This window comes from Vicugna pacos, chromosome 5, assembly GCF_048564905.1.
Source record: "Vicugna pacos chromosome 5, VicPac4, whole genome shotgun sequence".
Classification (NCBI taxonomy): domain Eukaryota; kingdom Metazoa; phylum Chordata; class Mammalia; order Artiodactyla; family Camelidae; genus Vicugna; species Vicugna pacos.
This window is the reverse complement of record NC_132991.1, coordinates 53,552,828-53,624,916: the sequence shown is the minus strand read 5'-3', so window position 1 is coordinate 53,624,916 and position 72,089 is coordinate 53,552,828.

The following is a 72,089-nucleotide window of genomic DNA, read 5'->3' as shown; positions in this document are numbered from 1 at the left end:
TTAGAAATACCAAATAAATCTAAATTTGGCTTATAATAGGATTTTTAAATATTTTTTAGTGTTTAGAGAAAATACGTCTTTCCTAAATCAAAAAAAAAAATAGCATGTGGATATGCAACAAAAGTGACAGTCCAGTAAAATTATAAAGAAAGTAGAAGGGAGACATTTGTATGAGTAGGAAGGGGAGGAGCTCCACTAACTCCCAATAACAATTTCTAAAGACCATTTTCTGGCCCTTATAAATCAAAGTACAAGTTTAATTCTCTATACTATCCCAGCAATAAAAAATATGAAAAGAAGATCTTAAGATGTTGCATAGCTCTAGAAATTGATTTAAGAGATAATGAAATTATAATATAGGTAGATATATATGACAATGTTAAAACATTTTCCGCAATAAAGATAGCATCATATGTGAATGCAATACTTGAGTATGTTATATATAAACATGATTCATTTCTAAGTGCTTCAAGAATTTCAACAATGTCAATTACAACTGCCCGAACAGGGGATCCGCTTAGGTAAATCAGGTAGAACCAGAAAGGGAAAAACCTAAAGTGAGGGAAAGAAAGAAAATAAAACAACTGGTTAAGTTCCGGTGAACTGGGATAGTAAGAGGTAAGGCTAATCTACAGAAGGGCTCAGGGGCAACCAGCCCTGGCTGGGAGGGTCTGCTCCTCACCTTGGGGATGTTTCCGTTGCCATGAACTCACCAGACTGCTGCATGTGTACACTGAGCACCTGCTACACCTCATATACAGTCCTAGCCCTGGGAATACAAGCTGACCTCGAGAAGCTAACAGACAGGTAGCAGAGAGGCATGAGGGAACACACAATATCAATAATGTTATAAAGTCCCTATAACTGATGTAAGTGTAGGAAATGTGGAATGTAAAGGGGTTACCTAAAGTCACTGGAATTCAATTGCAAATAATAAGTGAGAGTTAGCCAAGTGAAAATGAAGGATAAGGACGTTTGAATTAAAGGGACATATAATGGCACTAAGGCCAGAAAGACCACAGTGTGTGTGTCCTTTGATATGGCTGACACGTAGGTGCATGTGGGGAAGTGATGAAGGAGTCGTCTTGTCTATACAGCTTGAGGAGATCAAAGTTGGACTTTATCCAGAAGATGAAGAGGGAATTTAAACATGAGATATTGATTTTAAACAAAAAAATGACAATCTAAGATTAGTTTCACAATTTTCCCTCTGGAAATGTCTAGAGAAAAAGGATCTTTAAAAAGGGAGCCAGAAAAAAATTTCCAATCAAGTAGATGAGAAATTGTTCCATAAACTGAGGTAGTGGAATTTGGGGGAAATAGGAGGTATGCTAAAGAAGAAATGCGTAAAAGAAAGACGCAACAGAGTGATGGTTGGTAGTATGCAAGCTAAAGAAGGCAATCCTAGGATCATTTCTTATTTCTGACTCGAGGGCCTGGGTGGGTGGTAGTCCACACATATAAGCAGATAATAAAGGGAGGAAGTTGGAACTTAACTAATAACTATTTTAATTAAAGTTCATGTTTCATTTTGCCCTAATTTTCCCACTGAATTTCCAACATTGCTTTTATCACTGACTTCATTGAAAAAAGTGTTGGCCAAATTTTTATTCTAGGATTCTACAGAAAACATCCTGAAATATATAGGGTGAAATATTTGTGGATTTGGGGGATCAAGTTGCTGTCAACAAAAGGATAGCCCTCATAAAAAAAAAAAGAAAAAATAACCAGTTCTTACGTTTCTCTTTTTCCATAACATACGTATTTTGGCTCCAAATATAATTCCTTATCTGAAAGGATTCTAGGCTGAAAATCCTTAAATCAAACTTACTTACTTCTCAAGCACTGTCGTTAAATTTGCAGTTGTTTTATCAGAATGCTGAATTTTCTAAGCAACAAAGCCAAAAGGTTACTATACATGAAGAAGCCAACTGTTTTGCTTCCTTTGTTGATTCTCTTCTTGAAACTGTAAACAGACACCCTTTTCCCTGAAATCTGGTTGTTATCAGTCAGCTCCTTTCATGACATACTTCATACCATATGCTTCTCTAGTTAAGTTTATTCAGTCATTCTAAAGGGCAACATCTATTCCTTTTCCTTCTGTTCAAAATCTTTGCACTCTATAAATTGGTATGATAATCCAAGAGTAGGAAAAACAGCAATCAAAAATCCTCCACAAATGAAACAAGATCATGGCAAGTAAATGAGAGACTGTGTGTAATTGTGCATTGAAACAAACAGAGGAACCAATGAAGTGAGTTGAGACAAATACTTGCTAATGATATACAAGACTAAATCCCAGCAATTCTGACATTTCACGTGGAAGAAAGTAAAAATTCTTCAAAATGAAGTAAAAGATCAATGAATCTTAAATATGATATTGAACTGAAAAACGGAATAGAAATCTTACCTGCAGTGTAGTTTAATTTACATAAATTTCAAAACCTATATTGTTAAGGAATGCATACATAGGTGGTTAAACAAGAAAGAAATGCAAGGGCATTTTGACCACAAAGTCAGTATAGTGATATCCTCTCGCTAAAGAGAGGAATTATCTGGGAGGAACAGCTTCTTGAACATTGTTGATATTCTAGTTTTTGACCTAGACTATGCTACAGAGGTGTGTGCTTTGTAACAATTTCTTATACTGTACTTTTGGACGTTTTTTGCACTTGTCCATGTGAATGTTGTATTTCACAAGAGAAAGATATTTTCTTAATTAAACAAACAAAAGAACAGAGCACAGATAAATGCGCTAAGGAACTTTTCTTCATGGACTACCATCTGTGAAAAACTCTAACCTGTCAAGTTTGCTGAAGCAGTTTCAATAGGGTCATTCAGAAAAAAATGAGATAAGGCCAGTCACTACAACATTATCCTCCCGTTTCCAGTCATCTCCCTCCCAGAGAGCTGAGTAACAAGCTGCTTCTTTTCTATTCCTTTCCAGAAAAGCAGTCACTCTAAGCCATGTGAGTTTGCATGTGTGTGTACATGTGCGTAATAAGAGTTGCTTGACTTTGCAAGGATGGTTACATTCTAGTGGAATTTTTTAAACACTTATTTAAACATTTACAAATGTACATAACTATTAACTAGCTGCTAATTAGCAGCCTTTACAGTGCTGGTGAAGGCTGGCTATACTCATTCACTGTTGGAAATTGTGAATACACATTTTCTCATTTTGTATCAATCTGCTTTTCCAGCCTACAGGGATCAAACACACTTAAAAATTCTGTTATCGAAATCTGAAACTATTAATCTAGTTTCCACACTGAAGATCACTGTCTTAGAAGGGAAAAAAATTACTCAGTAAATATAAATGGAAATTCTATTTATATATGCCATATCAGATAAAAGAAATGTTCCCATTTGGAATCCTATAAAACTGTGAGCCCCTAAGAGTCTTTTCATTAGAGTGGAACAGAAAACAACCCAGGGCAAGATCACCCTCACATCAGCTGCTAAGTAAGGTTTAAGTTTTTCCTACTTCATTTAGTTCTTAATGATCTCATCCAGTTGTCTAAATTTTTATCATATGCATGGAAATAGACCTTTGTCTGTCTGCCCAGCATGCTTTTCCTTTGAGGAATCTATTTCCCTGAGGTAATCTTTGGGGCATGTGCTCCCAGGAAGGAGCACATGCCCCAAGGCAGGACAATAAAAAATGCCCCTGGAACTTTTGTGAAAGCTTTCTGTAAAGGCATTCGAGGTTCCTCTAAGATCATTAACTTAAAGACCCTGTACCCAGAGCTGAAGGGGCTGTTTCTCACTGTATAGAGGTGTGTGCCCAAGAAACAGGCCGACAGAGAAATGCAGATCTGAGACATGGTGCAGACTGTCCAACAGAAAGTCAGTAAGAACTTGAGAGAGATTTTTTTTTAATAAAATATCTTGGAAGTGCCACTGGTGTTTTGAAATCTGTAAAAGGAAGTTTTCTTCTCCTGTTAGAATACAATTTTGTATGTTTCAAAATTGGAAGGTATCACATTAGCCATCCCTAGTGACTATGCAAATATATAATGGGAAGACAGAAGATAAATGCTTTCCTAGGCAGAGTAGGAAATAGCCTCATCCAAGAAATATAATTCCTGCTTAAAAGTTTTTTCTGTGCATCAGCTCAACCATGACTTGCAGTCATTCCCTATCCTTCCTTACCAGGCACACTGCCATCGTACCTAGGGAAATCTCAGGTCTCCCTGGATACTGTCTAAACTGGGATGATGCCAAGTGTGTAAAATAGCAGGCAGTCTAGCAAACATGAGAAGTGAGCACTCTCGCAGAGAGCATGGCATAGTGAAAAGACAGATGTAAAGGAATTTCTCTAAGACTTTAATGAAAAAGCACAGAGCACAGCACAAAATACGTACTCAGTATTCCATGTGTATTTTACCTAGCCAATTTCAGAGGAATGTACTCTCTAAATTTTATGACTATCTAATTTTATTTTTCCCTGTTGCTAATATTTTATTGCCATTTCTGAAAGGACCTGATGAGCAGGACAATTTCTTTGTCCATAAATTCTAGAATAAACACCGAAGAGTCAATGTGGCTTAGCAACCGAAGCAACAAGGTCAGAAACCTGGGATCACTAGATTACCAAGGCAAATCTGGGTCTGCCCACTGTGACACTGTGCACCATCTGCTGAGTCACATCTGATTTTCACTTAGGTAAGGAGCAAGAAGACAGCTGATGAGGGCAGACCAGACTTACTGGACAGGTATAGAAGCCTTGGACACTAGGTAGAAGATCAATCAGCACACCTAAACCTGCAGCAGGGACTCAGGCAGGAAGTGTTTCTGAGCCAGTTGTAGACTTTCCTGCATACTTCCACCACATACTAAAAGGCTTGTGAGGAGAAAACAAAAAGCAGTAAGTCAGCACAAGAAAAGGCAAAGCAGACAGCAGGCAGCAGGGGAAAGGAAGGTCCATAAATTCACAATCCCTATTCTGATCAAATTTAAGAAAAATCTGGGCTCCAAAAATTATTGAACTTTGAGGATGATAGGACATGCTATTTCTGATGTTTGACCTTAGAACCCTGTCCCTCTTCTTGTTTGAACAGCAGTGTCATTGAGAAACCTGGCACAGACATATACAATTAAATCATTCCTTAAGAGCCATTAGCATGGCAAAAACAATTGTTACCGAGGTTAATTTCTTTAGTAACCTTTAAATTTATTTCTAGACATAAGTCACCAAGTGTATATCAATAATTATTTGATTTGTGGATGTTTCTGACAAAGCAGAACCATCTTCCAAGATATATGATGATAAATGAAATAACAGAACAAAAGGATTGTTGGAATAGTCCTCCTCAACCTGAAGTAATACAACTTTAAAAGTCGTCGATTCTCACAGTTCCGAGATTACTGCCATAATTTCCAAAAAAAACTTTAACCTCATCGATCATGATATCACTCTTATTTGATGCAGGGAAGTAAAAAAATATATAAAACAAACAAATGTACCAGGGTCACAGAATAAACTAATAAACAGAGACATTTAAACAACATCGCAGGTTTTCATTATGGAAAACCAAAATAATTAGCAGTTTTCACTGAAAATGTTTCCTACTTCTTTTACAAATCATTAAACAGAGGCACTTCTGTCATGAAATTACTGTGCAATCCTATTTTTCTTTCATAATGATCTTTCCTTTTGGCTGTTTCAAAATAATGCCCTAACTAGTCATTAACACTTTAAACCTCATGTAACTTTTTCACAACTTAAATTCAGTACAGGCACACTCACACTTATAAAGGGAAGTGCCAAAGTAAGGTGGAACAAAAGCCGAATGCTGGGGAAAAGGGTGGATGATTAGAAAAATTACCTTTCAGAGAAACTATGTTGGACTTTTAACCCAACTCCTGTAAGGCCTGTCCCACCTTGAGATGCACTAACCAATTCTTGTGGCAAATCTCCTGATCTGAAATCACGTTATGTTGTTTATTACATACTCCTGACAGTCGGTATCTGCATTTTCCTTTTCTCTTGACAGATGTCTGCTTAGGTCAAAATAATTAAAAGTGAAATTATAACTGCCAATTTCAAGATCACCAAGCCATAGACTCCCAGAAATTAGAAGCTGAAAGTGTGCACACCTCTCAGTTTCAGAGACTAAGCAACATTATTCATCTACTTCAAGGGGATCAAAAGCAGATCCATGATCTTCTGGTAGAAATCAGAGTTGACATTATCTTGAGAAATTTTAGCTCTCCTAAGCAGTGCCCCCAGATGAATACAACATATCATACTCAATTTTGACTGGTGTGTTAACTCACTGAGGCTACAGCCCAGCATATAATGCATAAGTTATCAGAGTATCAGATCTGTGGTCCCCCTAGCAATATCTGTTGAACAACAACAAAAGAAAAATGTATGACCATTGAGGGGAAAAAAAATAGAAATAAAAGCAGTCCTGATTTCCTGGAATCAAATCTGTCCCTTCACTGTATACCACCATTGCCACTGCCCTAGTTCAGATCCTCACTGCCCATAACTGACCTATCCCAAGGGCTTCCTAATTGGCTTTCTTGGCTTCTCTATACCCAGTCATCCTCTCTCCCATTCTGCATACAACCACTGAATTCATTATTGAAGATAGATTGTCTTATCATTCCCCCATTCTCTGTATATATATATATATATAAAATAGAAGTATATAATAATATGTAATCAAATAGAATGGGCAACTGTGTACAATGTTATGGCATAGAGTTTTGCACTGAGTTTCCCTCTAGCTCCATCTTATTACTCAAACTTTATTTTCTAGTATACTGGTTTATCTTTTTATTGTTTACTTTGTTGCATTGTATGTATTTTGCAATTTGCTTCACCTTTTGGGAATGTGATTTGGTATGAATTTATTAAATAATTCCTCATTCATTTAGGTCCAGCTCCAGGCTACCCACTCTATGAAGCTTTCCTAGTCTCCTCCAGGGAATCAGTCACTTCATGCTACTACATCACTTCACACTTGCTTCTATTCAAGCACTTACCCCATAATGTTGCAATTTTTTGTTCCACTTAATTATGACAGGAGCTTGTCACAGGAACCCCTGCCATCACTATATATAGCCAGCTTCTCAGTGATTAGTGTGCACAAAATGAATATTTGCTGAATAAATGAATGGTCCTTGTCCTTAGGTGACTAACTGTCCATCTGAGTGTCATTAGGATCAAAAGAAGAGTGAGTAAGACAAAGGTCCAATCAGTCCAATAATTACTGAGGCCCTGCTACATACAGGGTGCAGTGCTCGTCTCTGGAGAGGGATGAGCAAGAGTTTTCTCCAGCCCCCTTGCAGTTTAGAACACAGAAGGAAAGAGGAAAGTTTTGTGTGTATGTGTGTGTGTGTGTATTCATATACATAAAATCTCTATGTACATTATAATTATTTAAATGATTTCTGTATTTCTTCAATTTTAAGACATGCTCACTCCAACATTTTTAATATTTTAAAATTTGTGATATGTCTCACAATTGAAAAAATTATATACATATGTGTAATACCATATTACACCATATAGCAATGACATACATACACCACATTACCTCAGATGGTATGACTAAGAACCAGGACTGCCTCTGAAGTCTGTACCTTAACAATTGTACAGTACTTTTTGTACACAAAATCATTCATAATCTGATGAAGAAATTCCCTGGATTTTTAATGCCAAATAAGGCTGGACCTAAAAGAATAACTAATTAATAAATTCATGCCCAATCATATTTCCAAAAGGATTCCAAGCAAGTTGCAAAATGCCCTCAACTGTAAGATTGTTTCAATAATTTCTCCATGATTAAAATACATATATGATATATTTATATATTATATAAAATAATTTTTTCAATTACAAGAAACATCAAAATTTTTAAATGTTAAAAATGTCAGGGCAGGGCATGTCTTAAAATTGAAGAAAGACAGAAATCACCTCAACAGTCACCAGTGTACAAGTCTGCAAGAAAGAAGTGCAGAGAGCTATGGGGGCATAGAATAGAGAACCCTCACTCTGTCATGGGGAAGGGACAGAGGAGACATCCTTGTGAATGCGGCATTTAAGCTGAAACCTGAGCACGTGTAAGGGAAGAGAGAATTGGTGGTGCTGGCCGTATGGAAAGATGCTCCCTTAGCAACAGCAGCTGTGTCAGAGCTTCTGGGAGAGGAGATCAAAGTGGGAAATGTCAATAGACTGGTATCTGAAGACACTGTCCACTGAGGGATAGTGCTACTTGAAGAGGTATGGAGATGTGACTCAGAGCTGTGGAATGTGGTTATTGATTTGGCTATTAATATGAGATCAGGTATAATTCGAGGGCTGGTGATTCCTGAATCACAGGGTGACATAAAGGTATGTGTATCCCTACCTTTATATCCTAGGACTGAAAGGAGGTTACTCCAGGAGCACAGCAGAAAATCTTGGCTTTTAAGATGATAAAAGATCTTAGGAGGGGAGAGATGGTCTCAATGTCTAATAGGTGGACATTTTCATTTTGAAAGTTCCCTGGTAGGTTAGACATGTCCTTTTTTAATTGCATTGATTTTATGGATACTAGATATCAGCCAAAATTGCTTTAGGTATGTACAGTTTTACCTTTTTTCAAAGGTAAAATTGTCCCAGTTTTCCTTGAAACATGTAATAGTTTACCCCAAATATCAGAGGGTTAGGTCCAGAAAAATCCCTGTGACATAATTTACAGTTAATAAATTAAAGCCACAGGAGAAGAACAGGGTTGGGGAAACAATGTCATAACTAAACCTGTGAGAAGCCTAAAAAATACTTTCATATTTGTAAAACGAAATTATGAAAACAGCATACTAGATAAAGATATTAACCAGGCACTTTACACATCAAAATTAGCAATAATAGGTATTGCACCCTTACATGCTGTAAGTTTTCAGAATCTCCCTCTCTCCCCACCTCTCTTCTCCAAAATTAATGACATGCATATACATTGATTCAGCTTTGTTGCAGATAACATAAACACTTCAAAGCATCTTTGTCTGTGACCACATCTAAGCGACCACGGTCCTTTCAATATTCTGACTCAGAACTGACTCTCGTATGCCCACCGCCAGCCTCCTGGTCTCTCCAGGTTCCCAGAGCCCAGGTGTTTACCTCATTGAGGTCTGCACCAAATAGCCTCCCTTCCTCCTGGAAGTATGGGGTGCTTTCCACGGCCCAGTATTTCTTCCACTTATCTTTCAGTGTCTTTCCCAGCTGTAAAAATTTCTTTCCTTCTCTGCCATTAGCTTTACTTTCCTTTTTAATAACCCAACTCTCGGTTACCTTTATTCTAATTATCCCCAGAATTTTTAGTCACAATTCAAGTACAATGAACTCCAAAGTCTTTGTTGCCAGAATAAGTTACAAAGTTACTTCATCTGATCTCAGATTTTTATGTTGGGCTCTCATGTTTGAGGAGATACTATTGTATTTCAACCTTGCTACATGCTTGGTGTGCAGGCATTAAATATACGTCAAATTAAGCATTCCTATCCAAAATCTTTCTAAACATCCCTACTTTTGACGGTTCCCTTTTCCATTTAGAGAAAAATACAGATGAAGTGGACTTTGAGATAAAAATTTAAGAAATTTCAGGAGAAAAAAATATATAGTAGTATAAAAGTAAAAGTTCCCATTCAACTTAGAGGTCCAGATTTCAAATCTGTGGTAGATCTGTTTATCTGCTATACAGACTATATTCTAAAAAATTTAAGTCCTTGATAACATTTATTCAACCTCATCATCCAAAATAAGAATCAACACTGTAAAAATAATTCTAATATAAATAAGAATAATGGAATGAACTACTTGATAAATATATCTGGGCTTAGAAAACTTTTTAGTGTTTTCTTAAAAATCTTGACAGGTTTACTTTTTTCAGTCTTGACAAGCATTGCATAAAATTTAACAAGTTATTCAAAGCATAAATACAAAACAGAAACAGACTCATAGACATAGAATACAAACATTGCCAATGGGGCAGAGGGTGGGAAGGGATAGACTGGGATTTCAAAATTGTAGAATAGATAAACAAGATTATACTGTATAGCACAGGGAAATAAATACAAAATCTTATGGTAGCTCACAGAGAAAAAAAAAGGTGACAATGAATGTATATATATGTTCATGTATAACTGAAAAATTGTGCTCTACACTGGAATTTGATACAACATTGTAAAATGATTATAAATCAATAAAAAATGTTTTTTTAAATTTTAACAAGTTATTTATAGATGTAGAACATAAACTTTATTTCTGTTGACTTATGATATCTAAAATAATTCATGTATAAAATAGTTTTCTATCATTTGACAGTAGACATGTAAAAAGCAGTAGGAAGCTCAAAGGCAAGTGAAGTTTTAGAAATTAATTCCAAGTATGTTCTAATAGCACATTCAAAAAAAGAAGATGAAAATTGTTAACTTGAAATGTCAAGAGTTCACAGTAAACCTACTAACTTATTAAATTCTCCACACAGCTAATGCTATAATTCACACCTCTCTCTACTCTCACCAATTAAAAAAAAAATACCATACTAATTTTAAAGACTCTTTCTTTTTTCCAAACTGGTTTAGGAAATAAAGATATTCTGAATTAGATTCACTAAGTCATTTATTTAGCTTCAAATATTCTAAATTAGAATTACTAAGTCATTCTTTTCCAAAAACAAATTTCTTTTGTCCACTTATCAAAATCTATTTGTTTTTTCCTTTGGGGTAATATTTCCCAGAGAAATTAAAGAACATTCATTCAATTCCTTTACAGTCTTGTTAAGAATCTGCTTTAAAAAAATAGTGAAAATTTAACATCATAAAAAAATGAAGATGAAATAAATCAAAGAGAAATCAATACTTTCACCAATAAAAAGTGATTTTTATACATCTATATAAGTTGTTTATTTGGCTGAGTTTTCTTTTTTGTTTGTTTATTTTTTAGGATATATGGAAAACAACCTGACCAAACTCCAGAAATGTCTCTTACCCACATATTCCTACAAGATTGGGAAATAAGCTTTAATAGACTTCCTAGGTGCATTTTACAAGGATTATTACATTTCTCCTTAGTACTCTTTCAACAGAAAACTTTAAAAATACATTTTTACCCTCTTGTTAAAATTAGCCACCCTCTTTCTGAAACTGAATTCTTGCCTCACACTTCGATTTTCCTGCTTCCAGGCCAACCTTAGGGTCTAGACTACCTGTACTAACTTCTCTCCCCTGCTACTTCCCCCTAGAGGTAAGGGTTTCCCAAAGCTCTCCCACTCCAGTCCTCAGAGTTTAATTTCACTGCCATATCTCAGTTACAACTTTTTAAGCAGGTAGTTCCCGAATCTCTGTCTTAAGCTTGTCATCTCTTTACTGAATATAAGGTCTCTTTTCTGTCCACCTTCTAAAGTTTTCTCCTTAGATATTACCCTCTCAGCTGAAGCCCAACAAAATGATCACCTTCCCCTCAGAACTGGCTTCTGCTTCTAATTTCTCTTTTTTCCCATGATGGTTCATTTTGCATTTATTCTCCCCATCAAGGCACAAACTTCAAGCCTCCTTTGCCTGCATCTTCTCTTTCACCTCCTCAATCCAAGTTGTCATTAATTCTTTTCAGTCCTTCCTTCAAGAGTTCTCACATCTGTATCTTTCTCTTCATTTCCACAACTACCGTTAGCCATTGGGCTCTCATCATTAATACCTAATGTGCTTTAACAACCTGCAATTTGGCCTCTTATTTTAGTTTATCACATACTACAATCAATTCTTCTCTCCACTACAAAATAAATCTCACTAAAATGAAACCATGATTTCACTCTCTAGATTTCCAAGCTTTCCTTCCCAAAACTTTTCACACCAAAACACTGTAGTCAAAGCACAGTTATGCTACTAATCTACCTTTGAACTTTCATTACAAGTCACTTTACTTCTCCAAGCTTTAGGTTCTCACCTGAAGAAAAGGAAAAAAAAAAAAACAGCAAAGGACTGAAAGAAATCTAGGCTTTAGAGATGCAATGATCCAACCGCCTTATGATACTCTAATACTAATGTGAATTGAAACTTTACAATAAACCTTGTCTCCAAAAGCTGACTGTAAGCTCCTTATAGGGACACAACTTTTCCTACTGATGCCAGAGTGCCCAATATCATATTTTGCTTTTTTGTAGTCCCCCCAAGAAATATTCTGCTGACTGCTGAGTATGAAACCTGTTGATAGTATGTTTCCTTAATTAAAAGAGCCCAAATTAGAACTCAGGACCTTTGATGACAAACTGTAGGTCTGATGCCCTAAGGATGCTTTAGAAAGGCAGCTATAAATAACTAAAATTAAGATTAGACTTAAGACCTGGATTCTAGGACCCGAGTGTAGGGAATTTAATTTTAACCTGATTTTCTCCAACTTACTAGCCATATAAATTAACTTTTTATCTTTATTTCTGATTCTTTTTTATTTAATTTTTAAATTTTTTATTGAAGTGTAATCAAGTTACAATGTTGTGCTAATTTCTGGTGTATAGCATAGTGATTCACATATATATATAATCTTTTCATATTCTTTTTCATTATAGGCCATTACGAGGTACTGAATACAGCTCCCTATGCTATACAGTAGGACCTTGCTGTTTATCTATAGTTTGTTTTCTATGTCTGTGAGTCTTTATTTTGTAAATAAGTTCATTTGTGTCCCTTTTTTTTTTAGATTCCACATATAAATGCTATCATATGATATTTTTCTTTCTCTTTCGGGCTTACTTCACTTAGAATGACAATCTCCACATTGATCCATGTTGCAGCAAATGGCATTATTTTATTTTTTATGGCTGAGTGGTATTCCATTGTGTGTGTGTGTGTGTGTGTGTGTGTGTGTGTGTGTGTACCATAACTTCTTTATCCAGTCATCTGTCAATGGACATTTAGGCTCCTTTCCATATCTTGGTTATTGTAAATAGCACTGCTATGAACACTGGGGTGCATGTGTCTTTTCAAATTAGAGTTTCCTCCAGGGATATATGCCCAGGAGTGAGATTGCTGGATCATATGGAACTCTATTTTCAGTTTTTAAAGAAATCTCCAAACTGTTTTTCATAATGGCTGCATCAAACTACATTCCCACCAACAGTGTAAAGAGGGTTCCCTTTTGTCCACACCCTCTCCAGCATTTATTGTTAGTGGACGTTTTAATGATGGCCGTTCTGAATGATGTGAAGTGCACATCATGGTAGTTTTGATTTGCATTTCTCTGATGCAATTAAATAAATAATTAGTGACACTGAGCATTTTTTCATGTATCTATAGGCCATTTACATGTCTTCATTGGAGAAATATTTGTTTAGGTCTTCTGCCTGTTTTTGGATTGGGCTATGCTTTTGTTGTTGTTGTTACTGAATTGTATGAGATGTTTATATATTCTGGAGATTAAGTCCTTGTCAGTCTCATCATTTGCAAATATTTTCTCCCATTCTGTAGGTTGTCTTTTTGTTTTGTTTATGGTTTCCTTTGCTGTGCAAAAGCTTGTAAGTTTAATTAGGTCCCATTTGTTTATTTTTGCTTTTACTTCTATTGCCTGGGTAGACTGCCCTAGGAGGACATTGCTACAATCTATATCCGAGAATGTTTTGCCTATGTTCTCTTCTAGGAGGCTTATGGTGTCTTGCCTTATGTTTAAGTCTTTAAGCCCTTTTGAGTTTATTTTTGTGTATGGTGTGAGGGAGTGTTCTAATTTCATTGATTTACATGTAGCTGACCAGATTTCCCAACACCACTTGCTGAAGAGAATGTCTTTTCTCCATTGTATAGTCTTGCCTCCTTTGTCGAAGAGTAATTAACCATAGGTGTGTGGGTTTATTTCTGGGCTCTCTGTTCTGTTCCATTGAACCATATCTCTGTTTTTGTGCCAATACCATGCTGTTTTGATTACTGCAGCTCTGTAGTATTGTCCAAAGTCTGGGAGCGTTATTCCTCCAGCTTCATTCTTTTTCTTCAGTATTGCTGATTGGCAATTGTACATCTTTTGTGAATCCATATATATTTTAGGATTATTTGTTTTAGTTCTGTGAAAAATATTCTGGGTAATTTAATAGGGATCACATTAAATCTGTAGATTGCTTTGGGTAGTATGGCCATTTTAACATTATTAATTCTTCCAATCCAAGAGCATGGGATATCTTTCCATTTCTTTAAATCATTTTTAATTTCCTTAATCAGTGTTTTATATTTCTCTGCATATGTCTTTCACCTCCTTGGTCAGGTTTATTCTGAAGTATTTTATTTTAAATAAATCTGTTGCATTTCTTTACACTAACAATGAAATACCAGAAAAGGAAAGTTAAAACAAATCCCTTTTTAAATTGCATCAAAAAAGAATTTTTTTTAATTTTTTATTTTATTTTATTATTTTTTAATGCAGGGCCTTAGGATTGAACGCTTGACCTCGTGCATGCTAAGCGTGCTCTCTACCACTGAGCTATACCCTCCCCACAAAAATGAATTAAGTCTTGATATGATCCTCTTACCTAAAAAAGACTGAGAACTACCTGCCATGCTTATTAAGAAAAGCAACCTGTAAATGGTAAAATATTGTAAAATGCAAGGTTATTATTTTTGTCTAAAAAATAAATGGTACTCTGAAATTAATCTCACATCTACAAAGGTTAACTTTAGCCACCCAGCCCTTCTGCTGTCAGAGGATGTTTGATGGTGCTCATTGACCATTGGTGAAATCATTTAAAGGTAAACATTTTTAAACATAAGAACTTTGCTCTAAGGAGAGGGGAACAGGTACTCTCTTTCGAATGGAGAAGCTTTCTTGTAAAAATAGAATAAAAAATTAGACTTTAAGCTAGGAAAATTTGGACTTTCACATTCTTCTGAGATACAGATGTTAACATTTTCGTGCTTTTTAATTTTTACCAAAGCAACCAAATCACTGATTTTGGAAAGACAACTGTATAACATGGTTAAAAAAATCAATTTGTTCTAAGCGACTATTTATTTTTTTCTCCCTCAAAGGAACTGCATGCATGGGTTATTTCATGGCATATAAGAAAATGTCTTTCATTTTTATGATGTATATGGCACCACTTGTGACTTTGGTGCTCATGTCTTAAAGACTATAACTTGCTCATAAACATAAATCAGATGTGTCAGCAAAGCCATGTAATGCTGCGGCCATCTGCTTATCCCCAGTACCTCGTGATGCATAAGACAAGGCACTGAGCACCATCAAGTTGTTTACTTCCTCTGGCCAGTGAAGAACAACAAAAAGTCTCTATTCATCTGTAGAGTCTCTATTCATCTATGTCCTACAAGAAATAGGTCATGGGGGAAAAATGAAAGGTTTTCAATATTAAAATGCCTGGAAGTGTTTTCTATAACAACAAAAAAGTAAGCAATGATGAACAAGAAGAAATTAGGGCAATGGTGTTACCTATCAATAGCATGGGAAAAAAAAAAGAGCATAATATGTACCAGCAGCCACTAAAGATGCTATCTTCATGTCTCTGGCATCCAACTAGTCATTAAAGAGGACATTTTTGTGTGAACATACAATAGTCTTAAGAAAGAAAAGAACTGCCTCTTAATAGAAGGCACAAAAAAAGAGAGAAATTCTGTTATGCAAATAACTCCAGCTTTGGAAATGTCTTCTTAAAAGTTGAAGCACCTAAAGCTTGGTTTTTCAAGGAAAATGTTTTTTCCTTAACTCTGGAAACAGTAACTTTTTTTATTGTGTAGTAGTTTAAAATGCACTGATAATTTTAAAGAGTATTTAAGAGGAAGGTGAAACTGCTCTGGTAAAACTTTTACATATTTTTATTGAAAACATCATTGATGATAACACAGACTTCTCCACATTCCAGGTCTTCAGCAGCAGCAGGGCAAATGGTAGCGCGTCAGTAGGGGAGCTGCCACAATGGCTGAGTGTCCAAGCCACTCACAAAAACACTCACTAGTCATCTCCCAAGACTGGATCCTGCTATGCAGCAAAGAGCAAAGTCAAGTACAAGGCCACATAACTTCACAAACATTTGATTTAGTCATAATAGTTGTAGCTTTGCTAGTAGAAGAAACAAGCTTGTATGGTGTTCAAGTTTCTCTCAAACATAAAGACTCAACATATCCCTTTATTTACCTCTCAAATGCTTTTGTATACACCTCCCAATGGCCACCCTGTTCTTTTCATTAGAGAGAATTCACAAAATCTGTAGCTCATCTCCTGGTTATTTTTATTTCTCTGGTGAGGTTTTATTTCCTAAAATATTAACATGATTAAATTTGGTAGATATTGTCTAACAGTTTTCCAAACTGGTCATACCAATTTAACTCCCACCAGCATGTTATAGTAGCTCACAGAGAAAAAAATGTGACAATGAGTGTGTATATGTCCATGTATGACTGAAAAATTGTGCTGAACACTGGAATTTGACACAACATTGTAAAATGATTATAAATCAATAAAAAATGTTTAAGAAAAAAAAAAAACCTCCCACCAGCAATATATGACAGCTGCAGTTGCTCCATATTCTTGTTAAAAATAGTGTCAGTCTTCATAATCTTAGCCATTCTGATACGTGGGTAGAAGGACCTTATGTGCCATCTCATCTTACTGGTAACTGATGATTTGAGCACCTTTCTCTGTGCTCACTGGCCTTTTGGATTTCCAGTTTTGTGAAATGCCCACTCTTTACTGAACTGCTTATCTTTTACTTACAGATTTCTAGGAGTTATTTATGTATTCTAGATTCAAGTCTGGTTGTAATAATAGTTATGAATCATTTCTTTTATGAATTATGCTTTTGTTTCCTTTTTAAGAAATGTTTACCAACTTAAGGTCATGAATATCTTCACCTATGTTTTCTTCTAGAAGTTTTACTTTTGCTCTCCGTTTAGATTTAATTTGAACCATAATTTGTGAACAGTGTAAGCTAAGGAACAAGGTTCATTTTTTTCCCATACAGATATCTAGTTGACTCAGCATCATTTATTGAAAAGACCTTCTTTACTAAAAAGATAAACACAGAAATGTTCATCACAGCTTTATCTATAATGGTGAAAAAACAGAAGTCCAAATATCCATCAATAGATTGGACAAATAAACAGTGTTATATTGGAATAATTAATAGACATTTTTAATGCTACATAGGAAATACATATTACTGCATAGCAATGAAAAAGAATAAATGATTGTTATGTAAAACAACATGAAAAATATTACAGGCATATGATGAATGAAACAAGACAAACACAAGAGTACGTACATGATTCCTTTAGATAAAGTTCAAAAACAGGCAAAATTAATCTATGGTGATAAAGTCAGACTAGTGATTACCTGTAGGGCAAGCAGAAAGGTATTGACAGGGAAGAAGCATGAGGGAGTTTTCTAAGGATCTGAAAGTATTCTATATCTTGATTTGATGGTTGCTTGGGATTATAAAAGGGGAAAACCTCATCAAGATGTACCTTTAAAATTCGGGCATTTTACTGTGTGTTACTGTATTAATTTCTGTCCCTGCTTGAATAGCCTCAAATTTAGCAGCTTAAAACAACATAAATTAACCTAACAGCTCTGCAGTTAAGAAGCCCGGGTTGGCTCCACTGGTTTCTCTGTTTCAGGTTTCGTGGGGCCAAAATCAAAATGTTGGCAAGCTAAGCTTCTATAGGAGGCTCTGGGAAGAATCCTCTTCCAAACTCATTCAGGTTGTTGGCAGAATCCAATTACTTGCATTGGGAACTGAGGTTCCCCATCTCCTTCCTGGCTGCTCGCTAGAGACCACCCTTAGCTCTTGAAGCCTCTTTCTCAAATTTGCATAGGGGCCCCAGCAATCTCAGAGCCAGGGACAGTGTATCGAATCGTTCTCATGCTTGCAGTCTCTTTAATATCACTTCCTGCAGCATCTCCTCTGTTTTCTTCTTCTGCCACATCTCTCTGACTGACTCGTCTGCCTTTCCTTATGCTTTAAAGGACTCATGTGATTACACTGGGTTTACCTGGATAATCCAGTATAATCTTATTTTAAGGTCCATAACCTTAAGTACATCTGCAAGTCCTTTATGACGTGCAAAATAACATATTAAACAGGATCTGGGGATTAAAGTAGGACATCTTTGGGAGGGAGGACATTATGTTAACAACCACAGTTATCCCCAATCATTTTTTAATGTAGTAACATGAAAAGACTGGTTGCTTTTACTGAGGAAACTAGGAGTAGACCTTTGTACCTTATCTTTAGCGTAGACTTCTATCTTATCTGATCTTATTCCAATTATGTCCTTGATTCCCTTCATGTTTGTGATCTCAAGAAAACAGAATATTCACAGCCTACTCCTCCTTATTTCTTCTGCATCATCATAGATGTTACTGACTGAGACCCATGTTTCTAAATCCACTGAGTTATTACATTCTAACACCAACGTGATGTAAAAAAGTATTTCTGATACATAAAACTACATTTTTATATCTACCAACCCCTCCAATCAAATACAATCTATATGCTTAGTTATTGACTTAACTCATTACACTTCCCTCTAGTCAGTTCTATTGGTCAGATAATATACCCTCTTTAAACATTAAGAACAATATTTCACTGTTACCTATGTACTATGTCAAACAGATTATGCACCTTTGCTTTCAAAGAATGAACATGTTTAAGAAGTTACTTGCATATTGGTTTATTCATTCCAATTTAGTTCAAAAATCATCCTTTCAACTGTTATCTTTACTTGAAGATTTATGGAGGAAAACATCACCCAAACTACTTGGTTATTTATGCAGTTGTGCTGTCAAAATCTGATGTACTTTCAACTTCCAAAGCACGTATGTTCTTGTGCTGTTTTCCACATAATCTAGCGTCATATAAAGACATCAGTAATTTCGACTTGATTGCACTATAATTATTCAAATATCCTTAATTTTATGCTCTGGCCTAATTTCCATATTCATTGTCATCATTTAAAATGATTATTATAGATAATGTACCTAAAGTACTTCCATTAATTGGAAAATGCAGTTCTTGAACAATAATAATCATTACAAAAACAATTCAATATAAAGGCCACTACAGCAATGTGGCTGTACTTATTATCAACATGAATCATGACTGAGTACCAGCATCTCAGGACTTGGTGATTCCCTTCCAACTTGGCATTATCACTCCACAGTAGATACGGCCACAGCTTGACCAGGGTCAGTAAACCAAGTCATTCTTCCTGACACCTTGCAAGTAAGGTAACCTCTCAGGTGTAGATCAGCACCTTAAAAACAACCACTTCTGCTGAAGCAGGGATTTGCTTATTGCAGCTGCTCAGCAGGGCCCTGCACCTCTTATCAATCAAGGAGGAGCTGCAACATTTCCTCCTCTCTGCAGGAAACCACGTCTCTAGCTGAGACTTATCAGCAGGAATTCTAGCAATTCCGCCAGATAAGAAAAGAATCCCAGGTCAAGGAGAAAAAGAAAAGGTGAAAGGAAGGCGAGAGAGGAGACAGGAGTACAAATAAGGAATTAAAGACTGTTTATCACAGACCCCGTTGCAGCACATTACAGATTTCAGCAGGAAGCTTCTATGGGGATTGGAGAATCTTTAGTATTAGGCATAAAAAACACTTCAGAAAAATATTGTCCACTACAGGAAAAGAAGCTTTACATAGGAGGTAGTATAAAAATTCTTTAAATGCTAAATATTTTATTAACTTTGATCTTCACCAAGAGGTCATCTATTTCTCTGAACATAAAAGCAGCCAAAACCTCAACCAAGACCTTTGTTATGAAACTGGAATATATCTAGTTAAAGATGATCAAATTGCTTTTGTTCAATTCTGACTTAAATTTTAGGGTAATTAAACAATTGGATTAAGTCATTAGCAAACTTTTGAAAGCCTGGAGAATATTGTGACAGTACCCAAACCCTAGAAAAGTAGAAACATAGTAATGCCTGTCTTTCAAAGTGGGAGAAAAAAAAAAGCCAGCAAAAAAAGGATTATATGGTTCTAGTAAAAGTTTAGGATTGTCAGTCCACCAATTTATTAAACTGAATTTTTTTATCATCTCATTCTTCTTTTATGAAATATGTAGGTAGATAATTTTCCAAAGAAGAAAATTTATATTACTCAAAAAGGAAAAAATTAAGTTAGATAAAACCTATCTAGAAGAAGGCCAAGTGATATGTTGAAACAAGAAATTATGCCAAAGCTCTGATCCCCAGCTCTGACAGTAATTAAAGTAAACACTACTACTAGTTTAGGGTTTCAATAATATGGCATATATTTTGAGCCCTATAGAAGAAAGCAATTTCAGACCCAGCTGGGAAGAATAAAATATAATTTTTTAAACAGGAAGTTTATGTGTGAATTACAGTGGAAGAATTAAAAAATAATTTAACTTCTAACCATGATATTAATTCCGTTTACATTGCTCAAACACAATACAAAATTCCACCTGTCAATGAAATCTGAGTCGGTACTGCTATATTGTACCCAGTGGTCAAAACACGCTCTTCTATGACCCACAATAACCCCCAGGTATTGACAATAGTCAACACAATGACTTCACAACCCATACATCACAGAGGGCAAAAAATGTCCTATAGCTATGAGACAATCCACAGAAATGTCAGAAAATCTTAGAGAACCTAACTACCCCATCAGGGATGTAGGATTTACAGTTAGGAACACCTGCTCCCCTCTCTGTCACTACTAGAAAGAAAAAGTAAATAAAAGACAGATTGACAGAAACGTAGAGGAAAACAAAACAAAAGAACAAATAGCTTTTATAATACAGGTGGTTTTCTTCACTTGGTTAATAAAAAAAGAATACCTTGCCAAGTTCCCAGTGTTCATTTTATCATTTAATTTCACACAAAGCAGACCTTAACTTTGCATAAATTCCATAATTTCTAGCCTACAGCTGGAAGAAATAGGACTCCTGCCAAACATCAGCCCAGAAAAGTCAGATTTGCCTGAGTGTCAGTGTGAACATAGCTAAAGGTTAATATTTAATCTGGCCTCCTCTCTGATCCCTAAAATCATGTGGGTAAGGTGAAGTTACTTTGAAATTACTGAAAGCAAGATTTCATTCACCATGAAACAGAAGTTATGTTCTAAGAAGAGGAAATGAGGAAGCCATGAAAAATTTGTTGAAGGCTGAATAAATTTTTTGTACTAGCAACATATTAAACAGCCCAACTGATTTGAGAGCATAAAGAATCTACTTTAATCTTGTCTTTTCATAGGAATAAGCCCTTCGGAGATATTATTTCCTGAGTGTTTACCCTGAGGTGCCCACACACAACCGAAGGAAGAGGAAGTCTAGATAAAACACAAGAAGAAAATCAAGGCGATGTCGGTGCTGACTGATTTCAACCTCAAATGTTTGATTCTCTGTAAGAAAGTGTCTGAATATGTTCTGTCTTCCTCGTAAACGTGTACTAACCCCTTCACAGCATCTGTTGCCTAGTCAGTTCTGTGACTTTCTCTGGTGTCCTTATCAAGAGAGTTTTCCTCTCTTCTTTTCTAGAAGGTTCTAACGCCTGGCTGTCATTCTTACATTTGGTTACAAAAAGTGCACAGTTGTTAAACCTGTTTACAACAATTGTCTGTATTAGAACCAGCGGCCCCTCTGAATGTAAGGTATTTCCCCGTTTCTGCACAAAATGCGCCGGACACAAACTGAAGTTATCAAGACGCCTTGTCCAGAGAGTGACATCACGGACATGGCCACATGGGTCGTTCCCGAATTCAGTCCCCTCACAAGACGACCAGCCAGCAACTATCCACAGATAAGACACCATTGTGAAAATTCTAGAATCGGGGAAGGGGGAGGCTGAAGCACACCCACCCCCACCCCGCCCCTGACCGCGGCAGGAGGAGGGCCGCGCGGGAAGCGGGCAGGAGCGGCCGCCCTGCGCCCGCGGCACCGCCCGAGGCTCACGCGCCCCACCCGCCGTGCGGAGAGGCCCGGCTGCGCCCGCGGGGCCTCCGGGGAGAGGGCGCGCCCCAGGGGGCTTCCAGCTCCCCCAGCCTTGTGGGGCACTTGCCGGTGGGACTCGCCTCCAGGGGACACTGGGGAAACCTGCGGCGCTTGACCCCTGAAGGGAGACAGGACTTACAACAGCCAACACTCCGACGGCGGCCGACCGCAGTCCTCGCAGGGCAGCCGCGCGGAGAGCCCAGCCCGCGGCGCCGTCCGTCTGCAGAGCCGAGCCGGGGCCCTTCTCTGGCCAGGGAGCACGCAGGGCGTGCCGCCTGACGCGGCCCTCAACCAGCAAGCCGCGCTGGACGCAGAGCCCGCTTCCCGCCCCGACTCAGACGGGGAACTAAACTCGCAGCCCCGCCTGACTGCCAGCCGTGGTGTCCAGTCCCGCGAGAAGAGGCGCCCGACCAGAGGCTCTGGGCAGCCGCAGAGCCCAGCCCACCAGCCCGCTTGAGCAGGGCACCGGGCCAGCCAGTCACCCTGTCCAACAGTGGAGCGTAGCTGGCAGCCCCAACTGACGAGGGAGTCCAGACAGCAACGCCGCCTAACTGTGGAGGACAGCCTCAAGTCCCAGCCTGTATACTGCAGGATACACCCTGCAAGACCAGAGAGCATGACCAGTGACCTTGCCCAACAGAGGAGCACAGTCAGCAGTCTACCTGATTGAAGCCCAGCCTACGGCCCTCCCCAACCTCAGGGTACAATCTGCATCCCCCGCCTATCTCAGAGCACAGCTGGAGGTCTTATCCAGCCTCAGAGCCCTGCCTCTGGTCCTGCCTGAACACCCAGTACATCCAGCGGCACCATCAAGTCAGGGATCACAACCTAAGATTCCACCTGACCGGGAACAATTTCAGAGCTGAGCCTGTAGCCCTGCCTATTTGGAGTCCACCCAGTGGTACCACCCTGCCAGGGAAAAAAGCCAGCAAACTCACCCTACCAGAGGTGATTGCAGAGCTCAGATAGTAGCCCCACCCAAGTGACTGCAGAGCACAGCCAGTAGCCCACTCAGCGACCCTGTCGAACACAGAGCCCAGCCCGTGGAATCCCCTGACCTCAGAGCACGTATACTGGTTTTGCTCAAATAGACTCTGAAAGCAAGTCCCACCTGCCCAAGGTCACTACTACCTGCTCCATCAAGTACCCCAAGCTGAGCTGACTGGTGAAGAAATGTCCCTGCCAAAGTGAATCTATAAAGTGAAGAACACTTACTCAAATGTGCAGATACCAATGCAAGCATTTGACAAAATTCAATATTCATTCATGACAAAAACTCTCAACAAGTTGAGTCTAGAAGGAACGTACCTCTTCATAGTGAAGTCATTCATGACAAGCCCACAGCTAACGTCACACTCAATGGTGAAAGGCTGAAAGCTTCTCCTCTAAGATCAAGAACAAGACAAGGTGCCCACTTTCACTACTTCTATTCAGCACAGTACTGGAAGTTCTAGCCAGAACAATTATGCTTTAAAAAAAAAAAAAGAAAAATGAAATAAAAGGCATCTGAATCAGAAAGGAAGAAGAAAAATAGTCTCTATTTGCAGATGTCATGGTCTTACATAGAAAAAATTCTAAAGACTTCACCAAAAAAAACTGTTAGACCTAATCAATGAATGAAGTAAAGTTGCAGGATACAAAATCAACACACAAAAATCAGTTGTATTTGTACATACAGTTGGTCCTCCATATCCACAGATACAGAACCAGAGGATAAGGCAGGCCAACTGTACTATGGCATTTTATATAAGGGATTTGAGCATCCTTGAATTTTGATATCTATGAAGGTCGTGGAACCAATCTCCCTCAGATACTGAGAGACAGCTTGGTAACAATACATTATCTGAAAAAGATGTAAAGAAAGCAATCATATACACAATAGAGATTTAGAATAGAAAACCATAAAATACTTAGGAATAAATTTAACCAAGGAGGTGAAGACTTATACACTGAAAATTACAAGAAATTGATGAAAGAAGTAGGAGACAGAAATAAATGAGTCAATATCCCATGTTCATGAACTGGAAGAATTAGTACTGTTAAAATGTCCATATTATCAAAAGTAATCTATAGATTCAAAGCAATCCTTACCAAATCCAATAATATGTTTTCACAAAAAGAAAAGACAATCTCAAAATTTGTGTTGAACCACAAAAGACTCTAAATACCAAAGCAATCCTAAGAAAGGAGAACAAAAGTGCAGGTGCCATACTTCCTGTTTCAAACTATATCACAAAGCTATAGTAATCAAAACAATAAGGTATTGGCATATAAACAGACACACATAGACCAATGGAACAGAATCAAGAGCCCAGAAGTAAACCCATGCATATATGTTCAACTAATTTTTGAAAAGGGAACTAAGAATACTCAATGGAGAAAATAAAGTCTCTTCAATAGTTGTTTTGGAAAAACTTGATCTTCACGTGTAAAAGAATGAAATATATTATACCACTCACAAGAATTAACCTGAAGTGTATTAAAGACTTAAATGTAAGACCTGAAACCATAAAACTCCTAGAAGAAAACATATGGGAAAAACTCCTTGACAATTGTCTTGGCAATGATTTTATGCATATGACACCCAAAGTACAAGCAACAAAAGCAAAAATAAACAAGTGAGACTACGTCAACTAAAAAGCTCCACAGCAAATAAAAAGGCAACCTACAAAAAAAAAGAAAGAAAAAAAAAAGAGAAAGAAAAGGCAACCTACAGAATGAGAAACAATATTTGCAAACCACATATCTGATAAGGGGTTAACATCAAAAACATACGAGAAACTCATACAACTCAATAGCAGAAAAACAAATAATACAATTTAAAATGGGCAAAAGATCTGAATAGACACTTTTCCAAAGGCAATATTCAAATTACTGACAGGAACATGAAAATGTGCTCAACACCACTAATCAAAACCACAACAGATACCACCTCACACGTGTTAGAGGCCATTATAAAAAAGACAAGAGATAATGTGTCGGTGAGGATTTGGAGAAAAGAGAACACTTGCACACTGCTAGTAGGAATGTAAGTTGGTACAATCACTATGGAAGTATGCCCCAGGTGGCTCAAAAAATTAAAAGTAGAAAAACCACATGATCCAGCAATTCTACTTCTGGGCATATAGCCAAAGAAGATAGAGACAGGATCTTGAAGCGATATCTGCACTCCCATGGTCATTGCAGCATTATTTATAATAGCCAAGACATGGAAACAACCTAAGTATCCATCAACAGATGAATGGTTAAAGAAAATATGATATATATATATGAATAAAATATTATATATATATATAAAACATTATTCAGCCATAAAAAAGGAAATCTTGCCATGGATAGACCTTGAGGGCATTATGCTAAGTAAAATAAGTCAGACAGATAGAGACAAATACTGGATGATCTCACTTATATGAGAAATCCAAAAACATGGAAACAGAGAACAGATTGGTGGTTGCCAGGGGCAGTGGTTGAAGACAGAGAGTAGAGGAAATGGGTGAAGGTGGTGAAAGGACAGAAACTTCCAGTTATAAGATGATTAAGTTCTAGAGATATAATGTACAGCATGGTGACTATAATTAACAATATTGTGTAGTATATTTGAAAGTTGTTAAGAGAGTAGATCTTTAAATTCTCAGCACAAAAAAGAAATTGTAACTATGTGAGGTAATGGATGTGTTAACTAACTTCACTGTGGTAATCATTTTGCAATATACACATATAAGAAACCATTAGGTTTTTGTTTTTGCTTTTTGCGGGTTTTTTTTTACATTTTTTTTATTGAGTAATAGACATTGCACAATGTTGTGTCAAATTAGTGTAGAGCACAATTTTTCAGTTATACATGAACATCTATATATTCATTGTCACTTTTTTTTTTGCTGTGAGCTACCACAAGATCTTATATATATTTCCCTGTGTTATACAGTATAATCTTGTTTATCTGTTCTACATTTTAAAATCCAAGTCTGTCCCTTCCCACCTACCCCCACCGCCCCCTTGGCAACCACAAGTTTGTATTCTATGTCTATAAATCCGTTTCTGTTTTGTATTTCTGTTTTTTTTTTTTTTTTTTAGACTCCTCATATGAGCGATCTCATATTGTATTTTTCTTTCTCGTTCTGGCTTACTTCACTTAGAATGACATTCTTCAGGAATATTCATGTTGCTGCAAATGGTGTTATGTTGTTGGTTTTTATGGCTGAATAGTATTCCATCATATAAATATACCACTTCTTCTTCATCCAGTCATCTGTTGATGGACATCTAGGCTGTTTCCATGTCTTGGCTATTGTAAATAGTGCTGCTATGAACATTGGGGTGCAGGTGTCATTTTGAAGTAGGGTTCCTTCTGGATATATGCCCAGAAGTGGGATTCCTGGGTCATATGGTAAGTCTATTCCTAGTCTTTTGAGGAATCTCCATACTGTTTTCCACAGTGGCTTTCCTTGCTTCCCTCTCCCACTCTTAATGATTTAGATGTCATCTTTTAGAAAATGTTGTGTTTATTCTTTTTGTAATTCATGGCAGTTATCTCCTTTCCAGTTATGAGTTTCTCTTTTTTGTAGCATCTTGTTTCTTTTCTAGTTAGAGTAGATCTGTCAATATTTCTTTTAGCATGGGTTTAGTGTTGCTAAACTCTTCTAGTTTTTGCTTGTCTGTGAAGTTCTTTATCTCTCCTTCTATTCTAAAGGATAGCCTTGCTGGATAGATCCTAGGCTGCATCTTTTTCTCATTCAGGACTTTGAATATATCTTGCCACTCCTTTCTGGCCTGTAGTGTTTGTGTAGAGAAATCAGCTGAGAGCATTATGGGGGTTCCCTTGTAATTCACTCTTTGTTTTTCTCTTGCTACCTTTAGGATCATTTCTTTATCCTTGACTCTGGCCATCTTGATTATGTCTTGGTGTAGGTCTGTTTGGGTTCTTCCTGTTTGGGACCCTCTGAGCCTCCTGTTCTTGGATATCTGACTCCTTTAGGTTTGGGAAGTTTTCAGTCATGATTCTTCAAATACCTTTTCAATCTCCTTTGTTCTTTCTTCCCCTTCTGGAACCTCTATTATGCCTAGATTGGCATGTTTTATATTATCCCATAGGTCTCTTATATTGTTTTCATTGTTTTTTATTTATTTTTTTCTCAGCTGTTCTGATTGGGTGCTTTCTGTTGTCCTGTCTTCTAGGTCATTTATTCATTCCTCTGCATTATCTAGCCTGCTTTGTACAGCCTTTAGGTCAGCTCTCATCTCAGCAAATGAGTTTACTAATTCTACTTGGTTCTTCTTCATAGCTTCTATTTCATTTTTGACATTTTATATCTCTAAACACTATTTCTTTTAGTTCTTTCAGTACTTTGATCACTCCTTTTCTGAAATCTTGATGTAGTAGGCCATCAATGTCTATTTCCTTGCTTGTGCTTTCAGGGGATTTCTCTTGATCTTTTAATTGGGAGTGGTTCCTCTGCTTCTTCACATTGCTCATATTTCTCTGGCACTGTGGTTTAAGGAGTGTCAATCATCTAGTTCTCCTGGAGACGGTGTACTCTTAATGATTTTATCGAGAGGTCTTTGTGTCTTCGCCCTGTTTCGTGAACTCAGCTTGCTGTTTCCAGAGGCCCTCTGTTGGCGCCCTCGTCTGTGCTTCTCCCAGTGGCTGTCGGCTAGCAGATTTGCCCCCTCCCAACACTGGGTCAGGTGCTGAGCTCTTACCCGGTGGGCGGGTGGATCACTCCCCCTCCCGATGCCTCAGTCAGATGCTGCACTCCGGAGAGGCAGGTGAGTGGATTGCGCCCCCCTCCCAGCACTGTGGTCAGGTGCTGCGTTCCTGCCAGGAAGGCGGGTGGCCGCCCACCCTCTCCCAATGCCGGTTGCTCCGCTGCTCTGTGCAGCTGCCTGCTCTGCCTCAGGTCAGCACTCTGAAGGCGAGCTTGGGGAAGACTGTGGAATGGCCCCACCCCTGCTCCGTGTCAAATCTTGGCTCCTTATTTGTCTTGGCAGCACAAGTTCTCTGAGGTGCCAGGGCAGAAAGATCCTATCTGCCTCAGTCTGTAAACAAGTCTCAGTCCTGCCTAGGAGTTTGCGGAACCCCTGGGTGTGGATTCAGGTCTCTGCCCTGCCCCTGCCTGGGCACTGCACACAGGAGGAGATGGCGGCTGTGGCTGTGCCCCGCCTCTCTTCTCGCAAGAAGCGCCAGTAATGGCAGCACAGGTCTGAGGAGACAAAGGCTATGGCGCCCCTCTCCCCAGGGCACACCAGCTGCGTTTCTTTGCTTTCTTCACAATTTATGGGCGACGAGGTTGTTCTGCTCCGTATCCCCTCCCAGCCATGGTGGGCAGCCCCCAGCATTCCCCCAGGGCTGCCTCAGTGCAGCCGCCCCCGTCCTCCGCCCAGCTCGGGCAGACTGTCCCGGCCCCAGCTACTGGCTCGCTTCTCAGGCTGGCTGTCACGGGGACCCTTTATGCCCATTTAACTCAGGTCTATTGGTCAAGGGGTGCTTTGGGCAGATCTGAGCCTCGGAGGCTCCCTCTCCGTCCCTCTGGCCTCTCCGTTGGAGAGGGGAGACCCAGTGAACGAGCACCAGTCCTCCTTTGCCACTCCCTCCCCGCGGGATCGGTTCTGCACTGTTCTGCTTTTTCTTCTTTCTTTTTTCCTTTTCTCTGACCAGATTTTTGGCGTTTTCGTCTTTCAAAGAGGGCGATGTTCTGTCGGAGTTCAGCAGGTGCTCTGGTTGGCTGAGTAGGTCTATAGATGTGAGTTTTGGTGTATTTGTGGGAGAGGGTGACCTAAAAGTGTCCTTCTACTGAGCTACTCTGCCATCTTGCTTCTCTCTCCCAAAACCAGTAGGTTTTACAACTTAAAATTATACAATGTTATATTTCAATTATATGCCAATAAAGCTGGGGGGGAGTATTTCTTCCACTCAATTTTACAACTCAAAATGACAAATTTATGCATGAAAAAGCATTCACTTTGGCTTGAAAGAATAAAGTTGTTTTGGGAAAGCTAATCTAATGAACCCCCAAAACAGGATAAGGAGATAGGTCAAAACATGCATTCAGTAATTCTCTAAGAGTAGATTCCATTTTTAACGTGGTTACCTAAAATCTGCTGTAAAAGATGTTGGGCTAAATACATTTTTAACTATTTTTTTCTAATTTCTTTCAAAGCATTTAGATGTGAGGATCGAAATGTGGAAAAAATACACTCAATTACTGTTCTGATATCCTTGCTTTGTAGTCTCTCAGCCTTTTGAAATCCCATAATGTTTTACTTTCTCAGCGGGCTTACAAGTGTCACCTCAGATTTACACTTTCCAGAATATTTTCTGCTTCTCCTTCTGAGTTGTTATGAAATCTTTGCCATTAGCCTGTTAATTTTAAGGTTAATTAGAGATCACATCCTTCTGAGGGTCTGGCAGAATGCACATGTGTTACCAGGGCAGCTAGCCCACAGATTGTTACATGCACACATAGCTTCCTGAGGCCGGGGGGAAGTAGAGAATTCAACCATTCAGCTTCCACAGCTCTAAGCTCTGTTGAGTCTAATTTGATCTATAGAGTAGTATACAGAGAAACACCGAGAGGAAAATTCTAATAAATTAAAACTATGATTACAGTAGTTTAATTACACAGTTAAGTTTAAAAATATTAATCAGAGCCTTGCAGCAGAGGTTATATAATGCTTGCATGCCCTCAGTTTTGAGTGTATGTGCATGTGTCCCTTGAGGAGAGAGATCATGTTGAAACCATTTTTGTATCCCTAAATCCCTCCCAAAGCCAAGCACTCTATAGGTACTCAACACTTACTTGCTCTAGCAAGTACACAGAGGAAGACTTCTAAGTAAGGCTTATCTCTAGCAGAATGTGAAAGGAATGAAAAATTAGGGGGGAAAAAAGTATGAGGTACAAGGTGTTAACTAACCCTAAACTGTGGGGACAGATTACCCAGCTCACCGTCACCCTCTGGGGCCAATTCTGGGGCATGACTACCTTCCTGTGAACAACAACACCTTCCCACCCTGAAGCTGCAATCGGAATGGAAACTACTCATCTCCATGACCACACACTGCTTGGTTGAAGAATTCAGAGTTCATCTCTAGGACATTTCAAACTGAAAATGAAGGGAAGAGCTTTTTCTGGCTTTCACCTTTTACATGGGAAGAGAATGAAATCAACAAGTATAGAGAAATAGACAAAAGTTGAAAGAAAATGAGTGGTATTTCTTCCAGATCTGATCATCCTCAGTTGCACTCCTTCCCTTCCAATTTTATGAACCAATAAATTCACCTCTTGGCACAGTTAATTCAAATTGAGTTTCTATCACCTGTCCTCAAAAAAGCCCCAACTTACTGATCACCTCCTACTGCGAAGATGATTACCTGTGTCTCCCCAAAGGGATGTGCTCAGACCTGGAGAAGGGGTGTGGTGAGGGATGGGATTGTGTTTGAAAAGATCACCTGTTGTTGCTTGATTGGAATATGTTCTCCTTTTGATAATAAATGCCCCAATGAGAGCCAGAAATTGTCAATATACATCCCACTCCCTACTCCCCCCCCACCAGAAAAAAAGCACAAGGATAATTTCCTCATCAGAAAGTCAGCTTCTAACAAACAAAGCCTCTGAGTTAGCTGAGAAAGTGACCCTGCAATCCTCTGTCACTTCCCTGGGAAGATAAGAGCCCATGGGCAGGCTAGATTCCCTTTAGATTTAATTGGCCCAGTTGTCTATCTTAGGCCTTAGTGGTTCTTCTCCCAAATTATGACAGTTACTCATCTCATCAGCAGGACCTGCTTGAGTGAGAACTTGGTCCTCTTCTACCTTCTTCAACCAATAGCATTACCCAGTCGGCCTCCACAGTGTGATTCCTCCCCAGCTCTCTCCAGCCTGGCTCTCCTTCATATTCTATTGCTCTCTCCCCAGAGTTAATATATTAACTCTCTGAATCTACTAACACCTCCATTTTGCCCTGCCTCTCCTCGGGTAATGATGTTATTTTCCAGCTAACTTTGATGGTGTCAATGTTGCAGCATTTATATACAATAAACAGTTAACCTTTCAAATTTAGACAGAAAAAGAAGGAGGGTTTTTTTTATTTGTTTGTTTTCCTTATCCAGAATGCTATCTGGAACATAAACCACCAAATACCTACCATTTACTAAAGGCCAACTATGACATACTACCCTGCCATATTTATCTCTTGTCCTCTCAACAGCCTTAGTAATGTTTGCAACCCACAAACAAATAAGGTATGATGACCTGTCTTATAAATAAGGTAAGTGGGGCTTAGAGCAGTCAAACACCTGGGCCAAAGTTGTACAGCTGTTCAGTGGCGGGACCAAGATGGAGGTGCAGGGCTCTCCCACCCTGGAACCCTCACCCTTTCCACTGCCCCGTAGGGCTCCTCCACAACCGTTATTTAGTTCAACTGCTACATAAGCGTGGAGCGATAGAGTCAGACTCTTGACTTTTAATCTTTCTTATGGGGCATGATAGTCTATTTTCATGGAGGATTGGAGGGAAGCGTTTATTTTAAAAATTAAGTTTCATGTGGGCTTTAGGCCCTTTAATTCTAAAAGGAAATTTGGGGAGAGGTGGGGATGGGTGAGACATACTAACATGCATTAATTTCAGAGCTACGACTCCTTAGTTATCTGTTTATGTTATAATAAAATGCATGCTTTCCACATTTTAGGCTATCTAAAATCTGCATGGCTCATATAATCTTATTCCAAAGGAAATTTGCCAATTATCACGCAGAAGAATAAGTTAAAAATAGTCCCAATATAAGTCCTAAGCCATGCATGCAATAAATGTTTTCTCATTATCACCCTCAATTGAATTTTTTGGTATTGCTAGCACCACAACAGTTTTAATTTTAACTTATATTTGGATCCCAAATTTTTGTTACACTACCTTCAAGTTACACATAATGCAGCAGTTAAATAAAAGTCATATTTTTAATCTGGCAGATAGTCACACACCAGGACTTCAATTAAAGAAAGTAAACATTTCTAACTTATATGGAAGATATCACAGTACATTTAAAGGCAGGAGAAATTTGCGTGCATCACCAGGATGCCAAATCTGATTCAGAACTATCTTTAGAGTCTGAATATGAAAAAGACTCAGTCTCACACTTCAATGGTGATATTGAAAAAACAAAACACATATTGTTACTATTGGTGATTAATATTAAAGAAATTAAAGGTGTGAGGAAGAGGGATATTAAAATATCAACTATTTCTTCATAATCTTCTATAGAAATGAAGAGTATATTATACATCAAAAACTTTGTCTTATTCTTCGTGGTATTTATAATTTTGTCAGTTTCTTCTCTTCTCTTTTTTTCTTTTTTTTTTAAATAAAGCATATTGGTGCGCTTTAGTTCATAATTTAGTCCATGTTTTATAGGACATCAAGACAGAACCATGATGAAACTGCAGGAGAAATGCTCTAAGCTAAAGATGCTGGACACGGAACTAGATACAAAGACCAATGGGATTTTATGTTTTCTTGCTTTTAGACAGAGGGTGCATCAGGTTTTATTTGTTCAAGAGTTGGATGGATTAAATTAGGTTGGAGCATTTGGCTATTGCTTTTGCTGATCTTGTTTGGAAGTTTTAAAAAGAGAAAAGAGGGTATACTAATGGTACACAGCCAGGGGGAAATTTTAGTGGGCATTTGTTTGGAGTCACTAGTACCTTTTTAAAGCTCTTCTTATATTTGGAGAATTTGCCATGTTCTAAGTCCAAGCCAGGAACTCATTCTTCCAATTTCCCCTGCAGTCAGAATAAAGGCATAGAATTTGGCTATGACACTCAGAATCAGTATTACAAATCTTCAACTCAAATGCAATGTGAAGAAACAGGCCTCTCATAGGATCTGTTCAAGTAAGGTGAGAGCAGCCACATTTAGCTGTCAGAAGTAGCAGAGACAGAGGTTCAGTGGGAGCCTTTGCAGTATGTGTGCCTGGAGGTAGCCATGGGGTCCCTAAGACAGCAGCCCTATACTACAATATGGGTGCTGTTTCCAAATGTGTAGCATCCAAGTCTGACTTTGTGTCTCTCCAAGATATTCTATGAGCTATCTAATATTTTCAGTAAATTATTTTTTCTGCTTAAATTAGCTACACGTCCTTACTTGGGATCCCAAGAATACAGAGCCTACAGCAGAAGTACTACTATTTGACTATTTGTGTCCTTACAATGATGAAGTTAGTATGGTTGCAACTTTTTCAGCACATCAAAAAAGAGAAACTAAAAAAATGTTTGCTGTGTTTTGTTGTTTTTTTTTCATTTATGTAGTGGAGCTGCAGTAAATTCCTTTTCCTAATTTCTCAGTATTCTTCAAATTATTCTCTGTTTCTTTGGTATTAAACACATGTTTCTTTCATAATTTTATAGATGTATATTTTTAAGTATTAAAATGAAAAGAAATCAAGTCCCTGACATTTGCAAGAAGGGAAAACAGAGCATAACCAATCTTAGCTGACAATTCATTCTGGAGATTAACAGTAAAAAAAGCTTCATGCAACTTGCCAGCATTTGGATGAGTGAATAAATAAGAAAATAGGTAAAAGAATGGATGGGTTGATGACATAGAGGAGTATTCCAATAGTGAACTTTTTTCCAAAGACTTAATTATCAGAGTGAGGCACATTCCAGAAGACCAATTCCCTTTCCATTGAGTCCCTGCTGTCATTCCTCTCCAGGAGGGGTGACTGGATCCCCCATTGCTTGCAACCAACAGAGGGATCATTCCCACCAAGTTTTTCTCCACTAATATACTGAAACCACACATACATGGCCATGAACCAAGGAATAGCTGTCCGCATTCCAGTGTCTTTAGCTTAGAGCAGTTCTCCTGCAGTTCATCACGACAGTGTCTTGGTGTTCTGTAACACTTCGACTAAATTATGAAGCAAAGCCCACCAATATGCCTTATTTAAAAGAATAGGAAAAAAGGGAAGAGAAGAAACTGACAAAATTATAAATACCACAAAGAATAAGACGAAGTTTTTGATGTATAACCCCCAGGACTGAAATTCCCTTTAACAGAGATAATTCGGTGACTTGCAGAACCCTGAACTGGAATTACGCCGTTGCCTTCTCTTTCCTAACAGTTATTGACCCAATCCTGAGATAGGAATTTTTCCTATTCTACTTTGTGCCTGCCCCATAAGTATGCTTTATAAAGAAAAATGTTGATAAAAACATTATTATATTGAAATGTTATAGACTTGTAAATTTTACCTTGAAAAGCTTTTACATCACAAAAGTATCAAGCAAGAAACAAATGCTATATAGTTCATGATCCTTGACACAGAGGGCATAAATAAGATTCTGAACAATAGAATGAGTTTCTTTCAGTTCAGAGTACTGTTTTTATTTTTTTTCCAATGGAAATAGATTCATATGGTGTTTCATAAGCCAAGAAATTTTGAGTGGGGTGGGTTCAATAAAACTTCATTTAAAATCAGATGTACTCATGAGAACCCTCTGGTTTTCTGTGGATTAACATTGGTGTAATATCATGCAAGAGAATTCACTGGGCTATAATTTCAAGACGTTTCAATGCCTTCAGCAGATAGCAAATAATGGCCTATTTAAAGATAATTCTACTTACTTGAATCAAAGGATGAACTTGAAAATAACATAACTGCAACCTCTGGAAAAATACTTTTAAAATGCTATCCTTTACTTGGACATGGAACTCAAAAAAGCAATAAAAAGCTAATTCTATAAAACATGACCTAAAGCAACATAAAAGTCTTCTAAGCAGAAAGGTTAGAAAGAAGAGAGAGAGAGAGAGGAGAGAGAGCAGGAGAGGGAAGAAGAAAGGAAGGAAGGAAGTTCTGAAGTGATTTGACCTAAGCAGCTCCTTAAATGCAAAAAAAAAAAAAAAAAGTTACTCAATAAATAGGCATTTATAAGATAACTCAGAATATATGAAATTGTATGAAGTATTTGTATTGAATATTAAATAAAAGATACAGGCTCTGTCCTTAAGAATTTTACAATCCAATAGAAGGGATAAACACTCTGGTACACAGTTCAATAATAGTGTGTGTCTACGTCAGTGTATGTGTGCGTGTCCCATAGGAAAAGCTTGCCACCTGCTGGCCCTCACCAATCCACACCTGAAAAGAGAATGATCAAAGAAGATGGTGTTCTTATAGTCCTCGTGAGTTGTCCACCCTGAAATTGGTCCTCTAAGTCACAGTCCCACCTGTGATGACAGCTATGGCAAGAACCACTGCTCACTTTCCTGCTGCCTGGAAATTCCTGAGCATGGCACCGTTGGGAGCTGCTCCTCTATCTGCATGGACCCCAGCCCTCACTGAGTGGGAGGCAGACCATACTTCCAGTTGAGCTCATTCATTTATTCTCCACAAATTCACCTCATGTAATTGTATAAGTGAGTCCGAATTTACTGGAGTTTGGTTAATTAAAGGAAATTCACATATAGATGTTGAAACTAAAGTGAATGCTAAACATGATTTCTCCCAGAATAACAGGAAAAGGTAAGCAGGATATTACACAGTAATCCAGTCCTCAGTTTTCCATCTTGCACCCCTCATTGTTTAGTCTGTCTTTCAGGAAACTTCCACCTAACGCCCACTGGATGTGATCTCATTCCTTGATCCATTTTTCTCTTTCAAGATGTTCATTTTTTCCAATGAATCCATTAAAAGTCTTGTTGCTCCAACAGGACAATTCATGGTGACCTTTGACAACCCAAGTCTCCCAGAACAGTTCAGGATCGGTATGAGATCTCCAGATCTGGTTTCCCATGCATTTCTGCCCCCGCAGCAATGCAAATTACACATAGACACACACACACACACAACACAACACATATAAATACATCTTTCAAAAGAAAACATTAATTTTTAAAGACAAAACATTCTAATCCTATAAGGAGGAGGGAAAAGAGTTTTCTTCATTTAATAGCTCCCCCTACAGTGAAATTGCTGATTTACACTATTATACAGAATCATATTTATTCCTTTCACTTCTCTCTATTTTCCTTGAAAATATGTCCCATTAGTGGACTAAGGGCTTTATTACTAAAAGTGATAGTCTCTAAATACCTGTATTCTCTTAATACCAAAGGCCTAAGTAATACTTTGATAATAATACTTGTAAGAGCTCTTAAAAGTATCCCTTATATTCTACAGAATAGTATATCTGGGGCTATCTTGTGGGGGAAATCCTTGTTTCTTCAATTCTTCAATCTTATACATATGAATACATGCACGTGTACTCATACCCCCTCAACACACATGTACACACAGTCAAAAAAAAAATGAAGTGAGTCAAGGATTTTGTTAGAGGTTTGAAAAGAAAGTTGAATTGTTTGTGGCATAGATTTTTCCAAGGGAGTCAATCAAGCTTAGCTTGAAATTTAAGGAGGGAGAGATGCAACATTTTGCACAAGAAGAGGAAATGTTTCATGTCTATGGGTGATTGTAGCAAAAAAAAGTGTGGACATTTCAAAAAGTGAAGCTTTCCAGATACATAGGATAAAGGAGTTAAAATATACAATGGGAAAAGGACAATCTCTTCAACAGGTGGATGGTGTTAGGAAAACTGGATAGCCACACGCAAAAGAATAAAACTGGATCACTATCTTACACTATACACAAAAATTAACTCAAAATTGATTTAAGACCTGAAGCCATAAAATTTCTAGAAGTAAACATAAGGGAAAAGTTTCTTGACCTTGGTGTTGGCAATAATTTTATGGATATGACACCCAAAGCACAATCAACAGAAGCAAAAATGAACAAGTAGGACTACATCAAACTAAAACTCTGCAAAGCAGAGGAAGCCATCAGCAAAATGAAAAAGCTACCTACTGAATGGGAGAAAATAATTGCAAATTATATATCTCATAAAACTCTAATATCTTAAATATATAAAGAACACATACAAGTAAATAGCAGAAAACAAGCAATCCAATTTAAAACATGGGCAGAAGATCTGAATAAACAGTTTCCCAAGGAAGACATATAAATGTCTAACAGATACAGGAAAGGGTGTTCAACAACATTAATCATCAGGGAAATGCAAATCAATTATCACAGTGAGATGTATTACCTCACACCTGTTAGAATGGTTATTATCCAAAAAAGAAGAAATACCAAGTGTTGGTAAGGATGTGGGTAAAAGAGAACCCTTGTACACTATTGGTAGGAATGCAGATTGGTTCAACCACTATGGAAAATAGTATGGCGTTTTCTCAAGAAATTAAAAGTAGAACTACCATATCATCCAGCAATTTCACTTCTGGGTATTTATCCAAAGAAAATAAAAACACTAATTCAGAAAGATGTACATATTCTCATGCTTACTGCAGCATTATTTACAATAGCGAAGACATGGAAACAAGCTAAGTGTCCGTTGATGGATAAATGGACAAAGTGTCCATAATACACAATGGAATATTATTCAGCCATAAAAAAGAATGAGCTCTTGCCATTTGCAACAACATGGGCGAAACTCAAAGGCATTATGCTCAGTGAAATAAGTCAGACAGAGGCAAATACTGTATGATCTCATTTATATGCCACATATAAAAATTAAAATAAAAATAAATTTTAAAAAACACAAGCTCATAGATATAGACAAAAGATTGATGATTGGAAGAGGTAGGAGTGGTGGGTGGGAGAAATGGGTAAATTTTTTTTAGGTTAAGTAAATTGAATAAATTTTTTTAAATGTCAATATGTTTGTATGTTCAAACCCACTCACTTCTTGGGGAAAATTTGAATGCTTTTTATAACAGATCAGAATTTTTTGAACATCTGAATATATGGAAAATCTTATTTGTTAAGTATATACTACTAGGAATAAACATTTCATTGAAGCGATTTATGTACCTATCACTCATAAATTCTCCTAAATAATTTTTTATTTATTAGCAGACATTCCCTTACTTTTATGGGACAATGCATAATTCCTGATAATGTGGTTTCTGGTTCTCCTGCTCACTGCCTCAGACGCTCCACGGCCTCCTGCTCTTTCCCTCATAGATGTTGATATTGTACAGGTCTTGGGTCAAGTGACTGGTCTCCTTTACTGTCTTCTGTGTTTGTGGGGATAGCTCGTTGTCTAGTCTTGCGGTAAATACAATAGGTTTTTAGTTTTCCTATCTAATTGTGGGAATTTGGCGATACTCACGACAATGCCTTCACTTGCTGTCATATTCCCAGGATCACTTAAACTATTTTCACTGGTTCTGTGCCATTTGCAGCCAAGATAGTATTGTACAGTACATTCCCCAATCATTTATCTCATTAAAAGCTACCTTAAGCATGCAAACATCAAATCATTAAATTAAAAGAAAATGGCATAATGATCTATTTAAGTGAGTATAGTTAAGTACCATCCCGGGTGATTAATTCTCAATGACTGGCTAGAAGTGAATGACATAAACTTTTTTGTTAGCTAAATTCTTTTTATAGTCTTTAGTCTCCATGGGTGTTCCTGACTGCTTTAAAGAAAATGCCTAGCAGGAGATTTGCAAGTTTCTTAGCACCGGACCGATGCCCTCCTTCTATTAATAGATTTGGGGACACAAATTCAAACCAAGTGAAATTATTTCCCTTATACAATTGTTTACAGCAGTTTTTCATCTATTGAGTAAACTAAAGGAAATAAACCTTATTCTAAAGCTATCCTCGGGGTCAATGCTGCAGGTAAACAACTTTATAAGAAATTATTCAGTAACTGAATCTCCTCCAACAGGGTTCAGAATTGGCTGGCTTTATATTAAGCTATGGTACATATAACTTTTTGGTACAAAGAAAGGACTCATTTTTCAATTATTAACAATATTAATGACAAAATATGTATCTCACTGGTTCTGTTTTATTAACTTATTACTTAAAGTTACTGGAAATAAGAAACTCAAATTGTCCTCAGGTCAAGTGCTGCTGCCTTGCCTGTGCCCTCTCAATGTGCCAAAATTGGCTCCTATTGCTATTTCCAAAGAAAACCAGCTTAGACAGTGATGTATATAAGCCTCCATCAACTTAAAACCAGGACCATCAGAATAATATTGCTGGGTAAGATTGAGAGCAAAGCCCTAGCAGTTGACTCATAAGCTTTGCAGTCACTAGTGGGAAAAAGTTCCGTACTTGCAGTAATTCAACTTCAATGATCATGAGATTGTTCATTCACCAACTAAAGAAGTGGAATTTGTAATAGGGAGCTTCTCTTAGGCTTTCGTTACAAGGTGTTACATAGGGACATAGGGAATGACAAGCCCCTGCTTGGTCTCCATCACAACCAAGTACTCCAAAGAGCGCTCAAACTGAACAATGTCTCGAGATATTATCTCTTGCATCCTTCCACCTTTATTTGTAGTGGTGAGACGCTATATAGCTGCTTGTTAACTCTGCCCCTTTCGCTCAGGGCAAAGCCTTACCTCTTTTTTAAGATCTCTGCTGAAACTACTGCAATAAATCGCTGCCTACCGAGCTATCGAATCAAGATGTGAAAAAGAAATGCTCACAGCTCTTCATTCTCGTTCCATACTCCATGTGCTGCATACAAGACAATTTTGACTTTTAGGTCTGCCGGTTAGATTAAAAGTAAAGGGAGAATGATGGAGAGAAAAGATGGAAACAATAGGAACTCTATGAAATGCATGGTGTTTTCTGCCCATAAAACATAAAAAGTATAAATGCAACTCTTTTAAGAAAAGTACAGAAGGAAATGAGGCTTAATGGCAAGAAAATGATGTGTTTTAACACTTGAGTTATTTTCTCCCATTTTACTGTATTAAGTGATATCAAAGACCTGATGGAAGACTTTTTTTTAAATTGTCTTCTGATGTTATTAACTGAAAACTAACTTCTGCCCATGCATTTAGCACTGTGCCAAGCACATAGTAAGGGCTCGATTCTTTCTATTATTACCACTGACAAACTTGCCGGGATGTATCTCTTTCCTCCCTCCCATCTCAGGAGCAGCATCCCAATTGATTTTGCATTCCTTCTACTGCACCAGCTCGGGCTCTTGTGTTTTCACACCCTCTTCTCCACTGTTTTCTCACTGCTGTAAAACCTAATTTGTTTTCTTCCAGGCCCTGCTCCTTGTTTCCCTTCTATCTACAACCCTGCTTCTTATCTTCCTTTCAAGGCCAAGCTGGCTCTAATTTTCTCACCAGCTATTCACTCCATAGCTCACCAAAATTAATGGTTAGGCAAAGAAAGAGGAGCCAGCAGTGCTGGGAGGCGATCCTGAGGTTGGATCCCTCCCCTGCCAGGTGGCAGCAAGGACTCCCTCTCCGGGCTAAGCGAGGACTGGAGGCGACTGGCAATGATGCAGAATGGCAATTACCAAGGACTTCACCTGTGCGACTTGGACTGGATTACATGTTGAAGGGATGCAATGGCCTCTGTGATACTGTTGGCGCTTGTGAGAAATGGAGGAAATAGCGGTTATCAGGACTGGGAGATTTATTTGGTTTTTGTTGAGTGGTACTGATGCATCAAGGAGAGAAAATGACAGGTTTGATTCAGCCAATTAGCCACTTAAGGCAAAATGTGAAAGTCAGAAGGCTCCCAGAGCAGTGTTTACAGAGACTCTGCTCTCCCACAGTCACAACACAGACCACACTGAAGATCAGGCCTGGAACCTCGTTGTTAGAGTAGGGAACTTCTGATAAGGCTGAGTTTACAGCCCCAGCAAGTCTTCTGGATGATCAGGGAAGGAGTAGGACCCTTCTGAGGAGTCTAAGCGTAGGGCTATCCAGGTGGGTACACTTAAGAATGCTGAATTCTCAGATGCCACAGAACCCCTGGGCCTGCAGCCCGTTTCCCCTTGTTGGAGGATGGGAGACCCACTGCACTGCCTGGAAAGCATGCAGGGGTCTCAACTGAGGCGGGTGCTTCACAAGACAACGCATGCCTTCCTCAAGGTCTGGCCCACATCTTCCTTCTAGTCCAGACAATAACAGGGTCAAAGTTTAGCATGGCCTTGCTAAGGAGAGAAAGATAGAATTCTTCCAGCAGACAAGAAGGGTGTCATTTGAAAGGGCTTCACAAGTGATTTAGATAAACCCACCATCGCTCTCCCACACCAGCCTAGTTTAGAGTCACTGGACTGGATAATATCTCAGATACCACCTCAACTCCTTTCTAATTGAGGGGCTTCAGAAGCAGTAAGATTGTGTGTGTATTAAAAATCCTCTGAAAGATGATTAGGAAACTATATAAAGAACTTCTGTGAATCAATTAAAAAAGATACAAACCAAAATGGACAAAACATATGACCAGAGAAAGTGTCAGTGATCAATAAACATATGAGAGGATGATGAAATTCACATGCAACTAGAAATTAAAACTAATCCATAGCATATAGTTTCAAAGATAAATAAGTGAGAGCATGAAAAAAGCTTAGGACAATAGTGTAGCACACTACGCTCCTGACAAATGTTAGATGTTATCGGTATCTCAGGAGGCAGCCACAAACTGTCTGGTGTCTCAGGTCACACTTTTGAGAGAACGTCCAGTCAGCTCTGTTTAGTTAAGGGTTTTATTCCTCTTTGTCACTTATGGCCACTGGATTATCCCTTGCCATGTCCTCAAGACCTTACAGGATCTGGCTTTGACAGACCTCATCTGACCTCTTCAAGTTCACCTTGGACCACTTATGAAAAGTAATTTATATAAGAAAAAGAGAAAGAAAACAGCACGAGGACACTTGTTATTTTATACACATGAGATTCTACTCTTTTTAAATAACCCCCATTCCTTGAACCATTTGAGTGGGTTCCTGTTCCTTGCAACCAAAGAACCTAGAATAGAACAATTCCCTCAAGACAATGAGTCAAACCCAAAACACCCTCCGGCTCACTGCTTAGGCATGTTGTTGTACCGATGACATACAATGCATAGTAATGATGCTAAAGAGAAGCGAGGAGCAAAGGCCAAGGAAGGTGCTTTTTCACAGTTTAAGAAGGAAAAAAAGACGCTGCCAGTGATAGTGGCAGAGTGTTATTAAGATGCAAAATCCAAGCATCTTTTGTGTGAGAATCTGTTTTATTCCCTTTTCAAATTCTATTCTCTATCCATTAAATTGAGCCCTGAAGGGACTTTGATTTTGCAATATTTTTTTTTAGTTACAGCATTAACCTGAAAGTCAAAACTGTATTTTTTTTTGAAAGTATTCTATCATCCTAATTTCTCAGAAATTTAAATTGGGTTTCGTTGCAGTCTGATAAAGTGAAACTTTGGTCTGTCTTCTGCAATGACAGAATGGTTTGGTCATCCTCTTCCTGCTCAGACATACACAGAACGAGCACCCTGGCAACTTTGCCCATATTGAAGAAATAAAAATCCTTCTCCCTGGAGTCAGCGATTGGCAGCTTCTCTGCCTCAAGGACATTGTCTCCATCTTTTTTAACTCAATCAGATCAGCACCACGCCAGTGCCCTGCACACACAGATGCCTCATAAATGCTTTTGAATCGACTGAGATAGTCAGAAAATGCGATGTCCTCTCTCCTCACTTCACTTGCTGCCTTAAGCAGGGAAAATCAGTGGGAACATGTTGGGAGAGGGAAAGATTAAGGCAGAACCTAGATGCAAAGTTAGCATTTAAAAATAATAATTAAATTTTCTGAGACGAATCTTACTAAAATCCACATGTATTCAGATAACTCCACTAGGAAATATTACAGGTGATATATTAAGCACAATCGCATTTTCCCAGGGTCCCAAGCATAACACGTCTGTCTCAGTGTGGTTGCCAGAAATCAAAACGAAGGTGGAGAATTAATAACAGCACATTTTAAAGGATTTAATGAAACATTTATAGACTATTTCAGGCTGGTAATAAAAGTTATCACCCTTCAGTTGATAAGCGTGACCTCCAGGGGACAATATTATCTTATTACATACCCAAATTCTATAAAGTGATTAGTTGTCTCCTACAGGAAACCAGCCTCGATTGACAAGAGATAGGATGGATAGTCTAATCATTGAAATGATTCCATAAATTTCAACTTGAAAGCTCTGTTGGAGTCTGTTACCCAAAGCAGAATTTTAAAGTTTGTTATTACAGGACTATCAAAATTATTGCTAGGTATTGCTGAATTCCACGGGCACATCAAAACCAGCTTCCCTCTCATCTTGCAGGACATGTGATTATGAATTGCAGAAGGAAACTGATGCAAACGAGGCGGTGAACTCCTTGCCACAACTAATGCTCTCCCCTCATGTTTTTCTTTCACCAATATCTGTAAATCTAATAAAAGAGAGAGTCTGCATTAAGACTCTTAACAAATGAATGTTGCTTTTCTAAGACAAAATAAATTATGTTTAGTACGTGGTTTCCAAATATGTGAAGAGTTTTGAAACATACAGCTAAATTTGAACAGATAGGTAGGTACGTAGATAATGGAGAGAAAGAATAGCCAAATACCTGTTTATATGAGATGGAGTATAAATAAAGGAAATTGCGCCATCTGCTGGCTATACTGGGAAACAGACTAATTCTAAACTCCGGGGAAAGAAGGTAAAAATTGAAAGCTACCTCCAAACCTCAGGGGAAAAAAACCTTCATCCAGCACCCAGCGAAAAATGTCAGCCCACCCTCATTCAAAGCCTTGAGAGTCCACTAGAAAACACTTGCTACTGTAGAATTAACGGCATCCGAATGCATCGCATCTCATTAAGTGCTTCTCTGCCCTGCTGCTAGCTTATTGAGAGAAAACAGTAAAACTCGTATCAGAAAACAGTAAAACTCATAATCATGACCCCCCAACAAATACTGAATTTTGACAATGGAAAATCCAAAGATCATTTACACAAACGGACTTGCTGTGCTCACAGCATTCTCAGCTCATGTTTTGGTAAAAACAAGTTCACAAGTCAGCAAATTTATCAATCTTTCAGCAACCTGAAGCTAAATAACATGTAATAAAATTGAATACACTTTAATCAAAAAAGAAGACCCTCCAGATTTGAAATTGGAGGCCTGCATAGTTCTCTACCTATCATCTGGGCTTGGTTGTTATTTTTCCCAAGACTTTAATCTAGTACTCTTCAAAAAAAAAAAAAAATCCACACTTAACAGCTTTCAGCAATATCACTCATTTTAGCATTCAATATGTAAAAGTTGTCCGATGTTCTTAATGCTGGCTAGATCTCTTTCTGAGGCTAGTACTGTACTTTGCTCTCTCACTGTTAAATTAGGTGAATGAACAAATGACAAATCCTGGAGAGGGTGTGGAGAAAAGGGAACGCTCATACACTGTTGGTGGAATGTAGTTTGGTGCAGCCATTACGGAAAACAGTATGGAGATTTCTCAAAAACTAAAAATAGACTTACCATATGGTCCAGCAGTCCTACTCTTGGGCATATATCTGGAGGGAACTCTAATTTGAAAAGATACATGCACCCCAATGTTCATAGCAGCACTATTTACAACAGCCATGGCATGGATATAACCTAAATGTCCATCGACAGATGACTGGATAAAGAAGTTTTGGTAAATTTATACCATGGAATACTACTCAGCCATTAAAAAGGATAAAATTTGCAGCAACATGGATGGACCTAGAGATTGTCATTCTAAGTGAAGTAAGCCAGAAAGAGAAAAAAAAATACCATATGATATCACTCATATGTTGAATCTAAAAAAAAGAAATAAAAGAGAAAAGGACACTAATGAACTCATCTACAAAACAGAGACAGACTAGCAGACATAGTAAACAATCTTATGGTTACTGGCGGAAAAGGGGTGGAAAGGAATAAATTTGGGAGTTTGAGATTTGCAAAGGTTAACCACTATATATAAAAATAGATAAACAAATTTCTGTTTAGCACAGAGAACTATATTTAATATCTTGTAATAACCTTTAATGAAAAAGAATATGAAAATAAATATATGTATATATATACATAACTTAGGCATTAGGCTGTACATCAGAAATTGATGATTTGTAACTGACTATTCAATAAAAATTTGTTTAAAACAATAAAAAATAAATTTGGTAAGTGAGGAATTTTGCTATCTCAAGATGCTTGAAAACTACCCAATATAAATATTAAATCTTTACTAATTTTTCTAACCTGCTCAATAGCTGAAACATATTGGAAACAATTTATCCTTGTTTCCTTTCCTACATTAAATCACATCTTGAAAAAGCCAATATTAAGTTCATGTGAATGATTTGAACTTGGGTTTTGTTGTTTACGATGCCACTGGAACTCAACAACTATACGGCATTCAATTCAAGAAGCACATTACTCTTTACCCAGTAATAGTGTCTTGTAAGGCTTTGGTTTACTGCAGGATTGTGGTCTATCTATAAAATCTTTTTCTTTCCTAGCATATTTTTCATGCTGTGAAGCTGAATCATTTTTCTATTCTATTATGAAGTACTAAAGTAACTTGTGTCTTGTTGCAAAGAAGAAAATCAACTTATCTTTTGAAGGAGTTCAGGTTTTGTACTGAATCTAAACTGTTAGATGCAGTTTTCCAACTGGATGTGACAATGGAAAACAAATGTTCTTGTCAATGATCCTTCTCAAGGTGATTTACTCTTTCCCAAAAAGCAAGTTATATTTAGGGATTACTTTGGGGGAAAGGTCATTTTTTCCCTCAACCCTGATACTTTCTTCCTTTTTTTGTGTTTATCGTTTGAAATCTTTCCATTATTTCAGCAGCTTTTGGAAACACGATTCAGCCCAATAGTTTTATAAATGTTACTAAATATCTGCCTTCCATGAGCTTATAATCTAATAGAAAGAAAAAATGCAAAACCAGCTCTTACAACGAGCTAAGAACAATAGTGGGAACATCGAAGTGCAAAGATCATTGTTCCCGCCTTTAGTGTGTGGGGAAGACATCAAAAAGCAGGAGACTGGAGTCGAGCTGGATGAGTTTTCAGACAAAGACAAAGCATGTGAAGAACTCACAATGTGAAAGAACACAAAAAATATCCTCTTGATGATCCCCAATTCCTGGGACATTTCACATGAAAAGTTCTACATGGAAAAATAATTTTCTAACACTGTTAAATACAAATCAAGATTTCTGATAAACTAAGGAAGGTTTAAAGCTTTTTAAATGGAATACCTTATAGTAAACATGTCTTCAAATACAAAACTTGTATGACAAAAAAATAAAATAAATTGTATATATTATATATTCAACTGCACTATATAAATATTTGCTGATTTCTATACTTGGTCAGTCTACAGGGTCCCTGAAGGAATCATTAGGTGCTATGAGGTAAAGTTTATCGTAATTAAAAACAGCATCAAAACGAGCAGTATTGGCAAATTCTTGTGGAGTTAGTTGGCAAAAAGAAAAAAAAAACTAGCTTTGCTTTGTACGCAAAGTAATCTGTAGGCAGATTAGATAGCAGGGCTGTAACCCTGTCAATGACTTTATTTCCTCAAAGGAAATAGGTAATTAGATGTTCCTTTTGCTTTTATTAGGACAGACACAATCAGGAATTTCTGCATTTATTTTCATAGGAAGTTTCACCTGATTCTCAGTTTGTGGCACCTGCTGCTATTGCAGTTGAGATTTAATGATGAGGAAATGAATAGAAACATGTGCTATACGCTCCTGGAAATAAATGCATGCAATTTAGTGCCACTGAGTGACTGGAAATTGTGACAACTTAGGGCATGAGGGCCCCATAGTTACACTGTGTGACATATATTGGCAGCATTCCATGATCATGAAATTTTCACCCTATTTCCACCAATTTTCCCTGTGAGTGTGGGAGTGGAGGGCAGAAGTATGTGTATTTCAAATACATATGTATTTTACTCTTTATTAGGAAAATTTCAAATATATATAGAAGAAGAGAGATTAACAACACAGCCAAATGTTTCATCTATGACCCTTCTCATTATCCCCTACTCCAAATCACTTTTAAAGCAAATTCCATACATCAGATCATTTTCTGTATAAACATTTTGGTATAGATCTCTAAAATATAACTGTTTTCAAAATAAAACATAATATTATTAAGAGACTTTTTTTAAGTGTTAGAGATTAATTTTTATATGACTTCTATACCTGTTTCATATAATCAATCAATAAATAACTCCTGAACATAGAGCTTTTTTTCATGAGTTAAAAATAAACTCATTAGCTAAACCAACTTTGAATGACAAAATATCTGTAGAGAGAGGAAGAAAAAAAGGGAATGTGTGTGTATGTGTGTGTGTGTGGTCATTACCTCTTTACTAAAAATACATCCTGAATGACAAATAGTAGTGTGTATTTTTTCCAATGGGCCTTAGGATAGATTGGCAGAGTGTTGGGGATTACTATAGGGCAGAAACCAGAGTGCCAGGAGAAATGGTAGGGTATCAGATGAAAGAGACCAAGAATCTCAGCCCCAGCAAACATGCGTTCTCTAAGCTTGACACAAAGTGTGTAGAGCCACTCTCTTTAAGGAACCAAATTGTATTGAACTGAAAAGCAAAAGGCTGTTCCCCAAAAGCCTTGAACTGCATTCAAGTACTGTGGACAAAATTCATGCCTGCCGCGTGTGTTTACACATTTGTTTGATTAAAGCTGGGATGGCTGGATACAGCAGAAGGAAACTCCCTCCTCCCTCTACAGCAAACCGAAAAGGGCTGAGAAATACTGGCTCAAGATCTAAATTCTCCCTCCCCAAAGAGCTGTAATTATGTATGGATAATAAATTTATCCATCTCCAGATCATATGGATAATGAATTTAATCGTACTTTGACAACTTAACTCAATATTAAGTTGACTATTTTGAAAAGTAGAGTATTCTCATCTTGCAAATTAATATTTTGGAGCATATGGAACTGGCTGAGTGTTAAAATCATAGTCCTCTCAGCCCTGTTTTGTGGATGCGGGACTATGACAGAAAGCTTATCAGTCTGTGAATTGCTTTGTGTATAAATACAGCTTTGTCCCCCCAGATCATCTAGAAGGCCTATAAATAAAACCGCTGTAATTGTTAGATTGTCCTGTGGATTAATATCTTGGCAAATGGGTAAAGACAATATGAGACACCATTAAAAACAGCCATTTATAAGAAACAGTTTTTCAAACAACTGCTAGAGACAAGCAGGGGCCATAAATTGCAGAAGTGAGTTAAATGAGTCTTGATGTGTTGGGAGTCGGTGATCTGCCAAGGGGAGGCTAGCAAGCAAAGGGGGAACGGAGCTCTGTGTGCAGTTCATCTCCCAGCCAGATGTCTCTGTCTCCTTGGAAAACAGGTTCCATGGTGTTTTTTAAATCAAGATATTATGCGGTTCTTCCTTTGCTTTTCTCTATTTTCTCTATTCTTTATAAAGATAAAAATGAAAATACCAAAATTGAAATTGTGAAAATCCAACCAAAAAGGGATGATAGTTTTGTGGAACGAATGTTAGATAAAGAACCAAGGGCTGAGCTAAGACCTGACACTGACTCTCCCCTTGGTGGGAATTTTCCCTGGTGGAATGAATTCAGGCAGCTGTCGGTGACTGTATGGAAACCTCGCTCTCTGGCCTGCCCTCCCTGCTCCACCGAGTCTCCGGCTGAGTCTTTCCATCTGCTTTATCTATCAGCAGGGCTACACCAGATTAGCCAGTTTTGTACGTATCCGAATCGCCTCCTTGCAAAGAACCAGGTGAGCCCATTAAGGGTGCCATCTGCTTGGGTCTTCATTTACTCATTCATCAATATTTACTCAACTGAGCATCTACTATGTGCCAGGAACTCTGTTAGGTGCTGAGAATGCAGTAGTAAACAAGACCGACATGGTCTCTGCTTTAATGTGAATTACAATTTAACAAGGGAAGCAGTTTAACTGTGATATCTCCCACAAAGGAAACTACAAAATATAACAGGGGAGCCAATTATAATTATAATAAGCACTACAAAGGGAAACAATATAAAGAAAAATACAGGCCAATGCTTTTGAAACTAAAGTTGCAACTCATTAGTGGAGCATGAAATCAATTTTGCGAGACAAGAGCAGCAGGCTTGTATTTACTGGAATAAATTGGGATAGAAAGAAATTGAACAGGAAATACTATCACGTATAATAAGAAGAAGTATTGCTTCAAGAATCAACAGATAGATGAATCCTGGGATGAAATGGGAAAAAATCTATTTCTTCCCTGGGGGTCATGGTGGAAAAGCTTTCAGACCATTGATTTAGACACACCACATAGACTGTAACAGACATACGTATCATTGCTGGCTCCAACCACAGCTACAGTGCAGCCAACCACACCCAAGTCTACATGACCTTACTCCGCCATTCTTGAACGTGTCTGATTAGTCAGGAATGGGACTCTGCACTACATCAAGTCAGTGTATTTACTAATGATCAGTGAGATTTATCTGTAAGGATTTTGGAGACAAGGCACTGGGAGTCTGAGTCCATCAGATGTAGATATTTGAGCTAAAAGACCATGTAAAATCGATGTTGAGATGGACATATGGGTTTTTGTGCAAGATGAATAAGCTCAGGAAGCAGAATCTGAGAGAGAAAAAGAGAGAAGACACCCACAGAGGAGGAAGGACAGAGCGAGGAAGCTCAGCTCTTGACCTTGGGTTTGGAAGCTCAACTCTACTCATCTAATCTTCTCAGATTCCACAAGATCTTAGTATTTTCCAGTGAACACCATCTCCCTGTCACTCGAGCTATTTGAACAGGTTAATTTTCTTACTAAAGTCTTCCCTGGAAAAAAATTATTTGTTAACTTTTGATTCTTATTGATGTCAGTGATCATAACGTATTCACCAAAATTGAGCAGAATATCACCGATTTACAAAGAGACCAGGGAAAGAAAACTAGTCATTCAGTCAAAAAGGCTTTGCAAACAAGTCCTCAGTTATTTTCTGTCTCATTTCTAGATTGAGAACGTTCAGCCTTCTAGATTGTGTCCATCCAGAATAAATGATTTTCTACATCTGTTTCATAGTATTTTCAGCAGCAACAGTGATCCATTTTTAGACACAGAACAAAGAAACTGGCTCCCTTCCAGGTCACTCCTATATTACTGACACATCCACAATAATCCGAATGAACTAAGCTGAGATAGTCAGTGTTCGCTTACAACAGAGTCTGTCTGTTGCCTGGATTGTGAATGGCACAATAGCTCTGAAATGAAGATGCCACTGATAGATGACACCCTTGTGTTCATTCACTTTGAGCTTTGTTTGCTACTTGAACTTGATTACAACTGACATCCATTGAGGAATATAAAAACATCCATTCTCCCTGTAGTCTTTCAGGCACATGATGAGTTTCAACAAAACACAGAGGAATCCAAGAATCTGCATCACCCAGAGAGTGCCCTTGAAATGAAGTCTTACCTTTTATTAGAGCAAAATGTTACCTGCCTTAATAGGAAAGTTGTAAATGTGTTTGCTGCAGTTGAGGCTTCATTTAGACTTACCCTGTTTTTCCTGTGCTTATGAAATGCAAATTCAAAGACATCAAAACTGTTGAGTAAAACACAGAAAATGTCTTCTTTTAAGGGTAGGGGATGGATGGAGTGGGATGTGAGTTAGTTCCACATTAGAAAAGACAAATTTTTCAAGCTGGCTTCTGAAAATAGCTTCTTATCAACCTAAAAGAAAAGCATTAGAGGCTGGCTGGGCCTCAGTGCTAATATGACCCAGGCTGATGTTTCTCTTTCAGGTCAGTCAGTTTCCTCCACATCCTCAGACTAAGTCCCAACCCATAACACATGTAGGATGCTAAAAGAGAGTGAAACCCAATGCTGTCATCAAAAAATAATTAAACTTAGCCGTCATCGATGCCCAAAAGCAGTATCTTAGTGTGTAAAATAACAACCAACTATTGCTAGAGCAAAGCAAACTGTTATAATCTTATTCATCATTTACTAAGCATCAAGAAGCGTCTAGAAAATATACAAAATCATCTATTATTTGACATCATTTTATTTTTTTCTGATTTGTGTATTTGAAAGAAACAATGTGGAACATATTGCCCTGGGGTAGGGCCAATAACTCGGCTAAACACTGTGATTTACAGAGCCTCAGTTTAAAGTGGGAGAAGAGGGGTGTTAGCCTGGAGTCTCTCCCAACTAGCCACATTTTTCTCTTACTCCCAGGATTCATTCTAGACCTGGTCTGAATTCTATACTCCCCCAAAGAAGAATTAAAGGCATCTGGATCCCTAGGTGATAAGACTGAACTCAGTATCCAGTATTAATCCTGTCTGACCCTGAATAGGAACAAACTAAAGGCCATTTAACTAAGTTAGGGAGGCTCCATAAAACACAGATCAGGGCTTTCTTTTCTAGTCAAAGATCAGTTAAGTTAGGGCTGCAAGTCAAACAAAAGCATAAGAAATATCCAGTGTCAAGCAGATACCATTTTAATATTTCTGAGCAGCCAAAAATAGGAAAAATGAAGATTCTAAGCTTTCATTAGATTTAAATATCTTTAAATTTATTTGGAAAAGATAATTTATACCTTAGAATCTCATTAAGTTCAAAAGTGAGTTAGAAGGGAAAGATATGTACATATCTTAGGAGATAAAGAAATGTAAAATCAATCAAGGTGTAATCCTGATTAAAGCCTGTAGACTTCTGTGAACATATCAAAGAACTAAGCGATCTGTAAAACTCAAATCCATGGTCATGAACTACATGATCATTCTGCTTGAGTCACTGAGTTATTGATTTAGCAACAACAAATGTGGCTCAGTGTGTCCCATCAAGTCTCCAACAGGAATCTGAACAATGAACAGACACAAATGTCTGGTCATAGGTAACCTTGGTTAACTGGGATGACAGATGGGTGACATCTGACTTAAGGAGTTCACGTTTTTCAACTCCAAGAAGATTTAAAATTGAATATGGAAATGTTTAAGCAAATCAAAACCATGATATTAATTTTGTATGTTAGAAAAGAGTCTGTCTATATTTGGTTATTTTCTGTACCTGTAATGTTTGAAAGAATTAGGTGTATAAGAGTGATGGTTTTGTATTCCAATTTAAAAGGTTAATTGAATGATTGATTTAGACTAGTGATCTTAAGCTGATATATTACTAAATTTATTAAAAGTATTGAGCATCTATGTTCACCATATCTCTAAGTTTTACTTATTAAAGTTACAAAAAAATAGTGTTTGGGAAGGTTTATTAGGTCAAAGGAACATGTATAAAGAAACTAAAGTTTGTTAAATACGTAGAGGTACTTTATAATATTTGAATGTGTTTAACTAAATTAGGCCAAATATTAACCAAAGTCCCTTTAAATGTGATTAACATTTTCTAAACTTACAAACCAAATGATAAGATATGCAAGCTGAATAGAAAAGCTTAACAAAGAACTAGGTGTTATGAACTTTTTAATCCAAAAGTAAACCTCTTTTTTGGGGGGGAGGAAGTTGGTTTTTTTAGGGGGTGACGGGGTCGGTGATTAAGTTTATTATTTATTTTTGAGGAGGTACTGGGGATTGAACCCAGGACCTCGTACATGCCAAGCATGTGCTCCACCACTTGAGCTATACCCTCCCCCCTCAAAAGTAATCTTCTGAATAATAGTCTCTGCACACAAAAATCACCCTGAATTACACCAAAAGTGTCATATCAGCATTTTGGACTCAGGAACTGTAAAGTGTGGATGTTGGGAGATTCCTTCTAGGGAATTACAATCTTTAGGTTAATTATAACCCTGATTGCTATTTGTGTCAGAGTTTAAGAATAAACTGACTATACTTCAATAAAAATATGTATTTAAAAAGTTAATTAATCTAAAAACATTTTTAATTAAAAAAAAAGAATGACTCTTTCATAGCACAGAATGGGCAAGGTGAACTTGCATGTGTGTTTCATGTCTCACATCTAAAACCAATGCTTTATCTTCATGGGATGTCAATCCAATATTCCCAAACCAGAGGAAATGGAGCAAACTGAAATCACACAGATCATAGTAGCTTCTGGGAATTCTAAGTAGCCCAGTACAGCTGACCATAGAGTACAAAGAATGACAACTTTCATCTCATAATACATTTAAACACAGAGATCAGAAATCTAGGAATATAGGATGTTTTTAGAGCTGTAAGCAACCCTAGAGAGATTATATCATCAATAACAGAACTGCCTACCTCCAGTCTAATAGCTGGATAAATGCAGAGCTGGCTGAGTGGGAACCTGTGCGTCTGTACCATGCTGCTGAACACTGAAACACTAGAGCAGCACGGCTTTCCCATAGGACACCCGGCAATTCTTGATGGAAAGGCAAAAGCGATTACAGGATCAGAGTAACAAACAAAAACAAAAGAACAACAATGGTGCCTTGAAAAGATGGTGACAGTAACTGGGGGAGTCCTCAGAGGAGATGAGAAAAGAGCCTTCAGATCCCCTCCACAGTAATACGAGAGCAAACGTGAAAGCAAGGAATATTTTCAGTCTGGAATAACTCACCTACAGTTACTAAGCATCTCCTCCTGCATGAGAAGAAGTAAGAAAGAAAGGAGGAAAAGTACTCACACCCCTTGCCTGGTCCGAGAAGTCTTGGCAGGATTGTGTTTCCACACATTTGTCATTCAGGTTCAACCTTCACAGTTTTGGCCATATCTTCACAGCGCTTGTGACCTACGATTTACTTAATATTTTCCTTTAAGTTGAATTTAGCTTTTCCCTAGGCAATAATATACTTGGAATCACAAATTTGATATTTTAGTTACATTTTTACTAATATCCATTCAAATACATACATTTTGATTAATTTGTCTTATTTTTCCCGTGGCTCAGCTTAACTCACCACACACGCCTCTAGTGATGTGCATAAATGCACTATACATAAGAGAACACCAACAAGTAGAGAAATGCTGCTTTGGATCAGGAACCGCCGAATGCACAGAAGTTTTCTCTAGCTCCCAGCTAAAAAGAGAGTCTGCCTCTGGCCCACCTCGAAAAGAACCACTTTCACTAAAAGTGCAGTGCAGCAAATACGAGCACTTACTTCATGTCAAGCCCAGGACGGTGCCCTGGTGGTACCAAAGATTCATCCTTGCCCTCTAGAAACCTAGAACGTAATGCCAAGTGAGAAGGTTCTCTAGGGGGAAATTACCCACCATATCTTAATAAATATTCCTATTATGACCAAACCCTAGTATCCACTTCCTCCCGAGACCCATTAGAGGACCATTAAGGACAAAGCCGATCCCTGACAAAGCAGTCTGAGGAGCACAGAATTACATTTTCCCAAAAAGGAGTCAGGTGGGAGCAATCCTGTATGACATATTAAGCTCTAAAACAGTAATGAAATAATGTGTACAGTGGGAGAATAATTATACATATATGTGTATATTTATGCATAGAATAAAGATTAAAAGGAAGCACACCAAAACATCAAAATTTTAACAGTAATTATCTCTGTATGTGGGAATTACATCTGAGTTTTATTTTCTTACTTATAATTTTTGTATTGTATAAACTTTTGTCCATGAGCTTCTTTCTGGATATCAGAAACAAAATCTCTTTTTACTTTTATCTTTGGCTCCCATTCACTTAAGATTTTGGATTAGAGATGTTTTTGTTGTGTCTGTTTTCTCTTTTTTATAAAGAAAAGAAAACGGGACAAGGCTTTTAAAAAGTGTAACCACTTGTTCCCTGTAACGGCCTCACCATTTTCTGCTTCATATCTTTGCAGTTCCCTCTGACCCAAAGGCATTTGTCTTCATCTCCATGTGTGAAATTATTATCTTTGGAGTCTCTCATGAAGCCTCAAGTTAGAAGCAATGTCTTCTGAAATTCTGTAGCACCTTATTGTAACTTATTTATGACAATCACCTTCTAACATTTTGAACATGAAAAACAGAATCACAGAACCATAGGGTTCAAAGAGATCACAAAGAACATTTCATTCAGCTTACTTGGGAAATGGGAAAAGCGGGACCCAATTAAATTACTTGATATACTTGAATTTGCACAGTGAGTAGATGTGGCATCAAGACCGGATGCCGGGCTCCAGCCAGGAAACTAGGTTTCTGTTTTTCCTATTTACAGAGTTACGCCTATTTGAAATTAGTGGTTAAATATTTTTCCTAAGTTGAATGGCAAACTTTGTCAACTAGGAGTTTAAAGTTACTTTTCCCCAGTGAGTTAATCACTAGTTTCACAATATGTCTGGCACAGGATGAGATAGCCACCAATTGACTGGGTTTCACTTTCTCTTCCTTCTTGCTCCATCAGTGCCCTCTGTTCTGGCCCATAAAGGGGAGAAAAATCGTCCATAAAGCTAGTGACTAAATTTGGGTACCAAACAGATGAGCACTCCATCTTGAGCAAAAAGAAAGAGCATTTTAAAAATCTGATCTTTTCAGCATAATCTTTTCTTAGAATTTCCTAGTAACAAACTTAAATCTCATCTCTACCCACCTTTCCCCAATGATTTCATTTAAATATTCGTATAAATGGAGATACCTCACTTTACTGGCAGCTGAACAATGCTTTTTTCCAAATTTAGCAAGCAATTCACTGAAGTATTGTATAGAAAAAGGGTTTTATAGTTCATTAGGGATCTACTTAAAGGGATTCTTCAACTTTCATTCAACCTACACTTCCCCACTTTATACTCTGACCTTCCAAAACACCTCTCCACATAGAATCAAGAATTCTAACAAGTATTCGAATGAATATTTCAATGCTAATGCTAATGGCAGTGCAGCTTTTCAAACATTGATTTTGTTTCTTTATGATGGTGCAGTCATTAAAGGCTTTATTACATTTCCTTTCAGACAGTATAGGAAACGGAAAAATAAAAATACACACACAATTCTAGTATTATTAATGTAACTGAGGGAAAAAAAACAGCAATCTCCAGGCTCCTTGAAAATAATACATCTTTAGCTTCAGTCAGACATTCAGTGGACTTATAGAGACCCCTGTGTTTATAATTGTGAAGGAAAAGAAGAAAATTAGAGAATATGTTCAAAAGTCTGAAAAGATATTAGCAAATGTTTTCTTACAGGCAACATTTTTATAACATTCTCTCAATTATGAGGAAAAGAAATCTCCATGTAATATGCAAGCCTTTCTCAGATGCCACTCAGGTCCCAGTAAACCATCTATTAATTCTCTTTGGCTTTTTGTCCTTGGATGAAGGAACTTAGTTGTACACCAGCTCCCTGGGCTTTCTTCCCTTTATAAAATATTGGTTCTTCCCCTCTTTTGTTCAGAAGCCCGAATGATTAGCTTCAGGCTCATGACTGATTTCCCATTGCTCCCTTCACTTTAACCTCTCATCATTGCACCAACACTCTGGACCCCAGAGGGATTTGTCACAGCTCTCCAATTCTCTTTCTCCCTTGGCAGCAATTTTTGTTTGATTTTTCTTTTCCTTTGCTTTTACAAAAAGAAAATTTCTCACTTTAACACTTCCTTTTGAATTGTCCTTTGGTTATGCGAGGAAGAAAGAGCCTTCACTTCCTGGAACTCATGCAATGTTGACAGGGAACACTCATGCTCATTTCTCTGTGCTGCAACCCAGAGAAATGGAATGATTCTCCTGAAAATGGCATTGCCTTTCAATGTGCACTTGAATCCGTTCATCATAATGACAAACTTTAGTTTGATTCCACCATAGAAGTTATTTTTTTAATCACCTACAATATAAAAACAACCAAAAATTATTACTAAAAATAATCTCTGGAAAGGAAGGCAAAAATGGTATTTTGATCTCAAAGAAATGGTATGACTTTCAGCTATCAAAAGAAAGACAAATATTATATGATGTCGCTTACATGTGGAATCTTAAAAAATACAGACAAATTTTATTTATAAGCCAGAAATAGACTCATGGACATAGAAAACAAAATGTGGTTACTGGCGGTGGGGTGGGGGGAAGTGGTGGGAAGGGGTGGATTGGAAGTTTGGGATTAACAGATACACGTTACTATATATAAAATAGATAAACAAGGAACTATTGTATAGCACAGGGAACTATATTCAATTTCTTGTAATGAGCCACCATAATGGAAAAGAAACTGAAAAAATATGTATGTATATATGTATATGTATAACTGAATCATTTTGCTGTGCACCTTAAGCTACATTGTAAATCAACTACACTTCAATAAAAAATAAGGAAAAAAAAAAAGAACTAAAAGAAATGTTCAGTGAAAAAACATTCAGTGATAGAACAAACATAACCATTGAAATCACTCCAGATGGGGAAATTGGTCATCATCATCAGTAGTAACAGCAACAGTGATAATAAACAATAGTTAACCACTTGTTGAAATTTTTCCGTGATCCTGGCAGTACCGAATCATGTATGGAGACTGTACTTAATCTTCACAATGCTCTGTGAGGCATACAGTTTTTATCCTCCTTTTCATATGTTAGGAAACAGGCCCAGATGGGTTGCTTAAGCCCAATGTCACATAGCAGAGTGAAAATGAAAACTCATGTATCACTGAAAGGCCAGAACTCAAGAAGAGTCAGACTATGTTTTTAATCACTACTGTATTGTATTGTATTGGACTCTGTACTGTTCAAGATTTTTAAGATTTTACCAAAATCAAGAGACTATAAAAAAGATTTCACTTAGTTGAAATGACACCATCTCTTCTGGTATAGTTTTTGAGCATTTATTTTTGTAAGACAATATAGGAAGTGAAAATATTTACCAATGACACCTATTTTTGTGAATTGTGAATACAATCATACACAGAAACTATTAGAGGATAAAAATTCAAAAGTTCACAAGAGTCGTCTCATAAGGGGGAGGGTATAGCTCAACTAGTAGAGCACATGCTTAGCATGCAGGAGGTCCTGGGCTCGATCCCCACTACCTCCATCAAAAAACTAACTAAATAAATAAACCTAATTACCTGCCCCCTGCAAAGAAAATAAATAAATAAATAAATAAATAAATAAATAAATAAATAAATAAATAAATAAATAAATCAGTCATCTGATAAGAGTTATCAACACTTGAGGACTTTTCTTATTTGAAAATATTAGAATATATATTTTTATTATAATTCAATCTGTGTAAAACAATTTTTATTCCATTTAGTTCACTCACATGTATTATACCATTTGAAAGATTTTTAAGTTATTTATACATAAGGAAAGTATCAAGTAGACTCAATTATATTAGAAACCTGAAAGCTGACCAATGGATATGAGAGAATCCTTTTGGAAGCAATTCCAATGGCTATAGGGTAACTTTCATCTACAATTCACCTCTTATTTGACATCAGAGAACACAAAAATGGGTGGGGATGCAGGCATGCAAAGTATTACGAATCAGTTTTGAATATAAAATACACAAATTCTTGTTGATTTTACCACACATTTGTTAAGGTCCTTCTTGTTTCCACTCATTAAATAAGATCCTTCAAATTCAGCAAAAGCTGTACCCCCACAAATTGAAGAATTAAGTTCTTCATTTTAGAAATAGAGGAAAATTATTTTTCTACAGTCTTCTCCATTCCCCTTAAGATTTCTAAGTCAATACAGTGGTGAGAGAGAGTCTCTCTTTTCTTACTGATATGCCAATAATAGCATTAGACCATTTTTAGTAATAATAATATAAAAATGGATTTGTGTCTTAAATCCCTTGATTTGGGAATGATTAAAAACAACTAATTATTGAGAAATGGAGGAGGACTTAGAAGAGAGACAGAGCCTCTTTCACTTGCCAAAACATGAGTTCCTGGTACATAATTAAACGAGGAGTCTTTAAAAGACTTAACTGACATCCTGGGCACCTCTGAGTTTAACAGGAAAACATTTTGACAAGGAAAGTTGTAAACAGAAGAGATACAGATGGGTTATGTTTCCCTTGAAATTCTCAGGGTTTTAAAATCTAGCAGATAATGTGCTTTGAGCTTTCATTTAATTCTCCATTCTTGTGAAATTCAATGACCCTGAACAGAGAAGATCTCTCCCTCACCAAGGATTATGAATCAGTCTGCAAACACTAGTCACATATCATAGTAGATCAGTGACTCGGGCACATAAAAAGATCTGATGCGCCAAATCCACACAGTATATTCAGATTTGTAATCCAAGCCCAAGAGACACATCAGAAAGTAAAGAGAAATAGAAAAAGTAGCAAAGAGGTAAATGAAACAAAAATGGCACCAGAGCATTGTAAAAAATTATTGCACTGAGTCAACAATTCTCAATCTTGCAAGATCCCTGTACATTAAAACAACATAAATCAAATCTGATTAGCCTAAGAAACAATACTAAAATAGAGCATTTTTCCCCTATGTTTAATGGCCACAAACAATACACTTAACCAGCTGAGATATATCTGAACAAGGAAAAAAACTTTTGAACATATTCTACCTAACCGTGTTTTGCAGGAATCAATCTGAGAACTCTTATTAACTTTTTTAATATAAGTGAATCCTTTGGAGAGGAATTTTACAAACTAGCAGTGTGAAAATAAGCCAGTACAATAGGGAGCTATACGCAAAAGCATCTCTGGCAGGAGATGAATGGGCATTGCAGTCCACTGTAATGTTAGAACCACGCTGTGGGCATAGCTGCCTGGGGCCAAACAGTGCTACAGGGCTCAGCACCAGACAAATAAACTAATATTTTCAGAGAGTCTGCTATGTGCCAGGCACAATATCTAAATTAAATACTTGATCTCTTTGTATCCGAAAAGCTCTGTGATATGAGTACCACGATCATCATCTTTAGTGTGTCAATAAAGGGCCCAGGACTCAGGGAGGTCAGATCAGGTCATAGCTAACTCTCAAGATTGTCTTTAGGATTAAGAAACAACATATGCAATGTTTCTATATAAGCCACCATTAGAAATGCAAACATAAGAGTTTTAAATTGTATAGTTAAACTTCCAGTTCAATATGCCACACAAAGGACACATACTGCTCTTCTCTCCCAAACCCTCTTTGAAATAACAGTAAAGGTAGATTTAAAACAAAAGAAGAAATCCATGGCATTGTGAAGTCAAGCAAGGATACCTTCTACATATAAGATATTCTGATGTTTTCACACACTTCTGGAATGTGGAAAGTGAAAGGAATAATATTTATAAACCCCATCTTACAAAACCAAAACAGTTCAGCTTACATACATGAGAAATGGGGCTGTTGTCTTTCTGTTGAAACAGATACACATTCAGGAGGGCTGCAGCGTTCATCTCCAGCTGGAGCCCCAAGAAATTTTCACTAAAAAAATGTAAAATTTATTTGGGAAGGATTATTGGTGTGAGTGTTTGGGCTGGGGGCTTAGGCAGAACACACCTGCCAGACGCCAAAATAACTCAATGGACCTGAAAGATAAAACAGGAATGACAGTTCCTCCAAGGAGAAAAACTCACTAAAGTTCACTGTTACTGCCTGAACTGTGTCCTCCTCAAATTCACATGTTGGAATCCTAAACCCCAATACCTTAGAATGCAACTGTATTTTTTTTAAGATCTGATTACGTTACAATGAGGCCATTTGGATGGACCCTAATCCAATATGACTGGTGTCCTTATAAGAGGCGATTAGGACACATCCATAGAAGGCAAAACCATGCAAAGACAAAGCAGAAAGAATGCCACATACAAAGAGAGAAGTCTCAGTAGAAATTGACCCTGTTGACGCCTTGACCTCAGACTTCTAGCCTCCATGACTGTGAGAAAAAAGATTTTTGTTGTTTAAGGCACCCAGCCTGTGGTACTTTGTTATGGAAGCTGTGGCAAACTAATGCAATCACAACCATATCACTCCCAGTAAAATCTCTCCTATTTTGAAAATTGTGAGGGTTCCAAGCTAGCCCACCAATTGCTACCAGTGGAGTCTAAAGTCTATAGACAATCATTCCACTCAAGATAGACCTTTTGGACAGTCTCTTCAGTATGTGGTGCTGGGAAAACTGGACAGCGCCATGTAAATCCATGAAGTCAGAACACTCCCTCACACCATACCCAAAAATAAATTCAAAATGGCTTGAAGAAGCAAACATAAGGCAGGACACCATAAACCTCATAGGCAAAACATTCTTGGATATAAATTGTAGCAATGTTTTCCTAGTCAGTCTACCCGGGCAATAGATACAAAAGCATAAATAAACAAATGGGACCTAATTAAACTTATAAGCTTTAGCACAGCAAAGGAAACTATAAACAAAGCAAAAAGACGACCTATGGAACAGGAGAAAATATTTGCAAATGATGCGACTGACAAGGGCTTAATTTTCAGACTGTGTAAACAGCTCATACAACTCAATAACAACAGCAGGAAGGAAAAAAAAAGCCCAATCAAAAAATGGGCAGAAGACCTAAACAAACATTTCTCCAGTGAAGACATACAGATGGCTAATAGGCACATGAAAAGACGCTCAATATTGCTAATTATCAGAGAAATGCAAATCAAAACTATGATGAGGTATCACCTCACACCAGTCAGAATGGCCATCATTAAAAAGTCCACAAACGATAAATACTAGAGAGGATGTGAAAAAAAAGGAAACCCTCCTACACTGTTGGTGGGAATGTAATATGGTGCAGCCACTACAGAAAACAGTATGGAGATTCCTTAAAAAACTAAAAGTAGACTTACCATATGATCCAGCAATCCCACTCCTGGGCATATAACTGGAGGAAACTCTAATTCAAAAAGATACATGCACCCCAGTGTTCATAGCAGCACTATTTACAATAGCAAAGACATGGAAGCAACCTAAATGTCCATTGACAGATGACTAAAGAAAGAAGTTGTGGTATATTTATACAATGAAATACTACTCAGCCATAAAAAAGAATAAAATAATGCCATCTGCAGCAATATGGATGGACCTAGAGATTATCATACTATGTTAAATAAGTCAACAGAGAAAGACAAATATCATATGATATCACTTATATGTGGAATCTGAAAAAAAAAGACACAAATGAACTTATTTATAAAACAGAAACAGACTCACAGATATAGAAAACAAACTTATGGTTTCCAGGGGAAAAAGGGGGTGTGGAGGACTAAACTGGGAGTTCAGGATTTGCATATACTAACTGCTATATATAAAATAGATAAACAACAAGGTCCTACTGTATAGCACAGGGAACTATATTCAATACCTTGTAATAGCCTATAATAAAAAGAATATGAAAAGGAGTATGTATATACATATAACTGAATCACTTTGCTGTACACCAGAAACTAACATATTATAAATTCACTGTACTTCAATTAAAAAAAAGATAGACTTTGTGTAAAGGAGACCAGGTATTTGTATGAATCAATATAATCATTGTTTCAAAAATATGATTGCTCAATCAAAACTCAGCAGATATCTAATGAAAACTAACAGAGTGAAATGGAAAAACTTACCCTGGATAGACTTAAAAAAATATATGGTAGAGAGGCAATCTTAAAAAAAAATTCTAATTAGTATACTCAGAATGTTTCAAGCTATTATGGAAATGAAGAGCCAGTCTCGGAATGGAGAGCTACCTCATTTGGAATTCCCTTTTCATACCCAGTACACCGGCATTGCCAGCCACCTGTTTCTTCAGGCTTTAGACAGTGAGAGACAACAATTAATAAATGAAAGAGGAAAACATGATGACAAAAATAACAAGGTAGACAGGTTTTCCTTTGCCACATCACTCCAGTATTTCAAAATACCTGGTGAGAAGGATTTGATTAGTACCAGAAATATGGTATGTTTTAATAACAGACAATAGTTGTATATCTGTAGATGAGTCACAAACTTTAAATATCACTATAAATCTGATGTGCAGAGAAAAAGAATTTCTTTATTTCATCTGTAATGACTCTAGCCTAAGTTTTCAACTGTTGGTAAGCTAAAAATATGTACATGGATGATGATGATAGATAGATAGATAGATAGGTAGATAGATAGATAGATTTGTTACATGTCCAATCTTGTGTAAAGCTTAGTCTCATTTAATATATTAGGACAGTTTCTTGACAGCCAGTTCATATGACTGCACCAAACTGCTGTGACACAGCAGTGGTGGCTAGTGATCTCAGGTCCAGATCCCCTTAACTGGCTTCGTGTTTCCTCAGCTCTGGCTGCTACAGGCCCCAGATCCTCTGTCTCATCTTCTATCAGGCGCCTAGCCCATGGGTCCACCCCACCATGGAGGATCCTTTGGCAGGCTGGCTGGAATTTCAGAGTTTACACCATATGGGAAATCTGAACTTCACATTCTCACTCTATCTTACCCCACTTTATTATCAGGTTTACTTTCATGTGGCTGTGCCTCAAGTATTTTGTTGGGGAACCTAAGAGACAGCCTTTTTATCTAGGGAAGGCGGTACATTTCTAAGAGCCCCTTCTGCCCTTAATGTTACCCCCTACATCTAACCTCACCCCTCCCTCCCTAGGACATCCCTTTCTGGCCCTCAACACCCTCTTCCCTGAACCTTCCTTTACTTCCCAGAGTCTGAAAGGGCAGGCTTTGCCCACTTTCTCGTCCTGCCTAAGCTTCCTTGCGTATAGCATCATCGAGAGTAGCCCAGCAAGCCTAGATCTTACTAAGCGGAAGAGAAAGGTAATGGGATTTAGAGAATCCTTTCTGAAGGATTGCAAAATCTTCTTTTTGAACATGAACATTTAAATATTATCTCTATTCGCCTTCCATTTATTCCTTTTCTTCCCAAACCATACCTATAGATGCTCAAGGCCAACCAAGATCATGCACTCAAAATAAGAAAGGAAAAAAAAAACCCACCCACACACGTAATCTTTTTAATGATCCCATTTGTTTACAAATTTTTTTTAAACTTTTGTCATATTTCATAGCAGAGGTTCATTCATTGTGGTCCTTGCACGCCAACTAGGGTTTCCCAGCCCTACAGATGGAGGTAAATACTGCTGGGACTCTGGCTCATGGCCTGTGGGATTTCCAGTGCCCTCCCGTAGAGCTCTTGGTTTTCTTTGACGTGCCTCTGAATCATTTCCTGCTACTCAGTTCTTATTCTCTCCCCTGCTTTTTGTGATTCCTGTAAGCCTTGTTCACTAGTATCAACCCAAACAAGGGACAAAGGGAATGGCCCATCTCTGATTTCCTCCTTCCTCTCTCAGCACAACTCACATGAGTCAGCTGTCAATGACTGACTTTCAACAGACATTAGGAAGTAACAGAGAAGGGGAGGGCATATTAACATTGTGGGCAATTATAATTAAGTATTAGATATTAGTTTTCTAAGAAAAAGAACAGACTTTCACAACTCAGATTCCAATTTTCCACTCTTTTGCTCAGCTTTGTGTAAGTTGCACATGACTTTAAAAATTTGCTTATATTTTATCATAGAAAGAATGCATCCCTATCCAGCACTTACATCCAAATTCATCAACTGATGAATAGGTAAATAAAATGAGATGTATCCACACAAGAGAATATTATTTGGCAATAGAAAGGAATGAACTACTAATTTATGCTACAACATGCATGATACATTGAAAAGTTAAGTTAAAGAAGCCAGTCCCAGGAGACCACATATTGTATGATTCCATTATACAGAAATTTCAGAATCAGCAATCTGTAAAGACAGGAAGTAGATGAGTGGCACCTGGGGCTGGGGAACTAGGGGAAGATGAGAGTGACTGCTAAATGGGTAAAGAGTTTTTGTTATAAGCTAATGAAAATGTTCTAAAATTGATTGTGAACAGCTCTGTAAATATTCTAAAAACCGTTGAATTGTACACTTTAAATGGATACTTTGAGAGGAGGGGATAGCTCGAGTGGTAGAGCACATGCTTAGCATACACAGGTCCTGGGTTCAATCCCCAGTACCTCCTCTAAAAATAAAGAATTAAGTAAACCTAATTATCTCCCTGCACAAAATAAATAAATAAATAAATAATTTTAAATAAATAAATGGATACATTGATGGTATGTAAATTATATCTGAGTAAAAGTGTTATAAAACAAATATACTAAACAGTACTCGTACCCAGCATCCCCGATAGACAATAGCAGTCAGTATTTTGTGGCCCGGGGGTGTGCAGGAAGCAAGCAACACTCCCTGCAAAAGGGTGTCCTCAGAGGGTTTGTCTCCTCCCCCGGAGCGTGATGGGTTATAGCGGCCCCACATTGATTGATAGTTGTTATTTAGTAACATCATCGACCTTCCTTTGGCGGGCTGATTACACAGTTCAGTGCCACCTGTTCTCCACTTGGCTCTTGCTGTGACTCCTATTGTTCCGTTCATCCTGTTATTAAATAAATGTGTTTCATTTCAAAAGGCTGTGTTTTGGCTCATATGGCACAACAACAAGCCCTTGGAAACCTGGCTCCTCGCACACGCTCCTCGTGTCATTCTAATGGATTTCAGAACACACAGGCAAACCACAGGCAGGCCATTTTCTAAAAGATTCTTTTTTCCGAATGGTGGTAGAGACATGAAAATCTCAGAGAAGATATTTTGTAAAGATTAACTTTTCTCTGTAAGCTCTTCAAAAGTGTAAGATAATGGGTGCCCCCAAACCTGGTAGAGATTTCACATTTCATTTCAAAACCCTTCACCAGAACATTAATGTCAATTATTGAAACAGTACTTGAACTAATCAATTTTTTCCTTAGTCGTGAAAAGTATAAATTATATAAAGTATAAATAAAAAAACAAATACATTTTCAAATTTATGTCCATCAGTGTAGGCTTATTTTGTGGCTAATATGAGCCCACAAGGGCAAAGAGGAGGCCCAGGTCTTTGTCCCAGATCAGAGTTGCCAAAAAAAAATAGAAATCTGAGTCCATGTGAAGGTGAGTTCAGGAAACAAAAGATTCTAGGTTGCAGAAAGAGAAAAAACTGCATCTGGAGCAAAGTGTCTGCAAAGGACAGGCACAGCATCTGACTGGGTCCCTGAGGCAGAGCCTGCAGAGGTTCCCTACGGTAATGAGAGACAGAAGGTGAGATGCAGTGGCACAGAGCTTTATAGAAGCTGCCACAACCAGCTGACAAACAAGAAAATGTATTGTGAAGGATACTGGCATTCTGATATTTTTTAAGTTTTATTTTTTCTTGAGTACTTAAAATCTCATAGACTCTATGTAATTTCTCAAAATCTTAAATGAGAATTGGAAATGCAACTTCAAAATCTTCAAACCTTCAAAAGTATTTGATCTCAAAACTCACATTCATACCATATACAATAACTTTTCCTCTTTCTTCCTGTGACCTTCATATCAGCCGAAGTTGGGGGGAGGGAGGTGACCGAAGTGTTCAACTCAGGCACAATTTACCACAAGTTCCCAAATAAACATTTCACGAATTCACTATGATAAAACATAGATGGGAGACATAAGGGTGCCGGGTTCAGCAGAGATGAGTTTAGGTGCTCAATGTGTGTTTGTTGATTGAATAAAGATGACTAAGTATGTGCCCAAACTGGAACCACTCTCAAACTCACCACAAAATAGAGATTTTAAAAGTATTGGCAAAAGACGACTAAATACTAAATGTATAAAGACAGTACTCAAAACCAGTCATATTAATCCCTTCAACCCTCCAGAACAAAGGACCCAGGTGAAAGTCAGATATTAGAATTATGTTCATCCTGCTTTTTAATAAACTCCGAAGCACTGCAATGGACCACTTTAACCATTTACTTCATACACTTACTCTGAAGCTTCCAGAGTGGATGGGCAACAAGCCATAATAATTCCATGCATGCTTTATGATATTAGGAACTCTTTTTAAAGATGTCAAAGAACATTGGTGTCTTTGCCATTTTCTCAATAGAAATAGACATATGTCCTGAAAATGAATATATGTATATTCATGTATGACTGAAAAATTGTGCTGTACACCAGAAACTGACACAACATTGTAAACTGACTATAACTCAATAAAAAAGTGAATAAATGTGAAATATACATATGTCCATAATTATGCATGAAACTCCAGAATAACTTATTTAGAAAAGAGAGTTTCTAGTACATTATAAGAAAAGATTTATTAAATGAATGTGAGATGAAAATTTCCTGAAGAAACAGGTAAAGTATTAATGCTGTTGACAGGGTTGACTACTTATGCACAATTAATGACTCTCCCACAATACTCATTTGTGACATTGTTCTATATTTTAAAGAAATATAAGGAATTTTTGATGGATATCAGCTTTTATTGTGAGATTATATATAGAACCTACTTCTTTTTGAATAGGTAACTGTTAAAAAAGAGGCATTTAAACCATCACATATTCTAAGAAGTAACATGTACTTTATAAGCTCAGTGAATGGAGGGCAAGATAGTGAAAAACAAGCTGGGAAAGCTTTTAAACACAGGAAGAAATAGAAATCTGTAATTACTTAAAAACCAAGCCAGTACTTACAGTAAGAGTAATTGTAACTGCAAATATAGTGGGATAATTTTTTTAATCATAGATCAAGTTCAAAGTTTATACTATATAAAGAAAGACGACTGAAACTCTCAAAGACATCAATTTTTTTAACTATAGACAATAGAATTGACCTACAAGAGCTATTTGAACAGTTTCTGAAACCTAAAAAAAAACCTCTAATTTTATTAGCTACTGCTGCCAAAGAATGCATCAAGTTAAAATAAAAATGTCATACAATGTGTCCTTCAGCATAACATCACCAAAATGTTCTATGTTATTAACAACAAGCACCTTTAGTATTCATAGAGAACTTCATCTCAGTGCCTTTGAATTAAAGGGGGTTAACTTAGTGAACAGTGTCCTCCATTGATTGCATACTTTCTCTAAAGCCCTGGACATTTCCACCTGACAAGTACAGACACAGTTTTCATTTTCAGAAACAACATTAGTTTGCTGCACCACTGGGTGAAATCCAAGCATTTAGCCGGGCTTGTTTCCCCTGCTGCCTGGCTTAGCACATGTAATGAGAATTATGTCTTTCACTTCTGCGCCAACTTGAATACATTAGATGCAAGAATAACAGAGTCAGCACTCTATCAAGATAGACATGACTGCAGAAAATAATCCAATGTGTCCTTACCCAGGTGGCATTCAGCTTCTAAGCACTGTAACTAATGAACCACAAAAAAACTAATGACAGACTGCAGTTTTAGATTAGTCTCATAAAATTTCATAATTTAAACTGTTCAACCAATTTGTTCTTTTAAGCAGAATTATCTTGAGACTTGCTGATAACCTTCTCAAGTATTTTTTGCCATTTTGAAAATAAGTATATAGAACATGAAAATATGATCAGATTTTAGTTGAGAGGTTAAAAAGGCTATATATCACAACACACAATATTTTTTAAAGAATAGAAGCATGAAAAGTAAATATGAATAATTATAGTTTTTTTTACTTAGTTTTATGTATAAATTTTTTATTTTTTTCCCAGTAAAGTGGTAGGTGCCAGACTATACCATTTTGCAAGTATTTTCTAATTGAAGCCTTTTAGTCATGAATGAGACCGATACCTCATTATCCTCATTTTAAAGATGAAAATACTGAGGCGTGGAGAAATTAAGCAACTCACGTAGATGAGCTAAAATCCAAACTCAGACTTGCTGATTCATTTAATCACTAGTCTGTGTGACCTCCCTAGGAAGTTTTGTCCTTCATAAACAATGACTCCAACAGCATGGTATTGGTACCAAAACAGACATATGGACCAATGGAACAGAATAGAGAGCCCAGAAATGAACCCACAAACCTTTGGTCAACTAATCTTCGACAAAGGAGGCAAGAATATACAATGGAATAAAGACAGTCTCTTCAGCAAATGGTGTTGGGAAAACTGGACAGCAGCATGTAAAACAATGAAGCTAGAACACACCCTTACACCATATACAAAAATCAACTCAAAATGGATTAAAGACTTAAACATAAGACAAGATACAATAAACCTCCTAGAGGAAAACAGGCAAAACATTATCTGACGTACATTTCAAAAATTTTCTCCTAGAAGAAATAAAAGCAAGAATAAACAAATGGGACCTAATGAAACTTACAAGCTTCTACAGAGCAAAGGAAACCAGAAATAAAACAAGAAGAAAACCTACGGAATGGGAGAAAATTTTTGCAGGTGAAACCGACAAAGGCTTGATCTCCAACATATATAAGCAGCTCATACGACTCAATAAGAAAAAACCCAATCCAAAAATGGGCAGAAGACCTAAACAAGCAATTCTCCAAGGAAGACATACAAATGATCAAAAAGCACATGAAAAAATGCTCAATATCACTAATTATCAGAGAAATGCAAATCAAAACTACAATGAGGTATCACCTCACACCAGTCAGAATGGCCGTCATTCAAAAATCCAAAAATGACAAATGCTGGAGAGGCTGTGGAGAAAGGGGAACCCTCCTACACTGCTGGTGGGAATGCAGTTTGGTGCAGCCACTATGGAAAACAGTGTGGAGATTCCTCAAAAGACTAGGAATAGACTTACCATATGACCCAGGAATCCTACTCCTGGGCTTGTACCCAGAAGGAAATCTACTTCAGGATGACACCTGCACTCCAGTGTTCATAGCAGCACTATCTACAATAGCCAAAACATGGAAACAGCCTAAATGTCCATCAATAGGTGACTGGATAAAGAAGAGGTGGTATATTTATACAATGGAATACTACTCAGCCATAAAAACCGACAACATAACGCCATTTGCAGCAACATGGATGCTCCTAGAGAATGTCATTCTAAGTAAGCCAGGAAGAGAAAGAAAAATACCAAATGAGATCGCTCATATGTGGAATCTAAAGACTCATGGACAGAGAATACAGACTTGTGGTTACCAGGGGGTAGAGGGTGGGAAGGGATAGACTGGGATTTCAAAATTGTAGAATAGATAAACAAGATTACACTGTATAGCACAGGGAAATATACACAAAATGTTATGATAAATCACAGAGAAAAAAATGTGACAATGAGTGTGTATATGTCCATGAATGACTGAACAATTGTGCTGAACACTGGAATTTGACACAACATTGTAAAATGATTATAAATCAATAAAAAATGTTAAAAAAAAAAACAATGACTCCAAGCTTTTATCATTTTTATCATTTTATTTCATTTGTTATCATTTTTCATCGTATTTGATTCTGGGTAGATATAATCTCCTTAAATCCAATTTCCTTATAGAAGTTAACACTGATAAACAGGAATTTGAACTATTTTTGCACTCCTGAGCTAAAGCAACTCTTGTCATTTTGATTAACATCCGTTCATTCAATGAACTTTTGTTGGCTACTGTGCTAGCTACTATGAGCTAGCTACCCAAAGGGCCACTCCCAAGACCCTTCCCCTTTGCTTACCTCTGCCATTATATTTGGATATTTTGAATACTCATTTTCCAGACTCCCCTTCAGCTAAGAGGGGCTATGTGACACAGTTCTATTCAATGAAACAACAGCAAGAGTCACCTGGGGAATTTGTAGAAACATCTCTGCTGCCTGATAAAAGTGACGAGTGTTGCCAGTGTCATCCTTTTCCTCCTCTTTCAGCCCAGATCACAAACATAATGCCTGGAACTGAGTCAGCTGTCTTACATTCGAGAGTTAGAAAACGTGAGGACCAAAGATGGCAGTGCAGGTATCGAGGGAAAGTCGAGCCGCCGCTCCAACCCTGTGACAGTCAACACTGAGGCTTCTTTTAAGGTATCAGTAAATATCCTTATAGGTAAGGCTCTCTTGGCTGCATTTTCTGTACTTCACAACCAAAACACAAATCTAACTCATATATGTGCTGGCTAGCTGCCAGGCTAGGTTCCAGGTCCTACGAATAGAGCACATTCTCCGGAACTCACTTTCTCACAGAAAAGGCATTTGACAGTAAGCAAGTAAAGAATTTAAAGTGCTATGAAGAATAAAGCAGGGTAAGGGAACAGAGCATGACAAGACATGCTTAGGGTAAGTTTCTCTAAGGAGGTGACACTTGACCTAAGCAAAATATAGTACAAAATATAGGATGCTTTGCAGAAAAATCATTGCAAGCTGAGGAAACAGCATGTACAAAGGCCACGAGACAAGAAAATGCCTGACATATTTGAAAATCCACAAATGGCCAGTATAGCTGAAACCCAGTGAATTAGGAAGGCCAGAATACTGCCTCAAAAGTAATCAATTCAGTTAGTAACCATGAACTTTCAGTTCACAGCCCTTTATTTACCTGGAAGAATTTAACTCCTTAAAAAGCCATTCACTTGACTTTTGGCAATTAGCTGCCCTGTGCTTAAAAGTTTTTGTAAAATGTTTTTCTATCTCAAATATCACTTACCCAGAGCAACCTTGGGATAATTTCAAACACACATACATTCATCTGTTTTTAAGGACATTGGTGATAGCAAGGACTAGTAGAGTTTCTTCAGAATTTGAGTGTAGACACATAAGGGATGAAAAACAGCACTTGCTGGGGCCATCAAATCAGGTCTCTGAACAGAGGGCTGGCATATTTTTCACACTTCTTTCCCTGACATGCTCTCAACACTAACCTACAGCACTTCCTTTTTTTAACTGAAGTAGCACCTAAGAATAGAAAAAATTAAACAATTTCCTCCCAACATGTTCAAAAATTTTGACATCCACATTTAATGATGAATTATGGGATTCCTTCAACTCACCATCTGTTAGCAGAGCTGCTTTGGGAACAGCGGTGCAAAGATGCTGGATATTTGCCTCCCCAAGGAGACAGCTGGTAGGCAAAACAGAAAAATGATAAATGCTAATCTAACCCATATATCTGGTTTCTATATCCCTTTGTAGAAGCATTATGGCAATAAGCTAAGGATGATTGCTTTTCACCTTGCATCTTAAAGGGGAAAAGTGATGGATTTGCGAAAAGTTAGAAGAGTTCTAAAAATGGCATCAGAAGAAAACACTACGCCAAGTGGCGAGGCTGGATTCCCTTTTAATGCATAAATGAAATTCCAATATTAATAGGTAATTGAATTCACTATAAGGTAAATCTCCAGCACTCCATCATGAGTCTAAATATTGAATCAGAAGATACACATAGACACATCCATAGAAATAAAAAATATCAGATTATATTTTCCACTGTATTGGATTGAAATTTTTATGAAAGTTCTATTCAATCATAAGAGAAAGTTTGTCTTTATAGAAGAATAATAAATGTCAGCTAATAAATGTCAAAGGAATGATAACAGTAGAACATCACCATCTTGCAACCCAAATGAAATAACTGATTCAAGCAATAGCCATCAGCGCATCAGGAGACATCAGGCTGTCACCACCACCGAT